The sequence below is a fragment of the Hippopotamus amphibius genome, chromosome 17 (assembly GCF_030028045.1).
Source record: "Hippopotamus amphibius kiboko isolate mHipAmp2 chromosome 17, mHipAmp2.hap2, whole genome shotgun sequence".
Lineage (NCBI taxonomy): Eukaryota > Metazoa > Chordata > Mammalia > Artiodactyla > Hippopotamidae > Hippopotamus > Hippopotamus amphibius.
Genome location: NC_080202.1, coordinates 39,335,871 through 39,403,787, shown reverse-complemented (window position 1 = coordinate 39,403,787; position 67,917 = coordinate 39,335,871). Strand labels below are relative to the sequence as shown.

General features: G+C 54.4%; 5 protein-coding genes and 1 non-coding gene across 7 annotated transcripts in view; 3 read left to right on the top strand and 3 right to left on the bottom strand.

Moving 5' to 3' along the window:
• NR1D1 (nuclear receptor subfamily 1 group D member 1) overlaps positions 1-2,281 on the top strand; it is a 7,586-nt gene extending 5,305 nt beyond the window's left edge. The window contains exons 6-8 of the mRNA XM_057716059.1: positions 278-463; positions 951-1,161; positions 1,796-2,281. Coding sequence (XP_057572042.1) covers positions 278-463; positions 951-1,161; positions 1,796-1,995 — 597 coding nt within the window. The 3' untranslated portion in view covers positions 1,996-2,281. The remainder of the gene's footprint in view (positions 1-277; positions 464-950; positions 1,162-1,795) is intronic.
• A 94-nt stretch (positions 2,282-2,375) lies between these two features.
• On the bottom strand, positions 2,376-25,758 carry THRA (thyroid hormone receptor alpha). The gene is made up of 9 exons (XM_057716060.1): positions 25,545-25,758; positions 14,862-15,213; positions 12,388-12,455; positions 11,737-11,837; positions 9,712-9,859; positions 8,889-9,094; positions 7,733-7,879; positions 6,596-6,854; positions 2,376-5,917 (listed from the first exon to the last, which is right to left on the bottom strand). The coding sequence occupies exons 2-9, from the start codon at positions 14,912-14,914 to the stop codon at positions 5,667-5,669; spliced, it is 1,233 nt and encodes a 410-aa protein (XP_057572043.1). The 5' UTR covers positions 14,915-15,213; positions 25,545-25,758; the 3' UTR covers positions 2,376-5,666.
• A 6,197-nt stretch (positions 25,759-31,955) lies between these two features.
• On the top strand, positions 31,956-57,232 carry MED24 (mediator complex subunit 24). 2 transcript variants are annotated; one of them, XM_057716057.1, is made up of 28 exons: positions 31,956-32,137; positions 32,647-33,371; positions 33,799-33,987; positions 34,074-34,156; positions 42,818-42,856; positions 43,205-43,278; positions 43,641-43,873; positions 44,017-44,073; positions 45,519-45,630; positions 45,774-45,924; positions 46,231-46,344; positions 46,853-46,900; positions 47,341-47,423; positions 47,708-47,794; positions 48,233-48,344; positions 49,193-49,335; positions 49,870-49,907; positions 50,346-50,428; positions 50,907-51,085; positions 51,203-51,302; positions 51,619-51,794; positions 53,680-53,944; positions 54,241-54,422; positions 54,602-54,692; positions 54,990-55,089; positions 55,991-56,071; positions 56,350-56,498; positions 56,669-57,232. In XM_057716057.1, the coding sequence occupies exons 3-28, from the start codon at positions 33,858-33,860 to the stop codon at positions 56,783-56,785; spliced, it is 3,027 nt and encodes a 1,008-aa protein (XP_057572040.1). In that variant the 5' UTR covers positions 31,956-32,137; positions 32,647-33,371; positions 33,799-33,857; the 3' UTR covers positions 56,786-57,232. The 2 variants fall into 2 exon arrangements, with proteins under 2 accessions (XP_057572040.1, XP_057572041.1); XM_057716058.1 differs by lacking the exon at positions 44,017-44,073.
• Positions 50,164-50,267, top strand: LOC130841126 (small nucleolar RNA SNORD124). The gene has a single exon (XR_009050164.1). It is a non-coding gene; the product is annotated as a small nucleolar RNA SNORD124 (small nucleolar RNA).
• Positions 57,233-58,611: 1,379 nt separating the features above from the next.
• On the bottom strand, positions 58,612-64,780 carry CSF3 (colony stimulating factor 3). The gene is made up of 6 exons (XM_057715723.1): positions 63,434-64,780; positions 60,957-61,073; positions 60,687-60,841; positions 60,170-60,277; positions 59,877-60,023; positions 58,612-59,537 (listed from the first exon to the last, which is right to left on the bottom strand). Exons 2-6 carry the CDS (start codon positions 60,967-60,969, stop codon positions 59,373-59,375), a joined length of 588 nt encoding a protein of 195 aa, XP_057571706.1. The 5' UTR covers positions 60,970-61,073; positions 63,434-64,780; the 3' UTR covers positions 58,612-59,372.
• Positions 64,781-67,220: 2,440 nt separating this feature from the next.
• PSMD3 (proteasome 26S subunit, non-ATPase 3) overlaps positions 67,221-67,917 on the bottom strand; it is a 12,193-nt gene continuing 11,496 nt past the window's right edge. The window contains exons 11-12 of the mRNA XM_057714539.1: positions 67,869-67,917; positions 67,221-67,687 (exon numbers count right to left, since the gene is read on the bottom strand). The exon at positions 67,869-67,917 is cut by the window's right edge and continues 2 nt beyond it. Of these exons, the coding sequence (XP_057570522.1) occupies positions 67,610-67,687; positions 67,869-67,917 (127 nt within the window). The 3' untranslated portion in view covers positions 67,221-67,609. The remainder of the gene's footprint in view (positions 67,688-67,868) is intronic.

Sequence of the window (67,917 nt, the reverse complement as noted above, 5' to 3'; positions counted from 1 at the left end):
GGTGAGGTGGGCAGGGGACCAGGGAGACTGGATTTAGCACAGGGCCACTGGGTGTGCCTGGAGGCTGAGTGCAGGGAGGATGCTCAGCCCTGCAGGAAGGGCTCTGCCTGGGAATCCCTGATCTCCACCTGGCACCTGATTGCTGCTTTACCTGAAAGACCCATCCTCCAAGCCCACAACTCTAACCCAGGCAGAATCTGGGGCCCAGCCCTGCTGGGGAAGACCATCTGAGCCAGCCTGACTGATACTCCCCTCCCCAAATTCTTTCCTCTTCCAGGCATGTCCCATGAACATGTACCCGCACGGACGCAGTGGGCGAACCGTGCAGGAGATCTGGGAGGATTTCTCCATGAGCTTCACACCTGCTGTGCGGGAGGTGGTAGAGTTTGCCAAGCACATCCCCGGCTTCCGTGATCTTTCTCAGCACGACCAGGTCACCCTGCTTAAGGCTGGCACCTTTGAGGTGAGTGACCCTTTGTGCTCCCTGCTCTTGACCTTGGGAAGGATCCAGCAGAGAGGGTGTCTGCAGTGGGCAGGAGCTCTGAAACCTTACTCGTGACTGAGGAAGGAAGGGGCAGAATCCCTCCAGTCCTGCCTGTGGGTGGCTGGGACTTCTGTCACCTCAACTGGGTCTAATTACATCCTTTTACTTTAGGGTACAGCAGTATGCCCGTTCTAGGCATGAGCAGATTAACTTTGGTGAAGTGCCTTGCCCAAGGTCACAGGGAGTGACAGCGTTGAGACTCAGATTCAGGCTGGAGTCTGAAGCCATTTGGGATGTTCCCCATCCTTCCATCTGGTGCCGCCCTCACTGCTCACTCAGAAACGGGCCCCGGTCTTGACTGAGAACTCTTAAGGCAGCACCAGTAGCCCCTTCACAAAACTTCAGGGGCACTTTGGCAAGTGCTCCTCCCACCCCGCCCCACTCAGGGTGACTGTCCCCGCCTCAGGTGCTGATGGTGCGCTTTGCATCACTGTTCAACGTGAAGGACCAGACAGTGATGTTCCTGAGCCGCACCACCTACAGCCTGCAGGAGCTCGGCGCCATGGGCATGGGAGACCTGCTCAATGCCATGTTCGATTTCAGCGAGAAGCTCAACTCCCTGGCGCTTACCGAGGAGGAGCTGGGCCTCTTCACCGCGGTGGTGCTTGTCTCTGCAGGTAGGTCAGGCTCTCGCCTGAGCCTGACCCCGGGAGGAGGCGGACGCAGTTCGATTCAACACACCTTTTATGGAGTACCTACTCTAGGCCAGGCCCTGCACCAGGCACTGGGGATACAGACATGATTCAGACACAGTCTAGCCTGGGAGACAGACTCATGCCCGACTAATTATAAAACAGTGAGATAAGTGTCACAGTAGAAGCATGAACCAAGGGCTTTGGAAGCACACACAACTATTTCTGCCTGGGGAGCTGGGGAAGGAGGTGACACTTGAGTGGGGCCTCAAAGGACAAGTGAATATACTGCCAGGCAGAGAGAGGGGGAAGGGCATCCCAGGCAGAGGGAACTACAGAGCGCAAAGTGAGGGAGCCTGGGCGTGTTTGGCCTGGTGGGGTGGGAGGGGGCCAGCCCTGCTGAGCCTGGGCTCCCAGCTCAGCGCGCAGGCACCTCCTGCTCTCGGGTCAGAGGCCTGGGAGCGGGAGTCACGTTCCCCCTCCTCCTTCTTCCCCATGGGCCCTCTGAGGGGCTTCAGGGAGAGGCTGCGTGGCCGCCGCCGCATCCTCGCAGGCCTCCGGGTCCTCCTCGTCAGAGGAGCTCGGGGAGCCTGCCTCATGGCCGTCGTCCTCCCCACAGACCGCTCGGGCACGGAGAATTCCGCTTCGGTGGAGCAGCTCCAGGAGACGCTGCTGCGGGCTCTTCGGGCTCTGGTGCTGAAGAACCGGCCCTCGGAGACTTCCCGCTTCACCAAGCTGCTGCTCAAGCTGCCGGACCTGCGGACCCTGAACAACATGCATTCCGAGAAGCTGCTGTCCTTCCGGGTGGACGCCCAGTGACCCGCCCGGCCGGCCTTCTGCCGCTGCCCCCTTGTACAGAATCGAACTCTGCACTTCTCTCTCCTTTACGAGACGAAAAGGAAAAGCAAACCAGAATCTTATTTATATTGTTATAAAATATTCCAAGATGAGCCTCTGGCTCCCCGAGCCTTCTTGTAAATACCTGCCTCCACCCCCATCACTGAACCTCCCCGGCCTCCCCTATTTAAACCACTCTCTCCCCCTCTTACCCTCTAGCCCCCCGATTTGTTCTATTCCTGTCTCAAATCCAATAGTTCACAGCTGAGCTGGCTTCTGTGGTGTGTGCTCGTTTTGGGGGGGGGAATATGACCCAGGCTGGGGGCACACCTCTCCATCTGGTCAGTCTGTGGGGTGGGTACTCTGCCAGCAGATGGGAGGGTACAGGGAAACAGCACACACGTCTAAGGGGGGGGGTGCCCAAGGGGATTATTTTCATCATATATTTATTACATAAATATATAGTAAAATAGACGAGCAACAATTACCATAAAAATATCTTTCTTTAAAATCCTGACCCAAAACACAACGGGGTGAAAAATCGCACATAACAGACATACTGATTGTCAATGTGGGGCAGGAGCAGGAGCCCCCCACGTCACCCCTACTGGCCCCACCCCTCCCTGGCGAAGGGACCTACCTCCTTCCCTGTTCCTGGCCGCAACCCCCCTCCCCCCACCCCAGCACCAGCGTCTCATACATTCAGTAGCGCCTGCAGGGACGTGTCCCCCTCCTCCCACCCAGGAGTTCCCAGGGCAGGAATTGCTGTCCCCCTTATGGACGGTGTCTGTGTCACACGCCCTGCCCTCTCCCAGCCCTGCAGACCCGCCACCAGGGGAAGGGGTAGGGGCTCCTCCACCCCCGCCCTCCCCAAGTCTGAGCAGGGAGGAGGCTGGATGAGGTATGTGTGTTATGAGTGATGGGAGGGGGAATACTGAGATGGAGAGGCGGGTGGTGGGGGCGGGGTAGTGGTCATGGCTCTGGCACCCCCTTGTCCTGGCCTGGCCCCCTCCTCCTAGTCCCAGCAGCCCCTCCTCCCACCAATCCTGCCCCTGCTGCCCCACTCTGCCCGCCCTAGTGCCCCGGGCCAATACCGGGGGAGGCATGCGGAGCACCCACGTCAAGGCCATCCCCCTCATTAGCACCAATGGCCCCCAGGAGAGGGCCCTGTCCCCCACTTCCAAAGCAGGGACTGGGACAGCTGCCTCTCTAGAGCAGGTGCGCGGTGCTCCTGAGTCCCCCCGGCTCCTCCCCCACCACGTGTACTTGCTCACACATTCACGCAGAGAAATGCACACATATACCCCACATCACTGAGAGTGGGGGGGAGGGGTCAGGGGTTCCGGGGAGGAGTGGGGGATCGCAGCGTATACGATTGGGGAGGGGGAGGGGGGATTCCCGAGTGCCTGTAAGAGGCCAAGCCTCCTGGAGGCCTTTTCTCCACCATGTGCATGGCTGAGAATGGGAATGGCGGGGTGGAGGTGGGGATGGAGGGATGGGGAGACAGCAGACAGGTCAGGAATTCCACTGGGCCCCCAGGGGGTGGGAGGAGGGTACAAGAGGGCTTATCCATGGGACTGGAGTAATACAGGAATCAGTACCCCAGGAGAGAGAGGGGACAGAGACAGACAAGAACAGCACGGGCAGCCCACGAGCCCAAGGGGGGCGGGGCAGGCACATGCACATGTGATAGCGGATGCTCTTCCAGGCCCCCCACCCCTGTTGGAACACCTGAACAGTGGGGGAAGGACGTGCCCTGATGGGCGGCATAGCATTGCCTTCCCGTGTGTGTGTGTGTGTGTGTGTGTGTGTGTGTGTGTGTGTGTGTGTACGCGCATGCGTGGGTCCACGTGTGCGCGTGTGTGTGCATGTGTGTAGGGGGCTGTGGCAGGCTGAGGGTCAGGGTGGGGTGGCAGGTTCCCCACTGCTTAAGACATTTTTGCCCCAATAGTGCAAAGCGCAGGAAGCCCTGGCACCCCTCCCCCCGCCCCCTGCCCCATTCCCCATGGCTTCCGGGGGCATCTGTGTCCACCCATCCATCCCTGCCGACATGCAGCCCTGAGCCCAGGGCCCTCTGGTCTGCTCTGTCCCTCCCCCACCCTCCCCTCCCCCCACCCTCAGAGGGCTACCTCCTCCCTCCCTCTCTCCCTCGCAGAGTGGGCGATAGCCAAAGGGAGGAGGAGGAGGGCAGCTCACCCAAGTGCAGACCAACAGAGCACTCCTCACCAGGAGGGTGGGAGGTGGCTCAAGCCAAAGTCCCTGAATTAGAGAAAAGAAGAGGGGGAAGGGGTCCCAGGGGCACAGGGGCGGCTGGCCTGAAGAGCTTCAAAGAAAACAGGAGGAGCACCAACCGACCCCTCCCCCGGGGCTTCCACTAAGTGCCGTTTATCTAAGCACCCCCGTTCCGGTGCCTGCCTGCCCAGAGTCTGGGATAGTGCATCGAGTGGGAGTGGGCAGGGAGGGGGGCAGGGGTGAGAGAGAGCCCAGCAGACAGATGGAAACAGGGGCCTAAGGGGGTGGAGGCTCTGGGAGACGCTCACGCACACCCCTCCTCGCCCCCCAGGGCAGCAGCATCTGGATCGGAGCTAATACTGCAGGATGTGAGGAGGGCGGGAGCTTGAGCCACAGTTTTTCCTGTGTGGGTGCCAAGGTGGGGAAGGAGTGGGGGGGACAGGGAGAGGCCCCTGGGGCTGGGCACTTGAGAGGGGAGCTGTGCGGGCAGCAGGGCAGGCTGGTGAGGGGCCAGCTGGCATCCAGCGTGAGAGGTAGATGGAACTCAGCGGGCACGAGTGGCAGAGAGCAGAGGGCGTACTGGGGCGGGGGTGCCAAAGGGGCACAGAGGGAGGGGCAAGGCAAGGGGGTGGGCCAGGACCCTGTTGTAGTAACTCACAGCTCTGATCGGCAGCCCTGCCCTTGGGGATCTGGTGTGGCGGGCAGGTCTCTCTGACTTGGGGGGAGGAGGGGCAGCTCTCAAAGTGCTTGGGGGTGGGAAGGGGTTCTCCCCTCTGGCCAGCCTCAGTTAATAACTTAATATCATCTATCGATTGCTTGCTCTCTCTTTTTTCTCTTTTTCCCTCTGTCTAGTATTTCTTCATTTATCTTCTTCCCTTGCCTGGTTTCCAAAGTGCAGTTAGAATGACTGTAATTTTTAACCTCCAGGGGAGGAGCCAAGCCAAGCCTTTCTTTGCACCCAGGCATCTGGGGAAGCAGAGAGGCCCTTAGCCCGGAGGGGGAACCTAGGCCAAGAGACTGGGCAGGGGGCTCTCTCGTGTGTGTGTGCAGGGGGTGAGTTGAGGGCATCTCCCCCCACCCCACATTCCTCCATCCCCTACGGTCAAGATGGCTTGTCCCCTCTTGGTTCTCCCTCCCTTCTCCTACCTTCTCGGAGGACGGGGTCCCGGAACCTGCAGGACACGGTCCCCCCGCCTCCCACACTGTCCTTGTCATGGCAAGTTCATCTGTGTGCCCTGTCCCAGGGCTGGAGGTTCTGAGGAGGGACGGGGCAGTGCGGGGGTGTGTGTGGGGAGCTGAAGCTATCCGAGGACGAGAGGGAGGAGAGAAGAGGTGTGGGGGTCTCCCTCAGCCCCCAGCTCCGCCCCTTCTCTCCAGGCTCCTCCCCACCAGCTCCGCACACCCTCTGGCCGCCTGAGGCTTTAGACTTCCTGATCCTCAAAGACCTCGAGGAAGAGTGGGGGGAAGAGTTCGGTGGGGCACTCGACTTTCATGTGGAGGAAGCGGCTGGCGTGGCAGGCCCCGATCATGCGGAGGTCAGTCACCTTCATCAGCAGCTTGGGCCAGAAGTGCGGAATGTTGTGTTTGCGGTGGTTGACGTAGTGCTCGAACGCCAGCAGGTACGCCTCCTGACTCTTCTCGATCTTGTCCACACACAGCAGGCCCGAGCGGTCTGCGGGCAAGGAGGGGCAGGCGGGTGAGCGGGTGGAGGGGAGCGGAGGTGGCAGAGAGGCTGGCGGAGAGGGGAGAAAGATACGCTCTGGGCAGGTGTAGGGGCCGCCGCAGGGCAGAGGGAGGGGGCTGGGCGCTGGAGGGGCAGGTAAAGAAGACAGAGGGGCAAGAGGCCGGCCTGGAAAGAGAGGAGACTTGGAGACAGGGCAGGACTAGTGGGCGGAGAGCCGGGGCGGGAAGAGTAATACAGAGGGGCTTGGAGGCAGGGAGGCGGGGACTGAGAGCAGAGGGGGGACTGAGAACAGAGGCGGGACTGGGGAGAGAAGGTGCATGGGAACAGAGTGGGGGACGGGGAGCAAAGGGGTCTGTGGGAGACAAAGAGCAGATGGGGGCAGAGAGAAGAAATGAAGCCAGGATACGGGTAGAGGGATCAGGAGGTACGTGATAGGCCTGGACATCGGAACAGAGGAGGGATGGGTGACAGAGCAGAGGACCGGGAACAGAGGATGGGCTTGGGGACAGAGATGGCCTGGATGACAGAGGTAAGCTGGGGGGACAGAGAGGTGGGCTCGGGGAGCAGAGAGACTGTGGGGTTGAAGAAAGAGTGCGACAGGCCCGGTGCCCAGCCAAGCTCTGGGCCCCCGGAAGCCCCTGAGCCCTCCCGGCCAGGCCGCGGTACCTGTGGACATGAGCAGCACAGCCTGCAGCAGAGCCACTTCCGTGTCGTCCAGGTTAAAGGCAGAGAGTGACTTGCCCAGTTCAAAGATGGCGTCGGAGACGACGCCCAGGCCGCCGTTCTTGAGCTGCTCCCGCTTCACGGCCATCTCCCCACTCAGCGTCAGGGTGTCACTCTCGGGGTCGTAGCGGACCGCCGCCCGCAGGGACATGATCTCCATGCAGCACCCCTTCAGGAGGATGATCTGGTCTTCGCAAGGCAGCTGCAGGACCACAGGGACACTCGGCATGCATCCTCACGAGCATCCCCTGCGGGTACCCCCTGGGAGCCGCGAGGCCACCCCCAGCCAGGAACATGTGCTCTGAACAGCTACGCTCGTGCTGGGCGGTGGAGCTGCCCTGTTTCATTAAGCCTCACAACCGTGCCTCTGAGTTAGGTCCCATCATTACCTCCATGCCCACTGCAGGTGAGCAAAGGGAGGTGCAGGGAGGGAGGCCACATGGCCAAGGTCACAAGCCAGTATGGCAGCCTGTCTCCAGAGTGAGCGCTTTTTAAAATAAGGAGAACTTCCAGAGTCGGGATGGCTGCTTAGACTCGGGGGGAGACAGACAGTGAGGGGCCTGGGCTGGGCCCATGGAGCCTGTTGGTTTTTTAGGGAATCAGCTCACTCTGTGTGTTTGTGTGTGTGTGTGGGGGGGGGGGGTGTTGGGGGTGTGTGTTGGGGGTGTGGGTGTGTTGGGGGTGTGTGGGTGTGTTGGGGGTGTGTTGGGTATGTGTGTTGGGGGGTGTGTGTGTGGGTGTTGGGTGTGGGGGGGTGTTGGGGGTGTGTGTGTTGGGTGTGTTGGAGGTGTGTTGGGTGTGTGTGTAGGGTGTGTGTGTGGGTGTTGGGCGTGTGTGGGTGTGTGTTGGGTGTGTGTATGTGTTGGGTGTGTGGGTGTGTGTTGGATGTGTGTGTGTGTTGGGTGTGGGGGGGGTGTGGGTGTGTCGGGGGTGTGTGTGTGTCGGGGGTGTTGACCTACAGGAATTGCTCCCCATCGAGAGAGCTTCACGTAAGCATGAGCTGGGACCGGGTGACCTAGGGAGCAGCCCGAGGTTTCCCTCCAACGTGGCACCACGTCTCTCCTCCCATCTGCCACTCACCTCGGAGAACATGGGCAGTTTTTTGGCAAAGTCCACCACGCGGGTGATGGCCGGGGTGATGATCTTGGTAAACTCGCTGAAGGCCTCAAGGTCCACCTTGTCTCCGTCTGGCATGGAGACGATGGGTGACTGGCCAATGTCATCCGGCTGGAGGGAGAGATGGGGGTCAGCTGGGGCTGCAGACCCCTGTCGACCTCTCACTGAGGCTCCCTGCCCACCAGGGGGAGCTCCAAGGCAGCTTGGGGAAGCGGGGGCCACCAGCACCCGGGGACAACTGTGTCCCAGGCCTACGGCTTCTCTCACCTCGGGGCAGAGAATAGACTAGTGCCAGGGCTCCAAGTCGGCTAATAACCACAAGGATCATGACAGCAGTAGAGGTAATGTCGTAACAATAGAAACTACATTCACTGAATATTGAATATGTAGCTAGGCATCAGGCCATAGCTTTTTTTAACACATATTATCTCATTTAATCCTCACCACGACTTATCACCATTAGCTGATGTTATACTTAGCATCATAAGTACAGCTAAGTAATAAGCCCAAGGTCACGTGGCTAGTAAGTGGTAGAACCAGGATTTGAACCCGGAAAGTCTGATCCTCGACAGTTACACACACACACACACACACACACACACACACACACACGCTTGGTATCAGAGCCTGTGCTCCTAACAGCGTACTGTTCCACCTGCTGACACGCTCCACCAGGAGTTTTTTGCCTTCCCCATTGTACACAACCAATTATCCATCTCCTCCCAAGCTGACCATTTACTTGGCACTCAGTTTTTCCAGGGCCTAAAACAATGCCTGGCACCCAAGAGGTGCCCCAAATATGGTTACATGACTGTGTCCTCACCCTTCCTCCCAGTCACTGTGGGCAAGAAAAAGAGGAGAGGTCACCCCTGTTCACTGGCAATTCGATGAGCAGCACAAGGCCTTGACCTCATGGAGCTCCCAGTCAGATGGAAAAGGCAGGACCCTGATAGCAGTGACACGTACACAGGTGTACGAATCAGAATGGCCAAGTTGTGGAGACCATCTGCTTTGGACCAGGCTAAACTAAGAAGGCTTCCTGGAGGAGGCGACACTCTGAGTTCACTCCCCTCTCCTGGCCACCTGGCTGCCAGTCTCCCCATGGCCCCTCTCTCCTTACCAGGAATTTCCGCCTCTGCTTCCAATGGCTGCCCTGGGCGTTTGTGCTGCGATGGGCCTCCGTGGCAACGTGGATCAGGTCCCACTCTTCGGGAGTGGGCTCTGGTCGCTGCTGCAGTGATCGGATCATCTCCTCCTTCCTTCGCCGCTCCCGGTTCTGCTCAATCAGCTTGCGTTTGGCCACCCGCTTCGAATCATCTAGAACCACTGTCAACAACAGACAGACACGATGCCCTTCTGCATGGCACACTCCATAACCCGCTCAGAAACTACTCTTCTCAGTGTACAGGCTGGAGAAACTGAGGGGCCAAGGGAAGCTAAGTGACTTCCCAAATCACCTAGCCATCGGGCGGCACAACCTGGACCATGATCGCTGGGACCACATCAACTCCCATCTGGGCTGACCCAGAGGAATGCCATGTTCTGGTCTAAAGGGTTATGGTGACAGTAGTTACTAGAAGACCGTGCCATTCAAGCCCCAGCTAATGAAAAATGCCATCTCTCACCCACACGTGGGGTGCCTTCACTAGTAGTCAGAGACACTGTGCTATGGTGAGACTTATTTCTACCCAACAACTCTGAGGCCCTGGAATGGTGAAAGGCAGGTAGGCACCAGGGTCCATGCCCAGAGCCCACAGCAGGATCCTGTTTCCTTTTCTTCAGGGATGAGGGCAGCAGGGACTAAGATTTGGAACATTTATTCCACCATCAGCCTGACCCAGATTGTCACTCTGCCCTGTGGGTACCCTGGAAGGGAGCTGCCATGTCTGAACGCACCCCCGCCCACAGCCACCTGGCCTGGTTCCCCCCACCCATCCCCTTACAGTCCATGGCCATGCCCACAGCGATGCACTTCTTGAAGCGACACAGCTGGCACTGATTGCGGGTGATCTTGTCAATGACACAGCAGCTGTCATATTTGCACGAGTAGGTGGGATGGAGGTTCTTCTGGATTGTGCGGCGAAAGAAGCCCTGGAGGGGGGGGCGGGGAGGCGGGGAGACGGAGCATGTTGTGATCACAATCCTCTCTTCCTGAACCAACCATGCAGTTCTCTGGGGGGGAGGGGGGTGCGGGTTGGGGAATTAGTGAGGAAACCTGGCATCTTCTCGATGCAGCAAGCCCAGCAGCCCTGGGCTCTGCCAGGACTTAGAAATACATATCCTCAGCCTCCCAGCTGCCTAGGGGTCGCGGTACATGGGTAGCGGTGGCGGCGGAGGTAAGGATGGTGATCGCAGTGAGGTGATTGGAGCCTGGGATGGGGTGAGGTGCTACAAGGCCTGAAGGAATAGCCGCGTTGGACATCCAATTAATACCTGATTTTCCATCTTGCGAAAAGACTCTAAAAACAACACTGGCCCCAAAACCATTCTCACACATGCTGCCTGTTACCCATGCAGGTGGAATTCATGAAATGGGGGGCGGGGTTCAAAAAGCCAAGAAAGGGCATTGGGTATGAACTCTACCAGCACGAAAAGAATATTTTCAATTTTACACATAGGGTTTAGTCTTTGCTTTGAAGGAAAAACCTCAAGACTCAAGACGGTAGCAAGAACATGAAGCGCTAATGTCTGCTGCAAACTTACTATGGGTCAGGCACTTAAAAGTCTTTTCTTTCATGTATTGTCACATTTAACATTCATGTCAACCCCACGAGGTAGGAAGTGTCATTATCTCCATTTTGCCGATTAAGCACTTGGCTCAAAGTCATATGGCTAAGTGGGTAGCAGAGCCTCAGAACTGGACCTGAGGTATAAGACACAAGGTCTGAGCTCTCAGATTTTGGGGTGCAATTAAAATCACCTTGGGTAGCCATCAAAAAACACAAACTCTTGGGCCTCACTCTAGACCTACAACATCAGACTCTCTAGGAGTGGGAAGGCATCTCTGTCCTTTCAGTATGCCCCGCTGGGACTCAGATGTCCTTGAGGGGGAGACTCCTTATTCTATGTTACACTGCTGGCATTGCTTCTAGGAACACTGCTAAGGGACTCTACATCCCTGGTGGTCTTGGTTTGATTGACATCAGGAAAGAGAAGGACTTGCAGCCTTGACATATTCTTACATCCTTCTGTTTCTTGAAAGATCTTACAGTTTCAGAAGGTGATGATCCTGGAAAGACCATGTAGGTTGAAATGTCCAATGTGAGATCTAATTCAGCTTCCCCAAGTCTATGACCTTGTCCCCTCTGCCCAGGGAGACTTTGCCATACTCTTCTCTAGGCTCCACCGTGCCCCTTAGCACTGGTTCTCACCCTTTCAGGTGCAGTGGAAGCAATCCTACACCTGGGAGCCACCTACTCTGACTGAGTAGGGTTGGGATGAGGCCTTGGGATTTGCACTTAACAAGTACTGCAGGTGGTCCAGGAACTACATTTTGAGAAACACTGATGTTGCTTTCAACTGATGTTAGTCTTTCCCTGGCAGCCTGTGAGCAGCTTGAGGGCAGGGCATATACTAGACCTCTCACACTTAATACACTGAATGGATGGATGAAAGCAGACGTTTGTTGAGTGCTTCTTTTGTACTTGGCACTGTTTTAACTACCTTATGTGCATTATCTCATTTAATTCTTCTAACAACTCTATGAGGTAGGTAGTATGATTATCCCCACTTTATGACGAAGAAACTGAGGCTCAGGGAGATTTGGCATCTTACCTATGAGTGTCAGAGCAGGGATTATGAATGAACAAATGAATGAATGAATAAGAGAAGAGAAATGATGATATAACAGATGGGCTTCAGGTTACATGTTTATAGAGCTGTCTCTTATGCCAGGTGCTGAGGGACTTAAAGGGAATGAGATGGGCGCTCAGGTGGCGGGGGAGGGGCAGGAGCTGGCCGGTCCATACCTTGCAGCCCTCACAAGTGATGCAGCGGTAGTGATAACCGGTTGCCTTGTCCCCACACACGACACACTGCTCGTCTTTGTCCAGGTAACTAGGGATATACCCTGGGAGGGAGGAAGGGAGGCAGGCAGGCAGGCATGGCTTGGGCCCCCAGCAGAGAGGCTCCTACACTCTCTCCATCCCCCAGCTTTTCCTTCCTGGCCCATCCCCTAGCCCAGCCTCCCTGAAGGGTTCTATGTCTCCAGGTAAAATCCTGCAGACACATCAGAGGTCACCTTGTCCATCCCTTTCCCTAAGGATATGGAGAATCCAGTTCTTCTGACTGCCCATTCAGGGCTTTTCCTTTGCTGCATCCCAGGGGCAGGGGATACGGCACAAGGAGAAGCCAATGTCAGCAGCAGCTCATCTCAGGGACCTCAGGCAAGGGGGTTATGGGAGAAGGGGAGAGGCCTTCCTGACCTCATCCATCCTCAAAGGCTGGGGCATACCCCATCACCCCTCTCAGCCCAGACAAATCCATCCCAAGCTCTCCAGGAGGCTTTCCCTGTGGGACATGCACAGGAACTGCTGATACATGCCCAGGCCCCAGAAGAGCCCTGGCCTGGTTCGGTGGGGTTGAGGGTGGGGAGCAAGGGCACACGCAGCCAGGCTCACCTGACATGCTGGTTTTCAGGGAACATTGGCCGTTCTTTCTTTTTCGCTTTCCATCTGGTGACCTGGCACTGGATGGGGGCAAAGTGGGCAGAATCAGAGAGCAGTCCTTGGGCAGCCCCCCTTCTCATCCAATAGGCTGAGGTCATCCCCCAGGTCTGACGCCCTCCATCTTGTGTCCTCATCCTACCTCCCACCCCCAGGTCAGCTGATAAAACTGAGAAGGGTCCAGCTATCTGGAAGCTTTGGGGTGAGAGATAAGGGGCTTGGCTGGGGCACAAGCATGTTCTAGGGCCCCAACATACACAGACACACACACATGACCATGCATTATAGAACCTTAAATACCCATAATCTATAAGATAACCACATATTTAAGCTTCCTGTACGTGGCCCATATGCAGAAAGAATCTTCAGGACATGCTTAAAGCTATATAACCTTTAGAATACACACAAATAAACGCAGCAGTAGACCAGCACATATGAACAACTAAAGCTGCCTTCAGTATAAACCCAAGCACGGTGAGTAAGCAGCAGGCTCTACTATCTATATCTATGAGACTTTCAGAGCTTTCTCAAATGTGTTATATGACCTCTAGGATATGCCCACGTGTTACACAACCCTCTAGAAGGGCACCTAATAATACCATGTCCCTCCCCGCAATGAACATGTCACTTGATTTCCAGGTCGTGCACACACGCTAAGTAACCACAGTGGACCACTAGAACCTAGCCCCAAGAATGTGTGAAAAGGATGGGACTCCCAGAGCCACTCTGTCCACGGCCTCCATTTAACAGAGCAACAAACCGAGGCCCCACTTGTGCCTGGTGACACTGTGCGCTGAGGTCAGAGCCAGGACAAGGACCCTGGGCCCCTCCAAGTAAGGTATTAACAACCCTCAGCCACTGCACACACATGTTGCCAGCCTCTCCACATACGTGTTACATAACCTCGGTACACACAGGTTACATAAGCCTTCTACATGCATGCACGGATTGTATAACCTCCCACACCCACCCTGTGTGGCATGTCGCAGGGCCCTCCCCCCCCGGAGCCTGATGCAGCTCCGAACACACTGACACAGTGACCTTGGCCAGGGTCACAGTCACAGACAGCTCTGTGTTCCACACGCCCTGGGGATTACCCCTGATTTCTACAATGGTTCCGCGGTCAGATCTCCCTCCTGCCTCGGGAGGGGTGGGAGTGGGAGAACTCCCCGCCACCTAGGCCCCAGTGAAGCTGGCATCTTCAGCAATTAACTAGACTTACAGCCTCTGGGTGCAGTTCCAGGGACAGCCACAAGGTGGCACAGTGACATGGGGGAGGGGAGGCAGACAAGGGAGGGGCTGCAGTCCTGAGGGACCAGGAACTGGCATTCCCGCCTTTCTCTGAGTTAGGAGCGGACTCTCCCAGGCCCACAGCAGTCTGGGCAGGGAGGTGCAGAGGCTGTAAGTGAGAGCTACGACATTTAGCTATGACAGGCTAAATCTTTTTCAGAGGCCCCTGGGGTGGAGATTGGGTGGGGGGATACCCCCATTGCCCTACCCAACTGTCAGCCCCATCCACTTCCTCCACCCCTTCAGGGACCCAGTCTTGGGCCCCAGGGCTTTGCTGGGCCAGGCCTCTGGCCTCCTGGCTCTGAATCTGGTCTCCTAGGCAACAGCCACACCGCTCCCCAGAGCACCCCCCTCCCCCACCCTCTCCCTGGCCATAAGCACAGGCTGTACCCAGCTCCCAGGGCACCACGCCAACTGAGACTGAGCTCTGTGCCACTTGGAGCCGATGGGAGAGGCAGAGACCCTCTGAGCTCCTGAAGCGCCATGCAGATCATAGGCAACCCATGCCTAGTTGTGTGTGCAGGGCTGATGCCTCCTCCACATGGGAGCAAAACCTTCATAGCTGGCATTCACTTCCACTTCCTGGGAGGAGCCCCATGGCAGTGCCCGCCCTTGCCCGTGAACAAGGAAGAGCTTGTGAGGCTCCCAATAGGTTCCAAATATAAGCGTGAGCTGTGACCAACAGCTACTGGGGCATGTGCCCTGAAATGTCATGTCACATGCACCATGGCCTCTGGACCACACGCTGGTGGTCAGAAGTGAACGAGCTGGTAGGGAGAGGGGGAAAATGACAAGGCTTGGATTCCACACGCTCAGGTGAGGGTGGTGGAGGGGACCCTGAGGGGCATCTGAGACGCCCAGCGCTGTCAAGGGAGGGGCCACGCGCCTGCTGCCTGTAGTCACTCTGCTGTGCATCACCTCCCCCTTTCAAAATGGGCGTCTGTCCACTGAGGTGCCTAATTTCCTGCCACATGGGAACATGACCTCGTCTCCTGGGCAAAGGTAGGCAGCAGGCTTGCTGGCCTCATGCCCATACCCCAGAGGTGCTTAAAAGGCCCCAGCTCGGCTCTCTTGGACCCAGCCAGGTGACGCTGCCTACTGCCTAGGAGTTGGCACGACCTAGTTGCCAGACCCATTACCTGTTCTCCTCTGGGTCTGACCCACACTCCACCTTGCTTGGCTTCTGTTCCATTCACTTCAATTCCATCGAGGATGCCCTCCAGCACGCCAAGAGACTGGGGTGGGCACACTGGCCCCCCCGGCACGCCCACAGGCCACCCACCCCCCGCCACCCAGGCCCTAGGGCACAGCACCCATGGTGCCCACCTCAGCACTTGGCCTTTCACACCATGCCCTGCGCCCCAAGGGGGGCGGGCGGTGAGAGGGGCCAGGGAGTGGCAGGTGGTAGGGCTGGGGGGGCAAGCTGGGTCTGTGGGGCGGGGGTCCTGGGCTGGGGGATTAGCTTCGGAATCGTGTCCTGTCCGGAGGTCCCTGCAGAGAGAGGAGAGAGGCAGGGATAAGGCGGAGCCACGGTGGGCCAGGTGAATGGGATTCCTTTCGTGCCAACATTCTGGGGCTCATAACGAGATGTTGGTAGGCACAGGGAGAGGACTAGGACAACCTTTCAGATCAACAGACAGCAGGCAAAATACAACAAAACACAGGTAGCAGGCAAGACTGGAGATCCGCATCCTGATCCCCAGACATGGAAAGGGATGGAGGGAGAGAATAAGGTCATCCATGTACCCTGCCTCAATCCTCACATTCGATCAAGTGCCTGGCCCTGAATACGTTATCTATCAAACAGCAGCTATCGTTACCACCTTCCTAGGCAAGTTTTCCTGAAACTCCTCAGTATTATAGGGCAAGAGGCGACCAGAGATGAGCAGCTTTCAGCCCAGGCATGGGGGGTACTGGCGGCATGCAGGGATCCTGAATGCCCACACCAGTGCCTTACTGGCGAGGGACACTGAGAACAGCAGGGAGCCGAGCTCCCCGGCTGCCGGCCCGGCTGTGACTCCCCAACCCCAACCCCGCAAGGAGCTTCCCATACAAGGTCCCAAATCACACTTCCCAGTCAGAGGACCAGACTTCCCAGCTGGCTTACCACAGCTGCCACCCACCGGGATGGCAAAGGGAGGGGGAAAGGAAACTGACTCGAGTTCATGGAATAGAGAACATGCGCCTCTGGTATCAGAACTTCACAGGTGAGGAAACCAAGCCTCACAAGGCCTGACCATTCACTTGAGCTGGCACAGCTAGCAAGCTGCCTGCCTCCAGTGCTAGCCTTGTCTCGCCACCTGGGGTCTGGGGCAGTGCCGACCTGGGCCAGCCCTTCCCTCCAGGCTGCACCGCTGACCCCTGAGGCTCTGTGTCTGCACACACAGGCAGGTGTGGGCACACAAAAGGTGCAGCTCCCTGCACAGGATCTCCATCGTGTGGCTGCAGCACCTCCTGGGCCCCCTGGCCCCACCCCCAGGAACTGATAAGGAGCCAGGGTGGGAGGGGAAGGGAGAGATAGGAGAGTCAGGCCAGTAGGCAGGGCAGGGCCATGGGACAGGGCCTCTGCACTCAGGCGAGTCCCCATCCTGGGGAGCAGGGCAGGAGTGCAGAAGGGTAGCCCATTCTGCCTTTGATACCCCCACAGACCAGAACTGGGCACTGGGGGCTGGACAGCAGACATGGGGTGGGGGTGGGGGTGGGGGTGCAAGCAGGGAGCCTTAGCCCAGGGAGCCGTCAAGAAAGTAGGTCAAGTTTTTCTTGGCTTGCAGAGAAATTCCTGTTATAAATTTATAATGGCGTAGCCAGCCCTAAGGGGTGGAGGTGGGGGGAGAAGGAGTGGGTGGGGATGCCCAGGGCCTGGGCACAGGGGCCTGCTGCTCTCAGCCAGAGTGCGAGGGGTAGGGGGCCAAGGCAGTCGTGGGGGTTGGGCTGGACAATAGAGGGCTATTTTCTGTCGCCTCTGTTTCCACTTCTATCTGTGCCCAGTGAAGCTTCCTTTGGCCTGTCTGTCTGCATGTGAATGTCTCTCTCTCTTTCTCCGGGTCTGGGTGTCTCCCTGTCTCCCCCTCCCCCCAAGACGGTGCCTCGGTGCTTGGTGCACCCTGGCTGCGGTGCTGCCCCCGCCCGTCTCCTGCCCACCTGGCACGCTGCCACCACTTGTTTACAGAAGCTGGAAAAATCCACTCGCCAGCCTGAGGCCCGAGCGCCCCCGGGGAGGGGAGGAAGCAGGCACAGGAGTGGGCATGCTGAGAGAGGGGCAGCCCTGGGGCGTGGGCCCTGGGGGCAGGTGAAGGGAGCCAGGCTGTGCGGGAGTGGGTACCAGCGGCTGTGGGCCGGGCCAGGCAGGGAACACCGGTGGCAGCGCACGGCCTGGGCAGCGCCCACCGCAGGCCATAGCCCTGGAGGACCCCCTCCCCCCCCCACCACTGCCAGTTGCTCCAGGGCACGCCTGGGGCAGTGCCAACCTAAGCCACCATGTTTATCTTCCCTCCCCCCTCCCCAGCCCGGCCTGAACTCCAAATGTGTCTGGGCACTGCCAAGGGCTTGCACGTGCCTGCTGTGGTGGCGGGGCAGGCTCCCACGCTGCCCCACCTCTGTGCTGGGCCAAACGGTACCCGATGCCCGCCGGTGCCACCCAGGCTCCGCAGAGCCCCCGGCAGTGGGCAGAGGAGCAAGGTCCTGCCCTCGCTGCTTAGGGCACCCTCACCTGGCACCTAGCAAGAGGCGGGAACCCCTGGGGAGACCTTGTCACTCTCCGGGGACATACTTGGGCCTCTGAGGCGACAGAGCAGGCAGAGGGCCCTGCATGTGGGGAGGCACAGAGCGCATGAGCCTGTGTTAGCTGTGGGCAGAAAAAAGTCAGCAGGGCAGGGGGGCGGGGCAGGGATACCCACCCTGAAGGGCAGCCTCCCTCCCCTCCTCCTGGAGTCCTGCTCAACTGCCCCAGCTCCCGCCTGGCACATCCCCTGCAGAGGAAGGTACTCGGCACCCCACCCCCAGGAGGCAGAGGGCTGGAGCTGCGGGACTCTGACTTGAGGCTGGACAGCCGGCAGGCAAGGCCCACCTGTCGGCTGGCCTGGCCACCCACTCCCTCTTTGTCAGATAAGAGCTGCCTGGTGGCAGTGTGGGCAAGGTGCCCGCTGAGGGGGAAGCATTTCATTAAGCTTAAGTGCTTCTGCAATGGGGGGACAGAGACAAGAGGCCAGCGCGGCGTCCACAGGCACTACGCCAGCTTCCCGCTGCCGGACTGGCCCACTCTGCAGCCCTGGGGACCCGAGGGACTCCCTGGAAGGACTCCTGGGGCTGCCAGAGGGGACTCTCCGCCCCAGAATCTAGCCCCCAAGTCTACACCCACCACCCTCCTGAGTGTCTGCTCTTGGCTTTGGCCCCACCTGTTGGGGCCCCTGAACTTTGCCCTTAATGCTCTAAGGAAAGCCCAGCCCTCCTGCGAGCCAATCACAGAGGGAAAGACAGACACAGAGAGAGGGGGGCTGAGAAAAGGGGAGAAAGAGGAGAAGGAGAGGGGTGAAAGGGAGGATGGGGGAAGAGGGGAAGAAAGATGAGGAGGGAGAAGAACAAAGAGATGGGCGGGGTGGGGGTAGAGGCAGCGAGGACAGTGAAGTAAAGGGACAGGAAGAAAAGCAGCAAGTAGATGCGGGTGGGGAGAGAGGGTGAGGGAGAGAGGAGGACAGAGAAGGGGAGGAGAGACAAAGAGAGAAAGGTAACAAAGAGAGAAAGATGGGTGGGGGGTGCTTCATGCCCCGCCTAAGTCCCACCTCATGGAGTCTGGGGGGAGGGGAGAGCAGAAATGGTTTCCACGGTGACAGCTGGTTCTTGGTGGCCTGGCATGTGGGCTATTAATAGTGCTGTGGGGAGGTTCACACCTCCCTCTCCCCTTCCCCTTTGCCTGCTGCTAGGGTGGGGGGAGATACTTCTCCCCTAATTCCAATTATCTGGCACTGATGCCCTGACTCCACACTACCGGGGCCAAGAAGGGTGATGCTAAGAGGCCCAGGTGGCCACTGTAGCCCAAACACACACACACACACACACACACACACACACGGGCATGCACAGGCAAACACAGGCATCTGTGTGCAGACACTGTCGCCTGTGCCAACGTGGGCTCCCATGGGCAGCCACAAACACCAACAGCCCCCGGGGAGCCTGTAAATGGTGGAGGCTGCGGCAGCAACACAGGCCCCCAGGTTGAGGGGTATGTCTCTTAGCGCTGGGACCTCTTCCTCCTCTCCCAGATCCCCCCTCTTCTATTCTCAGGTACAGACTGAAGGGGACTGCCCCACCCGACGCCCTGTTATCCTAGAGCCAGGAGAGAGAGGAGGAGTGAAGGCGAGCAGGGAGGCACTATTTGGCAGGTGTGAGATGGCAGAGGAGTACACAGACGCAGGCACCAGCTTGGCAAGCAGGAGGAGGGGAGAGGAGGCAGCACTCTTCGGTGGGCTCTTGCTGGGCCCCCGTGAGATGGGATTCTGGAACTTGAGGGCAGTGACCCTTAAGCCTGATCTTCTAGCCACTGTGGGGACTTGGAGGCTAGAGAATGGGAGATGGGGTGGGGGATATGAGATAAGGGGGAGATTGGTTACTTAAACAAAAGGATCCTCTCCCCCAAAAGAATATAACAGGAAAATCCCCCCTGCAGGTCAGAGGCAGAAAGACATAAACAGTAGCCTTGACTTGGGCCAGATGCACAGTATTAACATCAAAGACTCTGTTTCCCGCCCACCCCCACCAGAACCTCACCCACCTGCTGCTCTCCTGTCCCTCCTCCCGCCCCAGGCCAGCTCCAGTTCGCCAGGCATCACGGTGGGTGCCCAGGTCCAGGGCTCACCTGCATCCCCCCATGCCTACTGACGATGGTTGTGCCCACGTCTATGCTCAAGAGCTCAGCCCCTTCCCTGCCAGCTCACAGAACTTCATGTCCCCTGCCCCAATTCCCCCCCAGGAATGGAGGGGGAGATCCAAATTACCAAGAAGGCAGTTAGGAGCACCCCCACGCTGGGCATACTCTCCCTGCCCTCCCCCCAGCAGCCAGCGGGTAATCGGAGCTGGGAGCTGGGGCAGCTGAAGGCTGGAGGCATGAATGTCACGGGGCCAAGGCGCTCACTGCAGATGGCATCAGGGGCACAGGGCTTGGGGTCCTCCCTTCCCCACTCCTCTCTTCCAAGGAGGAGGCTGCAGAGAGGAGTCTGCAAGCCCTGGGGAGCACCGCCCAGGAAGGATGGGAATGGTGGAAGGGAAAAGAAATGCAGGGACGTTCTCCCAGGCACCCCAGAGAGGCGGGAGATAGCCCCCACCCAGGCATAACTGGCAGAGGCGGGGAGGGGGCAAGAGGGACGGAGAGAGAAGGAGGGAGAGAGAAGCCGAGGGAGGGAATGGGGAGAGGGAGGGGGAATAGAGAGGCTGAAAAGTGTGTGTGTGTGTGTGTGTGTGTGTGTGAGAGAGAGAGAGAGAGCGAGAGAGAGAGCGAGCGAGCGAGAGAGCGCGCGCGAGCAAGTAAATGCAGCTGAGTCTCCCGCACACACACGGACACGTGCAGGCACACACACTCACCCCGCATGCGCAGAGCCGCCGGCTCGGAGCACCCCATTCCCGCAGATATTCAGAGCCCTCCCCAGCCCACACATGCACAAAACACGCACACATGGATGCGCGCACAACCCACCCACTCACTGATGTGTACAAAGACGCCGATAGCCACCAAAGCCTCAGGTCCAGTTCCCCTTCCCTCGCCCACGCCCCACGCGCCTGGGTAAAAGAGAAAATGAAACAGGCAGCTAAGGCTCTGGGAGCCAAGAGCTCATCTCTTCCTTGCGAAAGGAAGAAAGGAGGAAGAAGGCTGGGGGCTGGGTCCAATCACGCTGCTCTTTGCCACTGCTGGGGATGTGGCTGTGCCTTTGGACCTAACCTTTAACCCCAGTCCCCGGTGCCCAGACTGGGTGCCCACCTCCAAAGCAAGGGACCAAGGATAGCATTTTCTAGGCACCAATAAGTTCCATCGTGCTCCCCTTGTCTACCCAGAGAACTTCTGACCCCTCCCTAAGGACCACCTCACACAATGGCATGCAAGAGGGAGGTCTCCTTTGGTGCCCCAGCCTTGGCCTGCCAGGGAGGAGGGCAGGCCACACCACATGCCTGAAAACCACATGCTCCCCTCCCTCCACCAGCCCCAGACGCCTCCGTGAGAGACCGAGAACTGTCTCTGGTTCCAGGCAGCGTGTGTATCCCCACCCTGGAGAGTTCCAGCCTTGGGAAGAGAGGAGACTCCACAGGTGTTTGCCATTCCAGGATGCAACAGAGACTGACCACAGGTGTCATCCCACGTTATGTCATTTACCCTTACTCTGCGTGAGGTGGACATCATTGTCTCCAGATTATGAAAACCCAGGCCCAAAGTTAGCAACTGGCAAATGGCAAAAACCCAGCCGCCAACTCCCAGCCAGTGCCCTTCCCACCATGGTCATGCTTGCCACCCTCCCCAAGAGGCACAGAAGTCCCCCAAGCACCTCTGCAGCCATGAGAACTAGGGTTGAGATTAGCCTCCTACTCCAGGGGTTCCCCAGTGGCCCACCACAGGGCATATGCCACCCCACTGTCCTGGGGGAGCTGCATAAAAGGAATTTGGGGGAGAGAGGAGTCTTATCACCAGACTCACAGAGGAAAAGTGGCAACCCAGGAAAGACCCTGGACCTCCAGGTGCCACGCCTAACACCCTCCTTATTCACTGCCACCATCCTCCACACTGATGCTCCCTCCATACAGCGGTGGGGAATCTGTCAGCCAGGGCTGGGTCCTGGTTCATTGATGGATGGTAGGTAGCTGAGATGCTGGGTCCCCAGGAGAGGGGGAGGGTGCCGTATGCCACACATAAGAAGGGAGAGGGGTTGTGGAGAGGAGTCTGCTTTCCTTGTTTTACCTCTCCCCCATTTCCAGTGCTCAGACGTGTCTCAACAGTGATGCCCAAACATTCATGCATTTGCCTCTAATTGGGGAGGTGTGTCCCAGGCTGAGGTGCCAAGGGCTCCTTTTAAGAAGCAGCTAAAAGGTGAGGATCAGAGGAGGGCAAGGCAGAGGGGCTCCAGGCTGCACAAACTCGTTGGGGAAAGAGAGGAGACATGGAGGGTGAGGAGGCTAGAGATTAGGGACCCACTATCTCTACCACCCCCCCACCCCAATCCGTTCCTGTGATGTCTAGGAGATCTAATTCTCTACCAAGCTTCTCCAAGAAACCCAGGGGACTCCAGACCCACAGACTTTCTCACTGTAACAGCTAACACACAGTGCTTGTTATGCACCAGGCACTTTTTAAAACATTTTATATATTCTGACTCCTCTAATCCTCAAAAAGGTGAATGAGATAGGTATTATCCTCAATTCACAGACAAGGCAAGGGAGAGGTTAAATCACTTGCCCAGAATTATACAACCCACAAGTGGCAGAGCTGGGATTCAAACCCAGGCAATGTAGCTCTCTCTCTCTCTCTCTCTCTCTATATATATATATATATATCCCTGCTTTTAACCATTACAGCATATCACCTGCTAGAGGAACAATACCTTGTTTTTTCATCCAGCTATGTGTTCCCTGTGACCCAGCCTCAGTTTCCCCTTCTGTAGCAGCCATGGATTCTCTACGGTAGACTCCCTACCAGGGCCTCCTCATCCATGGTCTAGGCCACAGCTAGGGGGGAGCATGCCCAGAAATGGTAGATGCCCCCTGCTCCAATGCCCTCTCTGGAAGAGTTGGCCGTTCTGCCACTCTGGGCTGCAGGGCCAGCCCATGGGAAAGGGCCTCACACACAGTCTGGGCAGCTGTACCCTCAGAACCAGGCTCCGAGGCTGGGCAAGGCAGACACAGCTGTTGGGCATCTCTGAGGTGGGTCTCAGCTGCCAGGGGTGTGGAGAAAGGCCATTGTGAGTCCTGCCACGGACCCGGCTCAGCCGGGTCCTGCCAATTCCCGCCACTGCCCCTGGGGGGCGATTATTTTCCAGCGGGTCAGTGTGAAGGGAGCCTCCTCACCAGCCTGCTTGGGAGCTAGCTAGCCATGGCCTGCACCCACAGGCCTTCCAGCAAGCTGGTGTCCCCTGGCTGAGCCTGCCAGCCTGAGAGATCGGCACGGGCAGTGGCTGACCCCCTTCCCTTCTCCCCTCCATTCCCAGCCCCCCAAACTTGCCAGCTGCAGCTGCAGCACTGAAGGAAGCGCAGGATGTCCTGAGCAGCCAGCTGAGCCCCCCACCCCCCACCCCAACCTCTCGCTGACCCCAGAGGCAGGGCAGGCGGGCCGAGGGGCGGGGTTTGAGTATTAACAACTGGAGAAGAATGAAGATCACCGCCCGTTCCCAGCGCTGAGAAAGGAGGCTGTGGCAGAAACAGAGACCAGAACAGGGGAGACCAGAACGGGGGTCGACGGGGGTAGGGACAGGGTGAGAGACAGTTACAGCCTGGCAGAGAAACAAGGCGAGGGAAAAGAGACACAGCGACACAGAGCAACAGAGAGACCGTGTTGGAGCGAAATTCCAAGTCAAAAATACACATCACTCACCCAGACACTCACCAGCATTCGGCCTCCTGAGGGAGGCTTCCAAGTTTAGGCCGGAGGGCAGAGGTGGAGAAAGGGGCCACACTCATGGTGGGAGGCAGGAACTCAGCTTGGGGCCAGTGAACATCCCCGGGAATGGCTTAGACAAACGACCCCAGCAGGGGCAGCTAGGTTCCTTATTTGCTTTTGGGGTGGGGATAAAGGCTAGGAGTCGGCTCTCCCCATGACTCCCCTCCCCCCAGCAGCCAGGATCATCCCAGCTCCTCAAGTCACTGAACACTGCTCTTCAGGTCCATGACTCTGCCTTCTAGAACTCCCCTACCCACTACTCTCTTTGCTCTGATTTCTCGTTCCGTCAAAAAAAAAAAAAGAACCTCAAAAAAGAAGACAGCAGGAAGCTTGAGGGGAAAAGTCTATGACTAAATGTGCATCTAGGGGTGTGCCTGACTGCACAGCTACGCTGTGTGCATCCAGGGTTGTAGACCTGTGACTGTGTGGTCCTGAGCCTTGTGAACGCCTTCTGCACCTGAGACCCTGGGACTGTGTGCAAATAAGTGCACCTGTGTCCAGGGTTTACCACAGTCAATCAATTAACAAGTATTCAGAGCACTTCCTATGCTAGGCTCTGGGTGGAATCCAGAGCAACTCCAGAGATTCTCCCAGGTCTCAAGGAGCTTACCATCTGGGGGGGTGGGATGACAAGCAAAAGAGATGGAGAACGTTATTGTGAATGCATGCCTTACGCCATTATGGGAGCAGGGGTTTTGTAGTATACAGAACCTCAGAGAGCCACAGTTAGAGTCCAGGAAAATACTTGTTGCTAAGTTGCGTGTCCATGTGTTGATGTGTAACTGCATTTGCGTTTGACTGAGTGACAGCGACTGTTACGGCAAGGCGATGATGCCCGTGTGACTGGGCTCACTCGAGCACGTGTGTGCCTGTGAGTGACAGGGTCTTTTGTAATGTGCTGCTGTGTGCAACTGCTCTGTGTTCACGCATGCATGCGATAGTGACTTTTTCTGTGTGGGTGACAGCGACTCCCCCTTGTTTGTGTGTGACAGCAGCTCTGTGTGACCCTGTACGTGGGTATGTGCATGGGTCTGCTCTTGGTCTCCCGTGGGTGTGTCCCGCCCCTCTGAGCTCCCCTGTGCAGCCGCAGACTGCCTCTTCCCTTGTCCCCATGTGGGTGTGTCCAGCAGCTCCTGTCCTTGAGTCTGCCTGGGTGTCCCCGGGTGTGCATGTGGCTGTGTGTGTGGGCATATCTCTGTGTCTGCATGTCACATTGGCTTCCCCCCTCATCTTGGACAACAGCCCCCTTCATCCCTTCCCCCTCCTGGGGCCAGAGCCAGCACTGAGGGGTGGGCTCCCATCCCACTCGCTTTCCTTCTGCGACCTCCACCCCTGGACACCACCCCTGGAAACGCGTGGCTCTCTCCATTGCCCCTAAGATCCTCCACCCCGCAGGCTTTTCCTTCACACCGGACTAGGGAGGGCCCCAGGCAGAGAAGGGGCACCAGAGACACGTTGCAAGGGGAGGGAAGCGGGTGGCACACACAACACGGGTCCATTCCTCCCTCTCGTCCCCAACCACCCTAGCCTGCAACTCCCTTAATCATCTAGGGACCCTCAGATACACTCCCCCCACCATCACACACACACCCACCCCCAGCCGCGTTTTTGCAATTAGGAGTGTTGCAACCAGAGAGCCATGTTCAATTGGGGGAGGCGGGTGAAAGGGGGGGACTTCCTTCTCCCGGGGTCCGTGCAAGCCCACCCCCCACCCCACTCCTACCGCCCTCCGCAGCTGGAGGCAGCTTTGCAAAAGGCCACTCGGCCTCGGCCTGGGAGGCTAGGGGTGGGAGCTGGGGGGGGCAGGCCTCCGGCGCACCGTAAACAAACCGCGGCGCGGCGCGGCGGGCGGGGGAGCTCCGGCGGCCGGCAGCGGGGCCGGGCCCGGGAATGCGCAGCGGACGGGCCGGACAGAGGCCGGGCGGGCCCTCGAGGGGGAGGCCCGGACGCCATCTCCGCCGGCGAACCCCGGGGCCCACCGACCTCCCAGCAACGCCTCCCTTCCCCTGGGCGTAAGTTGCAAGCTCCCGGCCAGTGACAGGGTCACCGGGGCGCCCGGGAAAGCTGAGGCTGGCAGCGGGTACCCCCCGGGCGCCCCCAGCCCGCCTGGGAGCTGGCCAGCGAGCCCCGCGGCTTTGCATAATCAATCACGAGGTATTTGCATATTAATGCCCCCTCGCTCCCTCCCCCTTACCTCGGCGTGGCGCGCTGGACCGGGCTGGGCAGCGACGCTGGGGTCTCAGCGCCCCGTGCCGGGGGCGTCCATGGGGGGCCGGTGGGGCCCGGGCCGCCCGCCTCCTGCGCCCGGGTGTGAGTGCGAGTGAGCGCGGGGGGGCGGGGGGCGAGTGTGGCGGCCCCGCGGCTCCTCCGGCAGAGGCGGCGGCCGCTCTTGGCTCCTCCCTCCCCCGCCCCGCTCTGGCTGGGGCTCGGGCTCGGCGCGCCCGGCCGGCTCGCGGCTGCTCCCTGCAGGCCGCCTCGCCGCCGCCGGCCCCCGCCCCCCGCCCCCCGCCCCCCGCCGCGCCCCGGGACCCCGGCCAGCCCCCAGCCGCCCCTCGGCCGCCTCTGCCCCCGCCCCGCCCGCACTCGCCCGCCCCACTCCAGACGTCTCCGGCAGGAGTGGTACTTGGTGACATATTTTGGAAGAGATGTCATTTAAAAAATAGCCTTCCCTCGCTGGAAGTATCGGAGGGGTGGGGGCGGGGGTGGGGGGGGTGCACCACGGGGATGGAGAAGGGCGTATCGGCGAGCCGCCTGCACCTTAGAAGTCGGGGAGAAAGTCTAAATACCAAGCCCCAGGAGGTTTAGAGTTTGTTTTGAGGTCGGGTCCCTTCTCTGCCAGTAACTCACTGTGTGACCTTGAACAAATCAGCACGGCTCTATGTGGCAGAGCTTCCTCAACCTTAAAATGCGAGGATTGTGCACGTGACCCCTGAGGTCCTTTTAATTTCAGTCATCCTATGTTTTTAATCCTTTTGGAGGTATGCTTCCCCATTACCTCCCTTGCAGTCTCATTTCTGACATCATTACCTGATCCACTGCCTCCTCTTTCAAATGTCACCCTCCTCCAGCATAGGTTTTTTCTATTCACTGTCATCAGGCATTTCCTCAACAATCTGGTCCTCTTGCTAAGCTGGGGAGGGGGTAAAGCTTGCCATACCCCCTCAACTCTCAGTTTCACAGAGGTGGTTTTCCCTCCCATGTTTGCCCGCCATCCCCCCCCCCCGCCCTCCCCGTTCCAAATGTACAGGACCAATCTAAGGAGGAGGGTGGGCTGTGTAAAAATGGATCCCCTTCCCCAAAGGAGAGAGAGATCTCCATCATGCCAGCCCCACCTCTCATGCACACACACACACCTGCATTCACGGACATAAAACCAACCCAGTGACGCCAGAGCCCCTTTCATCTCGGGATCTCCCAGTGCCAGGCAGAGCTCTAATTACCCCAACACCCCCCCTGGCCTCGCCGGTTCACCCGCTGTCATTAGCCCAGTTTTACCAGTGGAGGCCATAGCCTTCCCACGGCTCCCAGGGTGGGGCCCTGTCTCTACAGTCTGCTCTTGGAGAGGTGTGCGTGCGTGTGTGTGTGTGTGTGTGTGTGTGTGTGTGTGTGTGTGTGTGTTAAGGGGAGCTACTCTATCCATGGCCCACTTTGTACTGGGCAGAATCACTTGCTAAATGTGGGGTTCTGATTGACAGCCTATCCAAACTGGGCTGCCCTTGCTCTTCTTCGTCTCAGCCACCTGCATCCTCAGCTGTGTTGGAGCCACTGCTTTTACAGGGGGTATTGGGGTTTGCAATGCGTGCGGGAGGGGAGGGAGACTCTCTTGGGAACCCCTGGAATCACTGGGATGAGAAGGGCAGTTGGGATGAAACCCATGGGATGCAGAGTAGAGTGGTGATGATGAGGGGTTTGCAGTGGGGGAAGGGAGCCTGCAGTGGGGAATTGGGGCTGCAGTGTGCAGAGTCAGCATGCAGCAAGTGAACCTGTGGGTTCAGCCTGGGTTCACGGTGGACATGCAACAGCTGCAGTGTGGGGCAGGAAGCTGATCACGCAGGGTCAGGGCAGCGTGCAGGGGGAGGTGCACTGAGGGTGTCTGTCTGCCAATCGATGCCACCTCCTCAGTGATAGGGTTTGGCTGATACCCTGGGGTGGGGGCAGGGCTGAGGTGTGCAGTGCTTAGGGTGCAGGCTGTACCATGTATGGAAACAGTCCCTGGGGATTGGGCTGCCCGAGGAGCCCGAATATCAGTGCATATGACACATTTATGAAATAAGCTACATGGATCCTCTGCAACCATCAGCCAGAACCAGGAGGCAATGGAGAGCTCTAGCCGCACTCTGAATTAGGGCAGGGTGATGGAGTCCAGAGCGGGAAGGTGAAAGTGCTATGGTTTTTGTCTCCCTCTGTTCTGGCTTCCCCACCACATCTCTTTGAGGAAAGGTCCTCAAGTTATTGGAGGAGGGAGACTTTTTGAAATCCTAGACCCAGAGCCATAGAAAATGAAGTGCCTCCTGATCCATCGTTTCTCCCCAGGGTCAGAGTGAGCACTTTGAACTCAAAGACGAAAGTTCCCCATTCCTATCTTCTCCTTACGTCTCTCCCTTTTCTTAGCTCCCGATATGGTCTGGTAACAGACCTGGGGAAGGGCAAAGTGAAGGGCACACTGCCTCCAAATCAGGGATCTTGCCAGATGCCAGGATCCAGCCCAAATCTGGGCTTATAACCCCCGGCCCTGTGTTGCATCACTCCCCTTCCCACCCCACTCACCCTGCCTACTCCTGTTTCTTGACGCTTAGAGCTCGCCTCAGAGTCATTTCGTCCCCAGTTCTTGTTCCCTCCTTGCCATGACACCTCTCCCTGGCTGCTCGTCCCATCCCCACCACCTCTGCTTCAGTGCGAAGTCCAAGGGGAGAGTAGAATGGTGGGGCATGAGTGAGGATGGAGAGGGACCCCACAAGGGGATATATCTGACGGCCCCCTCCCTCTTAGATCTTGGTTGCCAAGGAAGCAGCAAGAACAGCCTGTTCTCTGGGCTCCCATCGGAACAGCTATGCCCAGGCCCCTCCCTCTCTTCCTTCCTTTTTCTTCTTTCCCTCCCAGACTGTTGCTAGGAAGCACCCCAAGATTTCTCAAGGGTCCCACCGCTAGAAACCAGGGGATCCAGATAGCTTTCTGAAGAGCTTCCCCCAAAACCTGGAAGCCAAGACCCCACACAGCATTCTCCACCCCTGCCAAGAAGCCCCAAACAGTTTGGGGGAACAGGGGACAAGCCCTCTGCCAGCTGCCCTGGAACTAGCTCAGTGGCCTGGGCCTTAGTAATTCCCCTCCCCATCTTGTTTTGACCTCCTGGCCTCTGGGTGATGTCAGCAAGTGATGAGGTGTCCAGCAGACACCCCTTGACTGCAGACACAACCTGACTTATTGGGGATTTCTGGAAAGACTCTGGAAAGCAGAGGAAACTCAGGTATCACCAACTAAGAGAACTTAAAACCCAGGTATTTCTCCCTCTTACCAAGTTTTTAGTCAAGAAAAGATGGTGGAAATGGAGGAAAGAAAGAGGGGTCAGTTTGTGGGAATTGGGGTTCACGTGGCTGGCAAAGATGAGAGACTGGGAAATTAGCAAGCAATTGCCCTGCTAAGAGTAAAGTGGCCACTTAATGCCCCCCTATCAATCACCTTTGTTCCATCAGGTGCCCTAATTATGGATCACAAAAAAGAGAATCAGGGAAGGCACTTGGGCCTGGCTGAGCCTTGCTTTTGGTATCTGAAGCTAGAAGTGGGAAAAGAAACTGACTCTTCTCCAGGTTGTCTTTCAGAGTTCCTGCTACTTTTATTCATTCATTTGACAGGTTTTTGTTTTTTGTTTTTTAACATTTAATACATGCCAGGTATTGGATCCCCTAAACTTGCCCAGCTTCTGGTTTCACCATCCCATGGAACCCCTTCATCCTGCTTGGCCAGCAGGAGAGAGGAGGGGAGGGGTAGGGGGGCAGTCTCCTTTACCTACCACACTGCAGCCCTCCCCCCTTCAGCTGAGAGATGGGACAGGGTGAAGTGGAGGCCAGGAGTACAGAGTGGCTCTGAGGGCCTGGAAAGAGGAGCAGCCAGCCTGTCCAGGATTCAGGATCACAGCACTCTCTTCTCCACGCTGGAGGGTGTGGAGAGGGAAGGCATCCTTCAGGGTGTTAGAGAGGAAACCACTCCAAGGATTGGTTCAAATTCTTTCACTGTCCTGGCTGGTCTCTTTCTGGACCTTTCCTGTGGGCAGTGGGAAGACAGAGATGGAACTGTGGGGATCCAGGAGCTGTCCCTGAGGAGGGACCTCCTTGTAGCCTTCTCCCCCATCCTACTCTTTCCCGGATGGACAGAGAGCAGGGATTTTGATGTGGGGACTGGTTGGGGGAGGGAACTGGTTTGAAGCCAGCTGTGTATGAGTGTGTGGGAATGACTCTCTTTCTTTTCCATCCACCTGCTGCCAATTAACTCCCCATAGTGGGGGGGTGGGGAACCCAGGCAAGATTCCAAAGGAAAATGTTCCAGTTAGAGGAGGGAAACGACTCAGTTTCCCTATAGAGAGAAGGGAGGATGAAACCCTTTGTGTGTTGTATGCTTACCAAGTATTTCAGTGTTTCTGGGTCTAGACTTGTCACTTTCCCTTATTCTTCTTTCCAGCCTAGATAAGGAATGTTTCCATCTCCTTGGGTACCAAAACCCCACTCCTCACAGCCTCTTAACCCACCCCAAGTCCCCACTCTGACCTAGTTCCTTTTCTGCTACTGCTCCAGTGTCACCATGTCACTCTGCCTGGCTGGCTGCTTCTTTTTTATTTTTTTAATTAATTAATTAATTTACTTTATTAATTTATTTTATTGGCTACATTGGGTCTTTGTTGCTGCACACAGGCTTCCTCTAGTTGTGGTGAGCGGGGGCTACTCTTCATTGTGGTGTGCGGGCTTCTCATTGCAGGGGCCTCTCGTCGCAGAGCACGGGCTCTAGGCGCATGAGCTTCAGTGGTTGCGGCACGTGGGCTCAATCGTTGCTCTGCGGCATGTGGAATCTTCCTGGGGCAGGGATTGAACCGTGTCCCCTGCATTGGCAGGCGGATTCTTCACCCCTGCGCCACCTAGGAAGTCCTGGCTGGCTTCTATATGCCCCTCTTCTCCAGCCAGACCCCTTTCCCAGCCAGACCAGCCAAGATGAAGAGCTTGGGGCTCAGGGCTAAGAGAACAGAAGTGGGAGCTCAGCCTGTATCATCGCTGAGGGAGAAGACACAGACAACCAAGGAAAGTGGAGTAAGTAAGAAGGATATTTGAGAGGGGCTTGTGTGGGGAGGGTTTCCTTCTACACCCAAAGGGGATGTTGGCATCTCTTCTCTCACCCACTGGTGGATTATCATTGAGGCCCGTCCTTGTGGAGGGCAAACCAAGAGCTTGTGAGTCCTAAGAAGCTGTTCTGGTGTGGAGGGAAGAGGTGGTGTACAGAAAGGCTGTCTCTGAAACTGACAGACTAGACAGTTAGGACAAAGTAGAGAAACTGGAAATAGCCCTTGCCCAGAACTAAGGGAGTCCTTTTAGGGAATTCCCTGGTGGTCCAGGGTTAGGACACTGCACTTTCACTGCCGAGGGCCCAGGTTCAGCCCCTGGTCAGAGAACTAAGATCCCACAAGCAGTGCAGCATGGAAGAAGAAGGAGAAGGAGAAGGAGGGGGAGGAGGAGAAGAAGGACGGGGAGGGGGAGGGGCGCGGGGGGAGGAGGAGGAGGAGGGAGTCCTCTTACACCCTTAGGAGTCCAGTCCTTGGGGAAACCCTGCCAAGCCTAGAGAAAGGGCTGCCGGTGACAGATGGGGGACAGGGAAGGCAGCCGGTCTCACTGCAAAAGCCACTTCCCTGCCAGTGTAAAGTGGGGAAGAGCCCCCCCCCACCCCGCCCCGGGGAGATTTGCCAGCTTCCTGCCAGAAGGGGATGATTTGAGTTCAGAATATCATTATCTTTAGGGCCCAAACATTCTCCACTCCCATGTGGACTGGACCAAATACCCACTAAGTCAGGAGTAGTCACAAAGTTGACAGTTTTTCTCCAAGGGGGCAGTTTGGGCTCTGAGGGATGGGAAAGGAGCTGCAGCATCCAGGGGTGGGTCAAGGTGGGGAGCCCGAACCTGCAGTAACAGCAAAGGGGTGAGAGGAGGGAAGGAGACAAAGGTAGAGTGAGGGGCCTGGGAGAAGAAGGGAAGCCAGATATGCGAGGGACTGCTGAGAAACAGGGTCTGTGTCTGTCTCCAGTGTGTGTGTGTGTGTGTGTGTGTGTGTGTGTGTGTGTGTGTGTGTGTGTGTGTGTGTGTGTGTGTGTGTGTGTGTGTGTGTGGCTAGGGGGAGTTTGTAGGTTAAGCGTGAGGAGTCTGGGTTCTCCCTCCTTGCTTTGGAAGCTTTGGCTACATATATTTGGCAGCTGTTTGGGCAGGCACTAAAAAGAGCAGAATGGAGGGGGTTGTGGGTGGGTTATGGGGATGGAGGAAGGCCATGGGCAGTCATGACCTTAGAGGGATGTGATCTGGCTCTCCTCCAGCTGCACTCTCCTCTTCATAACAGGAGTTCTTGTCTCCCTGTTTAGACTATACTCCAGATACCCAGGATCCTGTTATGCTCTGCCCTGAGGGCCTCAGGTTTGCTTCCAGAGCCTGAGTGGACTGCTCTTCCAGATTCCTCCCTCTGAGAACTGATTTTGCCACCGAAAGGGTGACCAAAGAATGGTTATTGGAAAATATGGATGGAGCATGGATCATGGACGGGGATGTGAGACTCCTCAGGGGATGGGATGGGGGGCTAAAAATAGGGGTGGCAGGACACTGGCTGGAGGCCATGATGTTCTGGTTATAAATGTTAGGGACGACCTGCCCACAGGACAGGAAAGGGATGAGGGCTGTGTATAGGGAGGCTCAGATGTTGGAGTCAGAGGTGGGTAGCATTGCTTTTGGCTTCTCACTGCGGGGAAGTGGGGAAGAAGGGCTTCCTCAAACGCTGGACATAATTACCTACAATATGGTTCCATAGGATAAAGTGAGACATCATATTGTTTTTAATAAACACTTCTTTAAAGAATAGTTTTAGATTTATGCGAAAATAATTGAAGATAGTAGAGGATCCTTATGTAACCCACACCCGATTACCCCGCCCCCTTGTAACCTCTTACATTAGTATGGTACATGTTACAACTAATGAACCAATATTGATACATTACTATTAACTAAAGTCCATGCTTTATTCAGATTGCTTAGTTTTCTCTTAACGTTCTTCTGTTTCAGGATCACATCCAGGATACCAAGTTACAATTAGTCATCATGTCTCCTTAGGCCCTCTTAACTATGACGGTTTCTCAAACTTTCCTTATTTTCGATAACCAAAACCTCAGTTTCCTCGTTATGTAGTCAAGCAGTATGCTGGGCCAGGAGATTCCAAGAGGACTGCCAGATTTGGGGGTGAAGTAGTGGGTGAGGTGTGTACAACTGACAGAGACTTAATGTCGCTTCTGGAATACAGGCGTGGAAATCAGAAGAACTCTAGTAGATCCAGAGATTTAGGAAAACAAACAAACAAAAAGGCCAGGAAAGAGAAAACTTATTGCTGAACGTATGTATGCCACACCTTTGGTGTGCCTAATGACTAGCGGGTGATGAAAGGGTTTCGGAACGAGATTTAAATACTTGCTCTAGAGTGACGTCACTGGACCATGCCAGATAGCCGGAGGCCTTTCGAGAGCCTTTCCCCCAAGGCCCCTGAGTCTTTGCGATGCCTCAGCTACTACTAGTCTTTCCCTGAAGGAGAGAAACAACGTCGGCTGACTAGCTTCGTCTCGTAGCTTCCTCGCTAGCAGAGTCCAAGGAACTACAATTCCCAGAAGACATCTTGGCGTGACCCGTCTCTTGCTGCATTCCTATTGGTTCATGTTTGTTACCCCCAACCAATAGAAAATTGACTCTTTTATAAGTGCCAAAATGGCGATACCTAGGATCTAGAACTAGATTGTCCGGTAGGCTTAAGTTTGGGGAGGTGGTGGATGAAAAGGAAATAGGCAATTATAGTTTCAGGGCTGGGGAAAGTGGAGGAAATGGGGAGGGGGAGGAATCTGGATTTAGGGTGGTAGTGGCTGAGGGACGTAGCCAGAGTTAAGGGCGTATTTAGTAAGCAACCGGAACTGGCTTAACCCCTTGCTACCCATTTATTCTTTGTATTAAGCGCCTTTGACACCCTCTTCTTAGTGCTCTAGTTTAAAGAAGGATGGTTCAGGAGGGAAGAACCAGACAGGATCCCTACTTTGCCCCTTTCCCTTTTTCCGTTTTCTAGTTCTGCCTCCTTAAATATTCCTGTATCTTCTCCATTCCATTTAACTCTGCACTGCCTCCCCCCCCCCCCCCCGCGCCGTTCTTTTTCTCAGAATCCCCTCTTCCCTTCTCTAGCTCGATTTCTCCCACCTCAAAGCTGACTGCCACCAGCCCCGCCTCCTCAGAGTGAAATCATGAAGGTGGTAAACCTGAAGCAAGCCATTTTGCAAGCTTGGAAGGAGCGATGGAGTGACTACCAGTGGGCAATCAACATGAAGAAATTCTTTCCCAAAGGAGCCACCTGGGACATTCTCAACCTAGCAGGTCTCAAGTGAAGTAGGAAGGAAGGATGGGAGGGCTAAACCCAGAAATGTTAACCACACAGTCTTCCTTTGTTATTCCCCTTGCAGACGCACTACTGGAGCAGGCCATGATTGGACCTTCCCCCAATCCTCTCATCCTGTCCTACCTGAAGTATGCCATTAGTTCCCAGGTAAACTCTTCCACCTATTCCAGAGAGTGAGGGTTTGAAGGTGAAAGATTTGGAATACAGTTGTCAGCTCACACTTTCTAGGTGAATTTGTTTGACCACATCATTTCTCTGAGCCTCAGTTTTCTTGTGAAAATAATACTTCATTGGTTATGATGGATATTACGATCACTTATTCCATCAATAAATACTCACAGATGCTTGTATGTGCCAGATGGTGCCATAGGCTCTGAGGATTTAGCTGTGAACAAGGTCTAATCCAAGCACACAAGGAATTTAGTGGGTAATACAGGCATGTAAATAAGCAGTCAGTCACAGGATGGGATTATGATATAGGCTAGCACAGAGTACTATGGGAGTACATAGGAGGGATACCGTATCCAGTCTGAGCAACCGGGGAGGAAGTGATGTTTAAACCAAGACGTGAGTGTTGAGTGGGAGGTAGCCAGGTGTGTTGATGAGCGTGTACAAAGCAGAGAGAAAAGCATATGCAATGGCTGGGAGACAAACATCACATGATGTTTAGAAACTGAAAATAATGTTGTATGGCCAGAGTAGCAGTTTTGGTCTCAGGACCTTTTACACTCTTAAAAATTGAGACTCTTTTAGAGCTTTTGTTTATATGTATTATATCTATTCATATTTACCTCTTTAGAAATGAAAACTGAGAAATTTAAAATAATTTATATACTTAAAAGTTATAAAAAGTAAACCCCTTATGTGTTAATATAAATAACATTTTAATGAAAAATAATTATATTTTCCAAAACAAAAAAAAAATAGGAATGTGGCATTGTTTTACATTTTTTGCAAATCTCTTTAATTTTGGCTTAATAGAATATAGCTGAATTCTCATAGCTGCTTCTGCATTCAGTTGTTGCAGTAGGCTGTTTCAGCTGAAGTATATGAAGGAAATCTGGCCTCGCACATCAGGTATTTAGTTTGAAAAAGAGAAGAACATTTTAATAAGCCTTTCAGATAAATGTGGATATTCTTTGACATTACGCTAAAGTTCAATAGATGATGTGAAATCACATCAGTGAACTTTTTATACTCTGTTACATTAAAATCCATTGGTCTCTCTCTTGCATTTTGAATAGATCTTTTACCCACGTACGTTTTTATAATATCATGAATTGGTCATTTGGTAAATATCCATTACTAAGTTATATAGATATTCTAATTGTTGACACGTTTAATTACATAATGTCATCATATGGCATGGAGCCTCTGGGATATTCCACTATACAGTTGTAACAGAACAAGAGTGAAAAAGGCAAATAACATCTTAGTAGTATTTTAAAAATAGTTTTGACCTCGCAGATTCCCAGGGGCTTCTGGACCATATTTTGATAACTGCTGGGCTGGTGCTTCAAGGAGGAGAATGGTTTAGAGAGAAAGACAGAGGTTAGGTCATAAATGACCTATGGGTGACGCTAAGTAGTTTGGACTTTATCCTAGGGTGACAAGTAATCATTTAAAGGATTTTAAGTGGAGAAATAGTGTGATAGGATTTGTGTGTGTGTGTGTGTGTGTGTGTATATATATATATATACACTATTTAACATGCAATAAAATGTACAGTTCTTAAGATTAATTCACTGAGTTTTAGAAATTGTGTATACCCATGTCACTAACTTACAAAATAAGATACAGAACGTTTCCATTCTCCCAGATAATTTCCTTGTGCCCTTTTCCTATAACCATTAAATGTTTTCTATGACCATAGATTAATATTGTCTACATTTGGATTGCATAGAAATGGACTCATATAGTATAAACTCTGAATGCTCTTTTATGTAACATAAGTGTTGTTGAGCTTTATGTTGTTGTGTATGTCAGTAGTTCGTCCTTTTTTTAAATTGTTAAATAGTATTCCTCAGCTGGCACATAGTTGTTTTTTCTTTTTAAGATTTATTTTATTATGTATTTATTTGTTTGTTTGTTTTTTTATTTATGTCTGTGTTGGGTCTTTTTTGCTGCACACAGGCTTTATCTAGTTGTGGCGAGTGGGGGCTGCTCTTTGTTGTGATACATGGACTTCTCATTGCAGGGGCTTCTCTTTGTTGTGGAGCATGGGCTCTAGGTCCACAAACTTCAGTAGCTGTGGGGCATGGGCTCAGTAGTTGTGGCTCGCAGGCTCTAGAGTGCAGTCTCAGTAGTTGCGGCACATAGGCTTAGTTGCGGCGAGCCATGTGGGATCTTCCTGGCCCAGGGATCGAACCCATGTCTCCTGCATTGGCAGATGGATTCTTAACCACTGCACCACCAGGGAGGTCCCTGGCACATAGTTCTTATGCTTCCTTTTTCTCTTGGCATCAAGTCTGCTTTCTGTGTTAGCACGTATTCATCTACCTTGTTCTTTTTAACTGCTGCCTAATGTTCCACATGTACTGTAATTTAGGTAGTTTTAAATTTTTTACCTGTATAATCAGTGTTTCACTGAACATTCTTTTTTTAAAAAATATTTATTTATTTATTTTGCTGTGCGGGCCTTAGTTGTGGCATGCGTGATCTTTAATCGCAGCCTGGGAACTCTTAGTTGCAGCATGTTGTGGGGATTTAGCTCCCTGACCAGTGATCGACCCTGGACCCCCTGCTCTGGGAGCGGGGAGTCTTAGCCACTGGACCACCAGGGAAGTCCCCTCACTGAGCATTCTTATACTTACCTGCCTGCATATCTGGGATTATTTCCCTAGGATAGATACGTGGAAATGGAATTGCTGATTTGAAGAGTGCACACGTATTAAATTATAGTAGATCCTGCAAATTGCCCTCAAAAAAGGATTGTATCGGGTTATACACGCTCCATTAGTGCTTGATAGTAATTGCCCCATACCTATGCCAAGGTCGAATCATATAAGATTATTTTCTAGAGAGACAAAAAATTACAACATGTTATAAGATGTATTTCCATGATTATGATGTTGAGCATATTTTTTCATGTTTATTGGCTCTCTGTATATATTCCGTGAATTACTTATGAATATTATTTGCCCATTTTTGTATCATTAGTTTATTTTTTTAGTAATAGCTTTATTGAGATATAAATTACATATCATACAGTTTACCCACTTAAAGTGTACAGTTCACTGGTTTTTAGTATATTTAGAATTCTGCAACCATCATCACAATCAATTTAGAACATTTTCATCATCCCAAAAAGAATTCTTACTGATTTTTAAGCTTCTTTTAATATATTCTATCTTGTAATCGTTGTGTTATTTATGTTTTAAATTTTCTTTCTATCACTTTTTTAACTTTATCATTTTATTTTCTCAGCACCCAGAATTTTATTTATTTATTTATTTATTTGGGCCATGCTACGCGGCTTGCGGGATCTTAGTTACCCAATCAGGCATTGAACCCGGCCCTCGGCAGTGAAAGTGTGGGGTCCTAACCACTGGACTGCCAGGGAATTCCCCAGAATTTTAAATATGTATTTGTTGTCAGATTTAACCATTTTTTCCCTATATAGGTTTTGTCTTGCATAAGGGCTTCCCTGATCCAAGGATCAAAATATAGTCTTTAATTTCTGCCAACACTTCACATTGTGTAATCCATTTAGAATTTATTCTGGTGTGAGAAAGAGATCCAAATTAATTTATTTTTCCAAATAGGTGGACGGTTGGCTCAACAGCCTTTATTGAATAGATCATTCTTTGTCATATCTTAAATTCTCTCATAAGCAAGGGTCTATTTCTTGACATTCTAGTATATTTCATTGACAGATTTGTCTTTTCTTGTACCAGTACTTTACTGGTTTAATTACTATACCTTTATAGTATGTTTGATATCTTGTTAAGCAAGTGTTCCCTTAGTTTTATTTTTCAAAAGTTTCTTGGCTGTTTCCAGACATTTTCTTTTCCAGACAGGTTTTAGAATCAAATTCCTTAAAAAGCCTATTGCATTTTGATTGGGGTTTCCTTGACTTTGTGGATTTGGGGGATTTGTAGATCAGTTTTAGAAAGATCACTCTGGTTGTAGTTTGAAGAATGAGTTGGAGGGAAGTAAGACAGACGGCAGGGAGACAATTTTTCTGTAAGGGACCAGATAATAAATACTTCCCAAAAAAAAAAAATACTTTCAGCTTAGCAGGCCATATAGTCTGTGCCACTACTATCCTGTCATTATTGCTCAAAAGCACGTATAGGCAATATATAAATAAATGGACATGGCTGTGTCCTGATACAACTTTATTTAGAAAAAAGGTGATGAGCCAGACTTAGCTTGCGAGCTGTTGTTTTCCAGCCCCTGATTTTGGCTGTCGCAGTGATTCAGGTAAGAGATGATACTAGCATAAACTTGAGAAGTGGCAGCAGGAAAAAAAAAAGATGAGTTCAAGAACAATTTAGGAAGTGGCATCCAGTGATTAACTGGATAAAGGGTGTGAGGGAGAGGAAGAAGTCAAGGCCAGTGTCTCGGTTTCTGGTTTGGACATCTAGATGGCTGATGGGATCGTAAGGAGACAGTGGGAGAAGAACAGGACTGTTGTTAGGGTTGGGATGCAAATGAGTGGTGGAGACGTCTTGTTTGATTCTGGCCTTGTTTCATGGAAGGAGCCTGTGTGGGCTGTCAAAGAGAAGACACTCAGTAGGCAATTGAACATCGATGTCTGGGACTCAGAAGGAGAGGTCGAGGCTGGAGCTACAATTTAGGAGTCCTCAGCCGCTGGTGGTAATTCAAGTTATGGGCATGGATGAGGTTTACCCAGGGAGAGTGTGCAGAGGGAGCAAAGAAGTGACCCAGGCCATATTTCTAAGGAACCAGTCGTGTTTAAGGAACACACATAGGAAAAGAATTCCTCATAGGATTCTGAAAAGAAGGGGCCAATGAGGAGAGAAGGAAAACAAGATAGTGTGGTATCAAGAAAAGCCCGGGGGGTACTTCCCTGATGATCCAGTGGTTAAGACTCTGAGCTTTCAATGCAGGGGATACAGGTTCGATCCCTGGTTGGGGAACTAAGATCCTGCATGCTGCAGGGTGTGGCCGAAAGAAAGAAAGAAAGGAAGGAAGGAAGGATGGAAGGAAGGAAGGAAGGAAGGAAGAAAGAAAGAAAAGCCCAGGGAGGAGAGGACCGAAGGGGGAGGTATTTCCTGGTGTGAGATACTGCTGAGAGGTCAGTGAGATCAGAACTGGGAAGTATCCTTGGGGTTTAACAACAAGTTTGTTGATGAGCTCGCTGAGCGATTCATGCTGTGGGAAGGACAGAAGTGATTGGAGTGGGTCGCATTGCGAATAGAAGGTGGGGAAGTAGAGTGTGGAGAGACCTCTTATGACTGTGAAGAGAGCATGGTGGTTAATTGGAAATATAGAGTCTGCGGGAGGTCCTTTTAAAAATAGAAGATTCTTGAGATGAGTAAACTGATGGGAAAGGCGAGAGAGAGGAAGAGGCTGAAGTACCAGGGAGCGAGAAATAAATATATATGAAAGACCTCCATGACTTATAAAGTGCTATGCAAAATTAGTCATTTATTCTTCCCTCAGAGTCAAGAGGCTCTTTGGTCCAGTGCTGTGCACGTAGAGGGCACTTAGCAGTAGCTGAAGGGGTCGAATATGAAGAAGAGGGGATTAGAGAGCAGCTGCAGAGTCCCTCCGGGCTGGCCAGATGTGCACTGGGCCACGAAGACGGGCTTCAGCCTCAGGGGCTGGTGGTAATTTAGAGCTTCTACGTTGGTAGATATATTAGGACTGGGATAGGTTGTAAGTCCTGCTGTGAAAAACGGTTCACCGTGTGGAAAGTATTTTTAGGTCTCTAGAGTAGCAGGGCTTTATTGATACTGTTAGCAGAAATTTACTGAACAGAATTCTGAATTTGAAGACCATAAATTCATAGTAACTAATGACATCCCTTAGAACAGACAGAATTGGGGGTTTCTCTTGTGGAAGTTTGGGGTCAGTTTTGAGTGGGAACATCCAGCTCCCCCTTCAGGTCGGTCTCCAGCAAGGTTCAGTTCACTGCCAAGCTCTTGCTATGGGGACGTCAGTTATAAATAAACAAACACTCGCCTGGAACGTTATGGTCATCCTGCCTAGGCAGGCTCCCAACTTTCTGGTCCCTGTCAGACACCAGCTATGGCTTCACAGCATGACCCGCTGAGAGTGGCACTAAACACTAATTGTGTATTTAAGTCCTCTGTGTGTGTTGTTCCTCTTTATCCAAGAATACTAGTTAAAAAATATCTGAACAGGGAGCAGCCTGTTCACGTGATGGAGAAATTACACGTGGAAGGCATTGCCAAGCATGTAAAATTCACCATACTGAGTCACTGAGGGTGACTCAGCTTTCTTCTTCTTTTTTTTCCCCTAATTTATTTATTTATTGGCTGCGTTGGGTCTTCATTGCTGCACGCAGGCTTTCTCTAGTTGCGGTGAGTGGGAGCTACTCTTCATTGCGGTGCGCCGGCTTCTCATTGCGGTGGCTTCTCTTGTTGTGGCGCACGGGCTCTAGGTGCACGGGCTTCAGGAGTTGTGGTGCACGGGCTTAATTGCTCACGGCATGTGGAATTTTCAGACCAGGGCCCGAACCTGTGTCCCCAGCATTGGCAGGTGGATTCTTAACCACGGCGCCACCGGGGAAGTCCAGCTTCTTAAATCTTTGGGAATTTCTCTTCCTCTGGTGAAGACAACCTATGAGGCAGGTGTTTATCCTGATGGTTTCTAGCATTGTATTCTGCTTTTTATTTTGGTATATTTTGCCACTGATTTTAAGTATAGAGTTGTAACTATTTTCTAGAGTATTATTCATATTTGATCAGCACGCTATAATTATTTTTTAAAAATATGACAACTTACAAGCTCTCTATAAGGTTTGATTTCATTCAGGATAGATTATTTCCTTTGAACTACATCTCCAATCTTACAATGGTGATGAATAGGTTTTACTAATAGAAATTTCTGTTAAGGTAAAATTTTTTCGGAATGCTAGTTACTAGAACTTATCAATCCAAAGCATTCATCAATCCTACTATGTGGTAGGCCCTGGGCTAGATCCTAGGGAAACATATAAATTTAACACTATTTCTGTTCTCAGGGATCTCACTGTTCAGATGGCATTTCGCAAAATGTGTTTTGCAGATACTAGTTAAATGAGATTCCTTGGCCGAATAAGTTGGAAAAGTACTGCTTGCTTCATCTCGAGTGATCTTAGAGATTCTCATTGTATACAAGTATATTATTATGGGTAAAAGCTGTCCTATAGTAAAGAAAGCTCTTTACTGAAAGAACCCTTTACTTTAAAGAAAGCTCTTTGTACATGTTTATTTCAGGGTTTCTCAAATTCATATCACACAGAAGCTCTGTGTATGCGTGTGCTTGTGTAAAACTTTCTTTTTTTGTATACATTTATTTTTATTTATTTATTTATTGTCTGTGTTTGATCTTTGTTGCTGGGCACGGGCTTTCTCTAGTTGCAAAGAGCGGGGGCTACTCTTTGTTGCAGTGCGCGGGCTTCGCATTGAGGTGGCTTCTCCTGTTGTGGAGCACGGGCTCTAGGCACATGGGCTTCAGGCGTTGTGGCACTCAGGCTCTAGAGCGCAGGCTCAGTAGTTGTGGTGCACGGGCTTAGTTGCTCCACGGCATGTGGGATCTTCCCGGCCGAGGGATGAACCCATGTCCCCTGCATGGGCAGGTGGATTCTTAACCACTGCGCCACCAGGGAAATCCCTGCGCGTGTGTAAAATTTTTTGACATCTTGAAGACCCTTTGGAACAGCATCGCCCAAAAGAACTTTCTACAGTGATAGAAATGTTCTGTATCTGCGCTGTCTAGTACAGCAGCCACTAGCCCCAGGTGGCTGTTGAGCATCTGAAATGTGGCTAGTATGATTAAGGAACTGAATTTTTAATGTTATTTGACTTTACTTTTGTTGTAACGTTAACTTTGATTTTATTTAACATTAATTTTAATGTTATTTAACTTCAATTTAAACTTAAACAGCCATATGTGGCTAGTGTCTTCCCTATTAGTGCAGCTTTGGAAGCTACTTTGGGAAATATTGATAATAAGGGTATGTTTTTACTTATTCATTCTACAAACATAATTAACCAGTTGATGGTGGTCCCTGAATAAAAGCGTCCTTGTCTTCAAGGAACTCCTGGTTTGATGGGGGTAGCAGGTACCTACTATGTAATGATGGGTGTAAAAGGGTTACTTGGAGCACCGAGAAAGGATTTCAGTTTTGGGTGGTGTCCTGGAGGCCTCCTAGGAGAGTATGTGTGATGAAATTCACTACCTATTTCAAAGTGCAGTTACTACCTATTCACTGCAGGAACAGTCTGTATGTCTCCAGGTCTTGTCCAAATAAAATCACCCTTAGTAGGAGCTGTAGGAGTAGAGTAACCTGAGCTCACTCGTGCCCATTCTTCTGCCCACCAGCAGTCAAACCTAGTGCTGTATGGTGGACGGTGAGTGGCAGGTGAACATGAGACAAGGCCCCTTTGAATCCCCCAAATCATCTTCTCCGTGGGTTTATGCTGGTGCTGTCAGTCATAGTGAGGTTGATAGAAGCAGAGATGGGCACAGTGCCTGGCGTTACTGGCTCTCTTTGGGGCTTGTGGAAGGCCTCTTGAAGGGGTTGAGATTTTAGGAGCAACTGTAAGTGTTTGTTCCTCTCGACTGTGGGACACCAGTTGCCTGAACTTTATCTTTCTTCTTTCCTTCCAGATGGTGTCCTACTCCTCCATCCTCACGGCTATCAGTAAGGTATGACCATAGCCACTCACAAGCGAGGCGGGGGGCGGGGGGACAGAGATACGGTAGTGACAGATGGGGCCCCACCTCCTTGACTGCTCTGGTTGTGTGACCTCTGGGGCTGGGCAGGCAGCACAGCGTGCCTCTGGCTGGCACGGCTGCCTTCTGTTAGAGGGAGGGGCATCCAGTGAAGTGGGGGCTGGCAATTAGGAGCCAATTTCCAACGTTGAAAGGCTGCAGAGCTTGAAACCTGGGGTTGGAGGAAAGATGTGCAGGGCTCCCGAATGTGCCAGCTGCCTCATGTGTGAGACCGTGGCGTGACTGGGACATTCTGTCGCATTGCCACTGTTCTCTCCACAGTTTGATGACTTTTCCCGGGACCTGTGTGTCCAGGCTTTGCTGGATATTATGGACATGTTTTGTGACCGACTGAGGTAATGGCACGGATGAGGGGTTACAACCTTCCAGCATCATCTTAGCGTAAAGGAGAAGCTCCCGGCACATAGGCTTAGGCACCTCTGTGGGTTCCCACACTTCTTCCCACCTGCTCATCTGCACCCACCCATCCCCATCTTTTTCTACTTACTCCCTTAGAACTAAAGTGCCTCTTCTCTATTTGGAGTAGCTCATTTGAAATCTTATCCAGTGGAAGCCAACAGGGCAGTCTTCCCCAGGACTTTGCTAGCTTCCCAGCTCTCTTCCCTAGTAAGGGAGTGCCAGGCACTCTGGGGAACATGGGTGTGGGTCGGATTTCAGCCTTTGGAGCAGAGACAGATTTTGCATCCTTTCCCGGTAGCTGTCACGGCAAAGCCGAGGAGTGCATCGGGCTGTGCCGGGCCCTTCTCAGCGCCCTCCACTGGCTGCTGCGCTGCACCGCAGCCTCTGCAGAGCGTCTCCGGGAGGGGCTGGAGGCCGGCACCCCAGCCGCCGGTGAGAAGCAGCTTGCCATGTGCCTGCAGCGCCTGGAGAAGACCCTCAGCAGCACCAAGAACCGGGCCTTGCTGCACATCGCCAAACTAGAGGAGGCCTGTATGTCCCCTGGTTCCCTGAGTCCCACCCGCCACTGCTCCCATAGCCGGTTCTTTAATTGAGAGGGGAGAGGCAGGATGCCATCCCACTTTTTTCCAGGAGGATCTGAAATCATCCCACTTCCTTTTTTTTCTCCCCATAAGCATTGCATACATCCCAGGGACTTGGGCAGGGTGGCACCCGAGCCAATCAACCAACAGGTATTTACTGAGCATTATTGTGTGCCCAGCACTGTGCCAGGTGCTGGGGGGGGTGGGGCGGGGGGCTGCCGAAGGAGCATGTGGCAGGGTCTCTGCCCTCAACAAGCGTACATGCTAGTGGGGAGCAAGGCTAATACCTAACATACATGGAAAAAATGAGGGGACAAGACAAGCACACCATCCATCCTTGTGTTTGTCTCCATGTTACTCATCACCTGAAAGCAAATGACTTTTGTGTTTGCGTGTTGCCTACAACATCCCTTTAAACACGGTACCCGTCTGCTCTCAGGCCTGTTGGGCCATACACCTCTTGATTCAGTGCAGATATTAAATATTGGAACCCTCCAGAGCCCGGGATCAGACAGATCAGCTGGTGGGAGGGAAGACAGGTGTTTCTGGAGATGGGGCCTGAAGGCCACAGTCTTGCTGATTGAGGCTTGGGACCACCTAAGGATCTCCTGTTGTCCAGTGACGAGAATACTGGCATGGCTTACACCCAGGTCTTTAGGACCTGGTTGAAGAACTTGTCATAGGATTGGTATATTTATTACTTCTGAAAATATGGCTTATTTCCTGTGAAAAGTCCAGAAAGATGATCACTATGTAAAAATGGGCTATGTTGACAGTTTCTTACCTATCTTGAGCACTTGACAAATGTTTATTGGCTGATAAGTGAATGAATACTTAATTTTACTGGATCTCAGGTGTTATCTTTTTGTTTTTTCCCCCTTTGCTACATGGAGGTTAATGGGTTAGTTGGTGTCATTATTCATCATTTGACCCTCTGGAAGTGTAACTAGGATAAGTGACTTATAAGTGGCAGACTATGCGGTGTAGACTGTGAGTTCAGACATTTAGGAGTAACATCACTGGGTTGGATCAGCTGGGTACGTCGTCAGAGGAGCTGGGGCTTGAACAGAGACCCAAAGGATAGTGACAGTGTGAGGGGCGAAGGTGAGTAGGAGGGGCTTTTCAGAGGGAAGAACAGTGAGGGCAAAGGCCCAGACAGGGTGCAGTTGAACACAGAAGGCTGTTGAGGAATCCAGCTTGACTTGGGTGGAGAGCAGTGGCCGCTTGCAACGATAATCTACTCTTGCAATGATTTGTGGCCACCTGCCTGTTCCGGCCACTGGACCGCAAGCCCCCTGGGCCTCTCTCTGTCACTGCCCATGTTCTGCTGTACCTAGTCTCTAAAGTCAGCTGCAGGTGACCCCTGGAAGTCGGGCCTCTGGGAGTGGTTTCTAGCGGCTTCCTCATTGGTGCTCACCCCCCTTCTGGAAACAGTGCATGCTGCCCTCAGGCCCCCAGCCTCCATGCCATCCTCAGGGGAAGCCTCCCTACGTGGTTTTGTGGCCCCAGGGGGGTACCAAAGTCAAAGAGTTTGGGGCCAGTCCCTCCCTCCCCTCTGTTCCCCATCATTCTCTGCATGTCCTTTTCTCTGCCAGCCTCCTGGACTGCCATTGAGCATTGTCTCTTGAAGCTTGGGGAGATCCTGGCCAATCTCAGCAATCCCCAGCTCCGGAGCCAGGCTGAGCAGTGTGGCACGCTCATTAGGAGGTACCTGCTCCCATGGGGATCCTGGTGAAGGGAGCGAGGAAGGGCCATGGGTGTGGGGGGGAAGATGTGGCCCCTGGCCCCACCCTTCTGCTCTCACCTCCTTTCCGACTCTTCCTCGCTCCCCTGTGTGTCTGTCCCCTCAGCATCCCCACCATGCTGTCCGTGCACTCCGAGCAGCTGCACAAGACTGGCTTCCCCACAGTCCACGCGGTGGTCCTGCTCGAGGGCACCATGAACCTGACCGGCGAGACACAGCCGCTGGTGGAACAGCTGATGATGGTGAAACGCATGCAGGTGGGAGGCCAGGGCTGTGTCTCTGTCCCCAAGGCGGGCTGGCTGTGCAGGGGCAGGAGGGAGGATTCTTCTGGTCTTTTGATCGAGAAAGAGGGTTTCTTTTGCTTCGTGGTGGAACGTGAATCCCAGTCCTGGTGGTTCTGTCAGGTGGAATGGTTTTGCCGTGTCACCTGCCATCCCTGGTTCTCATACAAGAGTCGGGGAGGTACCTGTGCTGCCCGTCTCTGACCTGCCTGATCCCCAGGGGCCAGGAGATGGGAGGGGGATGGGTACCCTCTTATGCCTCACCCTTGGGTCTTCCCACAGCACATCCCCACCCCACTCTTTGTCCTGGAGATCTGGAAAGCCTGCTTCGTGGGGCTCATCGAGTCTCCTGAGGGCACAGGGGAGCTCAAGTGGACAGCTTTCACCTTCCTCAAGGTACCTGGGACGTGGGGGCCACAGAGAGCCAGTCTCGGGATGGTTCTCAGAAAGAGCGGCAACACCCTGGACCTTTGCCCCACGTTTCTCCCCTCTGGCCTTGTGCCCAGCTTGCCAGGTCCTGCAGCACAACTTGCCCTCGGTGATTTTCTCCATAAGTCCCAGGGCTGTTCAGCCCGCTTGGCAGGCCTCTGTCGTGTCTTGGCACACAGGTGCTGTGAGCTCAGTCATCAGCCAGGTTGGCGCAGGGAAGCTCTGGGAGCCCACGTTCATTTAGGGCATATCCTTGTTGAGCCACAGAAGTCAGGGGTTCCTGGGCCCTGAGGCTGAGGGCAGTGGGCGCTTGGCTAGCCGTCAGCTTTCTGATTTGGCCCTTAGAGTGCTTTCACTTCCAGGGCAGGTGTGTTCCTGTCTCTGCCCAGAGCAGGGGGTGGAGGGGATGCCTTTCATTCTGGGTGAAAGGGAGAAGAAATTGAGCTTCCTTTTTTCCTCCTGCCTCACCCTCTAGATTCCACAGGTTTTGGTGAAGTTGAAGAAATACTCCCATGGGGACAAGGTGAGTTAAAAAAATAAGATGGGGAGTGGGCAGGGGAACAGGTGAATCCTTGTTTCTGCTTTGAAGAAACAAGGGCAAGGGAAGGGTCACTTGGGCCTAGCTGGGCAGCAGTGCGTTCTTGTGCCAGGGAGGGCTGGAAGCGGGGGCATCCCTGAGCACCTGCGGGCATCCACGCACAGAAGGCAGCCAGGCTGCTCTGGGGGCGAGGGTGCCCGGGATGACCAGGGGCGAGGGTGCCCGGGATGACCAGGGGCAAGGGTGCCTGGGATGACCAGGATCAGGGTGGCAGGGAGCAGTGTTGCCCCATGCTCTCCCCATCCAATCACTGGAAGCAATTGTAGGCTGTTGTACCCAGCAGAGTATCCTTGTGAGCCTGCATCACAGGCCGTGGGTAGAGCCCAGGACCTTGAAGCCAGATGGCGGTTTCTGGCTCTTTGCAGGACTTTACCGAGGATGTCAATTCTGCTTTTGAGTTCCTGCTGAAGCTTACACCCTTGCTGGACAAAGCTGACCAGCGTTGCAAGTACGAGTTCCCTTGCTCACCTCGCTCTGCTGGAGGAGTTCGGGCTCTTCCCCTGCTCTTTGTGCCAGGTCACCACCAGGGGACTGTCTCCTTGTCCGCTCCTCTCGGCAGGGCAGGAGGCAGCAGCCCCGGGGTTGCCGAGCACCGGGCCCCTCTGCCTTTCCTCAGGCACTCAGCATTGTCTTCATCCTAAATGAGGGAGGATGTCGGGCAGGGCCTCATTGCTCCCCCTTCAGTAATCCGTGCAGTATGGCCAGGCCCCCCATTATCTTTTTCCCTCACAGCTGTGACTGTACAAATTTCCTGCTCCAAGAATGCAGCAAGCAGGGGCTTCTGTCTGAAGCCAGTATGAACAGCCTCATGGCCAAGCGGTGAGTGTGAGCTCCTGGGCTGGCCCAAGGGCTCCTTGACCACCCGCCTCATGTCCAGACTGGGCTGCTGGGTGCCTTTTCCCTCCCACCTAGGGTTTGAATGGGGTGACGGGAACCACAAGGGACAGGAGACACTGATTTTTGCAGACCAGGGTTTTGCGCTGTTAAGGCTTTAACTCTCGCCCTCCTTTGTAGTCGAAGTAGAAATCGTCCAGCTCCCTTCAGTCTTAAATGAACTTTCAAAATAGATGTAACGAGTGGTGACAGTTAGAAGCAGTTACAATACTGGTTACGCTTTCATAAGCATCACCCGAGCCCAGCGGTGCTTATGTGCTTGCCACCTTCTCTGTGCGTCTGCTTCTGGGACTGGACTAGGAGTGAGTCAGGAATTCATCTCTATTCCCTTTCCTTCTGTTGACCGACTGGTTGTGGCCACAGCAAAGCAGACCGGGAGCACGCACCCCAGCTGAAATCAGATGAAAATGCCAACATCCAGCCCAACCCCGGACTGATCCTCCGCGCAGAGCCCACCGTCACCAACATCCTCAAGGTGAGTGGGGTGCCCTTCCCTCTTCCAGTTTCCCTCTACTTCCAGATAAGGGAACAGGCCACAGACCCCTCTCTCTCCTGATAACTTTGGAAGTAAAGAAAGGGGGAAGGTGAGGGAAGCGCCCCTGGAAACCAGTGCTCGTTGAGCATCACCGGTCAGCCAGGCGCCATGGGGGGTGCTTCGCTTGCTCGTGCGGAAACAACACCAAATCTCACAGCGGAGACCTCGCCCATCCCGACCCCACCACCATCCTCCCAGTTCAGCTGAGAGGGATGGATCAGAGAGCAAAGAATTTAAGGAATGGATTGCTAGATTGGAGTCAGATGCAGATTAAATCGCAGGTCGTGGTATCGCATTTAGTGGAGACGTATGTGCAGACAGAGAAACTGCGACTAGTCTGTATTTGGGGGTTCTTTTTTTTTTTAATGGATGACATCCTTTATTTATTTATTTATTTATTTATTTATTTATTTAGCTGCTCCAGGTGTTCGTTGCTGTGTGCAGGCTTTCTCTAGTTGTAGCAAGTGGGGGCTACTCTTTGTTGCAGTGTGCAGGCTTCTTATTGCGATGGCTTCTCCTGTTGCGGAGCACAGGCTCTAGGCCCTCGGGCTTCAGTAGTTGCAGCACAAGGGCTCAGTAGTTGTGGCTCACGGGCTCTGGAGCACAGGCTCAGTAGTTGCGGTGCACAGGCTTAGTTGCTCTATGGCATGTGGAATCTTCCTGGACCAGGAATCGAACCTGTGTCCCCTGCATTGGTAGGCAGGTTCTTAACCACTGCATCACCAGGGAAGTCCCCTGGAGGGGGTCTTCAGTGTTCTTCAGGACTTGATTTCCTGTCTTGTCCCCAGACGATGGATGCAGACCACTCCAAGTCCCCAGAGGGACTTCTGGGGGTCTTGGGCCACATGCTGTCCGGGAAGAGCCTGGACTTGCTGCTGGCTGCCGCCGCGGCCACTGGGAAGCTTAAGTCCTTCGCCCGGAAATTCATCAAGTAAGGAAAGCTGAGCCCCTAACTAGGGTCTGGGAGGCATGTCTGAAGGAGGAGGTGGCAGAGTAGGGCGAGGCACCGGGGTCTGGGTCTCCCCAGAGATGGCAAGGTGGAGCATCCCATCTGGAGACCTGGGGGAGGGCCCCGTTCCCTGGACGTGATGTGCTCTTTTCTCTTTAGCTGAGGATGGAGTAGGGGTGTTGGGCGAGGTGACGAGGTGTTGAACAACAGATGTGGAGGGCTTGTGTTCATACCCACTTATTAGTAAGGGGCTCTCAGATTCTGCTGACTTCTTGGATTGACCTGGAATTTGACGAATAGAACGTTGTTCCATTTAGCGAGCTATTCTCTGGGCCTTGGAAATCTTTTAAAGATAGAAAGAGTTCTTGTTTCTGTAGCCGTGGTGTTCCTTTTAAGTCGAAGCCATAATTCAGACGCTAGTGACCGCCCCTCTGAGAGGGTGGAGCCCCCAACCCCCGCAGCTCACTGCTCTGCCCTTGCCCTGGTTGCCGCGACCTGTCTCCATTCCTCCCGTAGTTTGAATGAATTCACGACACACCGCAGTGAAGAAAGCAGTAAGTCAGCTCCACACACCGCAGACCCAGTGGCACTGAAGGAGGGGTGCGGAGGAAGGAAGCAGGGCGGGAGATGACACTTTTGCTCGTCCTGGGGAGGCTGTGTTCTCCCCTGGGGATGACGGACCCAGGCTTTCGGGGAGCCTTGAAAGAGCGTCATGCTGGGAAAAGCGTTCTTCCCAAACCACCCTTTATCTGTCTCCATCCCCCGTGAAGATTTGGTCAGGTGTTGGGGGGAAGGAGGGTACCTGGAGTCTGGTTCCAAGGAAGGGATGATGTTCCAATTGAGACTCAAGAAAAGGATTCTGAGCCTTAGAGCTTTGAAGGAGCCGCTCGGTCCCTGACCTTCCTTGAGGCAGATGCTGAGCCCCTCCCCCCCAGACAAGGCCTTTGGGCCCCTGCCCTAGGCTGCGGGGTCAGCCCTCTCATCCTTCACAGCCAAGGCGGCCTCAGTTCGCGCCTTGCTCTTTGACATCTCCTTCCTCATGCTGTGCCACGTGGCCCAGACGTATGGCTCAGAGGTGAGTGAAGGGGAGCAGCCAGGATTGGGGCACCAAGTGGGGAGGGCCGAGGGGAAGGAGACGACCAGTAACTTTCCTCACACCCTAAACCCCCCTCCCCTCCACATCAGTCTCCTAAGCCAGTTAATTCTGGCTGCAGAAATCAAGTGCCCCGGGGACTTCCTGGCTGTCCCGTGGTTAAGACTCTGTGCTCCCAGTTCAGGGGGCGCAGGTTGGATCAGGGAAGGGAGATCCTATATGCCTCCCGGAGCAGCCAAAAAAGAAAAAAGAAATCAAGTGCCCCCACCTCAAGTCAATAGATGCCCCCTTGTTTCGTCCTGAGTCCTTCAGCACCACGCCCACCGCTAGGTGGCAGCACAGCCCCTGTCGTTCTCCCTCAGACCCACGTGTCCGCAGTTCTTCAGGCTGGGAGCGGGGAAGCCACTGGGCAGGAAGCGAAGTGCAGGGCGCTGCACCCCCCCGACCCCTCCTTTCTCAGGTGATCCTGTCCGAGTCAAACACAGGAGGAGACGTGTTCTTCTTTGAGACCTGGATGCAGACGTGCATGCCCGAGGAGGGCAAAATTTTGAACCCTGACCACCCCTGCTTCCGGCCCGACTCCACCAAAGTAGAGTCCCTGGTGGCTCTGCTCAACAACTCCTCGGAGATAAAGCTGGTGTCAGTGGCTTGGAGGCCCGCTCTAAGGGTGGCGGTGGGGGCAGGGCCCAGACCCTCTCCCTCAGCGCATCTCACGCCCCCCGTGGTGACCCTTCTCCCACCCCTGCCCCCTTGCAGGCAGATGAAGTGGCACGAAGCCTGTCTCAACATCTCAGCGGCCATCTTGGAAATCCTCAACGCCTGGGAGAACGGGGTGCTGGCCTTCGAGTCCATCCAGGTAGCCCCACCTTTCCGGCAGCCCTCTCTTTTCCCTGGGACGCAGAGGCCGTCTTTGATAGCTTGTTAGAGTTCGTAAGAACAGAAGGACCCTTAATCCAGGAGCCCGTGTGTGGATATTGATCTCCCCTGTAGTCATAGTCTTAGTGACTCCCTCCCACCCAGGTAACTTTGGGAAAATCAACCTTGTGGTGAAAAGAGGTGTGGAACGTGGCCCTGGACCCCACTGCTGCGCTGAGTTGCCCGTGGAGGCCGGGGCAGGTGATGGGCAAGGAATGGGAGAGAGTGGCCGCAGTCCCCCTTTGCCCCTCCCGCAGAAAATCACAGATAATATCAAGGGGAAGGTGTGCAGTCTGGCAGTGTGTGCTGTGGCCTGGCTTGTGGCCCACGTGCGGATGCTGGGGCTGGACGAACGTGAGAAGTCACTGCAGATGATCCGCCAGCTGGCAGGGCCTCTGTACAGCGAGAACACCCTGCAGTTCTACAACGAGAGGTCAGTGACCTGCCCCCTCCCTCTGGAGCTCCGCAGGTCTGTCATGAGAAACCAGCCCCTCCAAAAACCACTCCTCTCCCTCTTCTCTTACCTGACCGAACACGTCACTCTCTTCCTCGCTCACTCACATCCTCAGTCACATCTGCACTCATGGACTCCGCAGCACTTTGTGCGTGTCTCTGTGCCGGGAGTAGCTGTAACCCAACCCGTGCTGTGTGCGCGCCAGAACTGCAGACCCCAAATGGCTGCGATTCCTGCGCTCAGAGAGCTCGAGGCCTGGGATCTAGCTTGCCAGAACACAGTGCTTATCTTAGCTCCGTCACTCTCTGGGAACTGTGAGCCCATCTGTAGACTTTACAGGCCTTGGGCCTGTCCGCCCCCTCCCTACCCTGCTCCTCCAGGCGCAGCCATCTCCTGTGACATTTTCCTGCCTGGGCTTTTCAGGGACTTTGAGGACCTCCCTAGCGACTTCAGCTATGCTGAGTTCAGTGGTGTTGGTTCATTTACCCATCCAATAAGCTTTTTTAGAAAATGATGGTAAGAAATACAGAACGCGAGGTTTACCACATTAACCATTTTTAAGGGTACAGTTCAGTAGGTGTGTTAAGTATATTCATACTGCTGTGAAACAGATCTCCAGAACTTTTTCATCTTGTAAGTCTGAACCTGGACCCATTAAACAACGCTCCTTCCTGTCCTTCCCCCTGCCCTTGGCAGCCACCATCCTACTTTGTGTTCCTGTGAATTTGGCGACTTTAGATACCCCATGTAGGTGGAATCATACAGTGTTTGTCTTTTTGTGGTGGGTGTATCTCACTTTGTGTAATGTCCCCAGGGTTCAACCATGTCATCGCGTGTGTCAGAATTTCCTTCCTTTTTAAGGCTGGATGATACTACGTTCTGCTTATCCATCCCTTGGTTGGTGGACACGTGGGTTTCTGCCACCGCTTGGCGGTTGTGAATAGCGCTGCTGTGAACGTGGGCATGCACCAAGCCATGGGTTACGAGTGGTGACCCACAGGGTAGCCACCAGGATGTCTTTGAAAGGAGTGAAAACACTGAGCTGAAGGGAGGTGGGGAGGGCCTGTGAAATCACATCTCCTCTGTTTCCCTCGCCTCCTTCTTCACTCCTTCTCTCCTTCACCATCCTCCCCCCCACAACTAATGGAGTGTTTTCTCTGACGTAATCCGCTCTAAGCACCCGGACTCCTATCTGGGAAACCCTTGGCCCCATCGCGCAGGTGGAAGGAGTGGCCGTGAAAGTCACAGCGACTTTCCTAGAGCCACCCAGTGCTCCCCGGATGGTTAGTGCTCAGGCCCAGGCCTGCATTCACCGTCGAAGACTCTTCATGAGAAAATTCCTTACATTTGCCCAGCTGCTAAGGGCCGGGAAGAGTCCTGTGGGGCAGCCCTTGCGCCCCTGTCCTGGAAGTAACCGTTTACTTTGGGTGGAGGCCAAGGCTGGGTGGGGAACCCCCCAAGCACAGCCTAGAGGGAAGTGATTGTATTTATTTACGCCAGAGGATTGGCAGGGCCCAGGCCTGGGGGATGGGGGAAGTTGGAGAGAGAGAGAAAGTATGACTATATTGCTGGAATGACCTGGGGGAAGCAAGTGTCCCTGCCATCTCTCTCCCCCTCCCCTGCCAGTAGGCTCGGTGCTGGGAGCAGGACTGATGGGGTCAGGTCTCCTAGGGGTTTGCAACTTCCCCTTGTCTCCTCCCTCGGCATAGAATGGGGTTATGTCCCCCCTTTCCGTAACCCAAGTCCTGGAAAGAGTCAGGCCTGGATGTTCTCCCCGCCGCCCCTCCCGTCCCCGCTCCCTGCCTCCCCCAGGTACTGAACCTGGTGCTGCCTGGACTGCAGGTCCTCCCCTGCCTCCTCTCAGGGTGGTGATCATGAGCTCCATCCTGGAGCACATGTGTGCGGACGTGCTGCAGCAGACGGCCACGCAGATCAAGTTCCCGTCCACGGGCATGGACACCATGCCCTACTGGAACCTGCTGCCCCCCAAGCGGCCCATCAAGGAGGTGCTGACGGACGTATTTGCTAAGGTGCTGGAGAAGGGATGGGTGGACAGTCGCTCCATCCACATCTTTGACACCCTGCTGCACATGGGCGGCGTCTACTGGTTCTGCAACAACCTGATCAAGGTACGCGGGGGGTGGGGGGGGTGGGGGTAGGCTCGGCGAGCAGGCGTCCTCAGGCTGCGGGAGACGGCTGAGAAAATGCCTGACGGGACCAAGCGTGTCCGCTCCTCGGGCTTCCTGACCCCCAGTCTGGTCAGCCAGGCTTCTCTGCAAGGCCCGCTGAACATGCAGAAGATTCCTTGGACTCCAGAGGCCGGTCCTTGCCTCAAGAGCTCCCGGGCACTGAGGGGAGCTGCAGGATGTCGTTGCCCTTGTCGAGGGCCCTCAGCTCCTTGGTCCCCTCTGCCCCGTCCATCCAGGAGCTGCTGAAGGAGACACGGAAGGAGCACACGCTGCGGGCGGTGGAGCTGCTCTACTCCATTTTCTGTCTGGACATGCAGCAAGTGACCCTGGTCCTGCTGGGCCACATCCTGCCTGGCCTGCTCACTGACTCCTCCAAGTGGCACAGCCTCATGGATCCCCCTGGCACCGCTCTCGCCAAGTAGGATTCTGTGGAGACCCTTAAGTCCCCCCAGCCCGGAGTCCGGCACCCCACCTGGGCCACCCAGCAAGCTGGGCTGTGGGGAAGCCCTGTCCAGTGGGGCCTGATCAGCGTGGGCACAGAAACCCCCTTCGGGGTCCCTTTGATTTATACCCCCTTTTCCTGGACCCCTTTACCAGGCTGGCCGTCTGGTGTGCCCTGAGTTCCTACTCCTCCCATAAGGGGCAGGCGTCCTCCCGCCAAAAGAAGAGACACCGTGAAGACATCGAGGTAGGATAGGGGCCCGCCCCCGTTCACTTGCCCATGTGCTTGTTCAGCAGACGTTCACTGAGCTTTTCTGGTAAGAGGCGCCTTCCTGGGCACAGGCAGCCAGGCACGGTCCCTGCCTCTGGGCCGCTGTGTTGGGGTGACTGTGTGGGAGGGTCTCTCCCTAGGGTAGTGGGAGGGGCGAGGAGATGCTGCCTGCGGCTGTGGGGACTTGACTCCGAGCTAAGCTCCAGCCCTCTTCCTGGTCCTGGGAGGTTTGGGGCTGCAGGGGTGGGTAACGGTGACTCTTCTGCCCCCCAGGACTACATCAGCCTCTTCCCCTTGGATGACATGCAGCCCTCAAAGCTGATGCGACTGCTGAGCTCCAATGAGGAGGATGCAAATATCCTTTCGAGTCCCAGTGAGTGTGTGGATAGGGGCCAGGCGGGCTGTCTCCTTTCCTGGGAACTCACTCACTCCTACCTGAGAGCTACTCTGCTCTAGACCCCAGGTATCTCCCTGGCTGGTCAGAGAGGGTATGGTAGGAGTTTGCCCCATTTCATCCCCTGTGGCTGGAGAGGCCTGTTTCCTACCCAGGAGAGACCAAAGGCTGCTGTAGATCTCTTCCTAAGGGTTGAAGCTCTCCTCCCCAGATCCCATCCCAGCGCGGAGCACATGCTTGACCCTTCCCCCGCCCTCACCGCAGTGAGTTCACTGCCTTGGGCACAGCCTGTGCCATTGACTCATAGCTCTGACCTTCCTTCCCCTGAAACAGACCCTGAGGCCGCAGCAGGCCTGGGCTGGGACTTGGGGCTGCTCCCTACTCTTCCTGCCTGGAGAGCACCCCTCCCCCACCTACTTCCCTAGATGTCATCACCTCTCCCTGCCAAGGGCTCTTCCGTGGCATTTAATTTTTCCTGTTTCCGGAGATTTCTCCTGAGCCTAGAAGTTTCTCTGATGGCTTTTAGGGACTAGGGAACCAATTGTGCACTTGAGCAGAGGAAAGATGCCACCAACAGACCCTATGACCTTTGGCTACTTAGCACATCTTAGTCTCAGCTTCTTCGTCTGTGAAACGGAGATGTGAGGATTAGCGGTTTAACCCATGTGCAGCCCACAGATTGGCAGCTGGCGGTGCTGACCAAATGTTAGTCCTTCTCTCTTATCCGCTGTGGGGGTGTCGGTATTCGGGGGCCCGTGTGACTGGATCCAAGGACCTCCTCCAGGGGGGCCCTCCACCCGCAACCGGTGACGCTTCCCCTGGGACGGGGGTTGAAACGCAGGAGGCCATCACCTCAGCGCTCCCTCTCTCGGTCCCACAGCTGACCGGTCCATGAGCAGCTCCCTGTCGGCCTCCCAGCTGCACACGGTTAACATGAGAGACCCGCTGAACCGAGTGCTGGGTGAGTCCTCCCACGTGCGCCCCCGCCCCGCACCCCCTCTGCCACGTGCCGCACTCTGTCCTCCGTCTCCCCGGATGGCCCCAGGCCCCCGGGCTGCCCTGTCTCCCCCGGGCCCCCATCGTGTCTCTCTCTGGCTCGCCCCCAGCTTTCCTCTGTGCTTTCTTTTTTTGACATCCCCATTTTGGGGGGCAGCCTTAGCACATCTTTCTTCTCCCAGAATCTGACCTCTTCCCAAACCTTTCTCATGGAATTCTTCTCCTCCCCCCGTTTCCGTGCAGCCAACCTGTTCCTGCTCATTTCCTCCATCCTGGGCTCGCGGACGGCCGGCCCCCACACGCAGTTCGTGCAGTGGTTCCTGGAGGAGTGCGTGGACTGCCTGGAGCAGGGCAGTCGCGGCAGCGTGCTGCAGTTCATGCCCTTCACCACCGTGAGTGCCTCGCCCTGCGCCCGGCCGCCCACCCGCAAGCTCAGAGCCGGTCGGCGAGTGTCGGGAGGGCTCAGGGTCCGGCAGCCAGTAGGGAGGGGCTCCTTCCTTCTGGACATCGCGCCCACCGTCCCCCTGCTGAGCAGCTGTCTGTCTGTCTGTCTGTCTGGCAGGTATCGGAACTGGTGAAGGTGTCAGCCATGTCCAGCCCCAAGGTGGTTCTGGCCATCACGGACCTCAGCCTGCCCCTGGGCCGCCAGGTGGCTGCCAAAGCCATTGCTGCCCTCTGAGGGGCTTGGAGTGGCCGCAGGGGCTGGTGGGGAGGGTCCCAGCGCCCGGCGCTCAGAAGGGGATGTGTAGGAAGATGAGCCATCATGGCTCATATCCACGTGATGCAACCAGCCTCGGTCGGTTTCCAGATCTTTCCCCTGCTCCTGACTTCTGACCTCTAAGACGGCTCCCAGTTTCTTTCATAATTTCCTCTCCGCACTGCCAGTACCTGATGCGCGTGAGCAGCGTGGTTCCTTAGCTCAGGGCAGTCTCACTACACCGCCACCCCCGCAACTGCCATGCGCCCCTCCCCCTTCCAAGAGTGGGTGTACCTCTGAGGAGCTTCATAGGTGTAGGGTATGTGTGTATATGTACATATATATTTTTTTTGTACCTTTTTTTTTTTTTTAACATGAGGTGTGTTCACCTTGGCTCACTTGTAAATAAAGACCCTCGTGGATCCCTTTGTGACTGTCAGTGCTGTTGGTGCCTGTGTTCGATGGGGGTGGGGAACGTGTCTTCCCCTTAGCGCCCGTGCAATCCTGTGGTGGAGGAGGCAGCAGGAGGGTGCAGAGGAGGGCTGGGCTTAGGTTCCCGTGTTTGTCCACACAGTGGGGACAGGGTAGAGCTGCGGGAGCAGCTTCCCTTCCTCATACCTGCCCGCCGCCTGCCCCCAGCTCGCAAAGTCAGACTTACTCTGCAAAGGGAGAGGTTCTGGCTAAAGGCCCCGCTGGTGCCAGGGTCGGGTGTCCTGTTCCGATGTTCCCCCGCCCGGCCAAGCCCCACCCAGAGTCTGACTGGCCCGGAGTTTGATCTTTCCTCTCCAGAAGAGGACTGGGGATGAGGGGTGAGGTGCTGAGAAGCAAGGGGGGCTGAGGGCAGGAACTCTGTTTAACCCTTACTTGCCTGCTCCACACGTCTCCAAACCCCATTTCTTCAGGACCAACCAGCGAGGGGGGACCCTGAGCCACGCAGCTGGGGATTCTAGCCTCACTCAGCGCAACCCTGCTTCTAGGGAGCCAGATGGGGAAGGGAAGTGGGAGGTGACGCAGGAGCTGAGGATGGGGAAGTCTTGGGAGGGGACCTGGGGACTGGTTGGCGGTCTGGACATCCCGGGTCTGGTGGAGGCAGCCCAGAAGCACGCGTGCATCTTCAGCTGAGGGCACAGAGGTTTACCTACAACGTGTGCTGTGAAGCAGCCCCTCCAGTCTCCCCAGGTGTGAGCTCAGGCCTCTTGAGCCCATGAGGCCCGAGACAGGCAGGAGGGCGGTGGGCTCCCTGCCAGATTGCAGGCAGAGCTTGACGAGGGAGGGAAGTGCCGAGCCTGGAATTTGCGGTCTGACCCAAGCTGTCACCTCGATCCCAGCTTCCTGATCTGTAAAAGGCCCTTCATAATTCTGTCTTCCTGGGCAGCTGTGGGTGAAGGTGTATGGAAGATGGTAAACTGAAGCTCTGTGTAAATAGTGAATCCTCCCTATAGCTTCAGGCCCCGGTCCATCTGCGTCTGGACTGTTGAGCCCCCACCCCTACTCTCTCCTCTCCCGGTCTTGTGACCCCTCTGCCTGCTAGGCTGCAGCTCCACCAGGGCAGGGACCACGCCTGCCTTGTTCACTGCCTTGTCCTAGCACCCGGCCCAGTGTCTGTACCGAGTGGGTGCAGAGGAATGACCGCACCTCCTCTTCCCCTCCTTTGGGCCTCGCCCGCCATTCAACTCCCCTCCCACAACCCCTGGCCAGGCACCAGCTGGACTCAAGAAGGAGGAAGGACATTTACTGGAGACAAACACTTTATTGTCATGAAGTTTGGCTACAATGAGAAAGTGGGGGCCAAGGTGGAAGGTGCACAGTCACATAAGCCCCCTCATCTTTTTCCCTCCCACATTCCCAGTCCCACCCACCCAGGCCGAGACAGGACCGTCTGCCCAGCCTGAAAGGGAGTCAGAATCCCGACCCCAAGCCCGGTGGGGTGGCGCAGGCGCCACAAGCCTGATGGTGTCTACAGTGCATCCGCACAACAAGAGGGGTCGCTGGTGCCTGGGCTCCCCACATGAGGAGTCAAAACATGCCCGAGAAAAGAAATCCTAAAAAGAGAAAGATTCCCCAGCAAATTCGCGGGACCCCAGGGTCAAACACCCCGGCTCCAGCTGCCTCTGCTGGGCTTCGTGCCCGAGGTGAAGGGGACTTGAGGGAAGCAGCATGTCAGGCCAGAGCTGGGGGTGCAAGGACCCGGTTGGGGAACACTGCTGTTTAAATATTAAACAGGGCTGGCTCGTCTCCCACGTGGGAGACTTCCCGATGCTTCCAAGGGCCCCGAGGTGGGACCCTCAGGGTAGGGGTTCGTTGCGGCTCTCCCCAGAGCCCACCGCAGAGCCAGGCAGGGAGCAGTCACAGGAAGTAATACTTGGTATTTACCAACTCCCTCCCAGTCCAGGGGACGGGAAGACAGGAGTTTATCTCCCTGCTACAGGGGGGAGAATGAAACTTGGAGGTGGAGGGAAGGACCCAGGAGTCTGGGGCTCCTTTCTGTTCTTCCCTGTCTTTAAATAGTAGGTTTAAATAGGCATAAATATTAAATAGAGATAAATACACTGGAGGGGGAGGGCTTTGCTCAGGGCTCGGCAAGGTAGCGCAGGACACGGTAAGCCAGCTCCAGGAAGCTCTGCAGCTTGGAGGCAACCAGGACCCCTCCTGCCCGGCGCTGGAAGGCCGAGGTGAAGGTCGGCATGGTGCCCTGGGTGGGCTGCACGGCAGGGGCCATCCCCAGGTCTTCCATCTGTGGGGGAAGATGAGGTCAGCAATTAGGCCCTGCTGAGTGGGTGTCGGCACAGGGAGGAAAGGCAAAAGGCTGATGGGCTGCAGATGATCCAGTGTTCATGGTGGAGCCAGGGACCAGAACCCAGATCTGCTTAAGGTCCAGTGACCCAGCTCATGCCCTCAGCTGGGGGGACGGGGAAGCGTTCTGGGATGGGGTGGTCGCTCCCTCCATCCAGCCGTCTGAGGATGCTCCTGCCCCAACCCTAGAGAACTCCAGGGTCCCCAGGCTTGCAGCACCACTTTCGGGGACCAGCTCGGTCCAGGCCCCCTATCGCTTGCTGCTCCCAAAGAGACTCACCTGCAGCCAGATGTTGGTGGCAAAGTCGGTGACGTCCAGCTGCAGTATGTCCAAGGTGGGGGCCAACTCTGGGGAGACCCCCGCCAGGGCCTGCAGGAGGCCCTGGTAGAGGAAGAGGCCGCTGTGCAGTTGACTCAGGCAGCCTGTCTGGGGGATGGGGTAGGAGAGTCAGGGGACACTGCCCGGGGCGCTCCCCTCAGGGCCTCAGCGTGGAGCCTGGAGACCTGGGGTGCCTTCCAGATCATCCTTCGCACCCGTCCCCTCCTCTCCCTGCTCCCCCTCCGGACACTCACCAGATGCAGGGCCTGGCTGGAGCAGCTGCTCAGGGAAGCCTGGGGGATGCCCAGAGTGTGCCCGAGCAGCACCAGCTCCTCGGGGTGGCACAGCTTGTGGGTGGTGCACTGGGGATGGGAAGGATGCTGAGTGAGAAGGACCCGCAGGGCCTGGCGGCCCCTCCTTCCCGAGTGCCCCCACCTCTCCGCATCCACACCTTCTCCTCCCTCTATGGCCTGCCAGGTTTCTCAGCCCCCTTCCTCCATCCAAGCCCCCAGCCAGCCCATCGCAGCACTGTCCCCTAGAGGTTCTTTGCCCAGTTCCTCGCCAGCCGCCCAGGGCTCTGCCTCTCCTAATTTTCTCCCATTTCCCGAGTCTCTCCTCTCCCATCCCGTGTCCCTTCCTGATGCTGTCTTTCCCACAGTTCCCTTCACCTCCCTCTCTCCTCTCAGCTCTCCCCTGGCACCTTCTCTCTTCCCTGCCTCGCTGCAGCATCTCTGTCCCCTCCCTGTCCCTCCGTAGGCCTCCTTCACTCACCAGCCTCTCCTGCAGCTCGGCGCCATCAGCCTGGATTTTCCTCACTTGCTCTAAGCACTTGAGCAGGAAGCTCTGGGGCAGGGAGCTGGCAGGGCTGACCGGGGTGGCTTCTTGCACTGTCCAGAGCGCACTGTGCCAGAGCAGCAGCTGCAGGGCTGGGAGCAGACGGCGGTGGGTCAAGGGGCGTGCAGACCTTTCTGGGAGCCCGGGGACGCCCGCCCTCTGCCACGCTTGCCTGCAGCTCTCCCCTCCCGGGGCCCGGACACTCACCCGTCAGCTTCATGGGGCTCAGGGCAGCAGGCTCAGCCAAGGGTCCGGTCGGTCTGTAGATTCTGGGTTCTGTCAGGCACCAGCTTCAGGGGCCTTTATACACAAACCCATGGAGGCCTGGGAGGAAATTACCTGGTGCTGAGACTAAGGCTTAGTAATAACTTCCCAAGATTTATGCAAATTTGGTGTCCAGGACAATGCAGGGGGGTTGGGACAAAAAAAAAGTGTTTGCGAAAGTTTTATGAAATTGTGGAATCTCTGATTCTTCTTTGACGTCTTGTCCCCCTCAAACTCCCTTCCTCCCCTCAGCCCCACCCAGGTCTGAATTGCCCCAGGGTGTTTGAACTGAACCGCTGAACAATAGCTGAGCCAGTGATAAAAGCCGAGGAGGGAGGCTGGAGTCTGGTCCGACCTCAGGGAAGACGCAGGCCTGGAGCCCTTCCCCCCTCCCTCCCCTGGCACATCTCCTGGGTCAGCCCCATGTGCCACTCTCCCTTGGGATCCTCAAACCACCTGCTCCCTAGGCCCCCGATTCTGAGAAGGAAGAAGAGCTAGTTGCCCCCTTTCAATCCCCCCGATTTCTGGAGACTTGCTTCCCTGCGCGCTCTCTTGAGGGGCCAGGGGCCTGAGATAGGGACGCTGGGGTCTCGCCTCCTGTCCCCACCCCACGCGCTGATAGGCATCATCCCAGTTCCTGTCCCGAACTGATTATCTGGGAACTCCCCAATCCCCCCCATGACTCATTCCTTTAAGCCCCCGGAATCCTGGCAGAGACCAGAGGAAACCGGATGTCTGTCCCGAATGAAGCAAGACCCTTCGAGGCTCTTGGTTCACCTGACCTTGCCCTTCCTCCGTCTCCCGCACTACCCCTCCCCCCCCCCCCCCACCCCGAGTGCCCAGTGCTTTGGAGTTGAGGGTCTGGGACAGGTGGCTTCCCTGGCCAGGTTCACTGCCAGAGGGCGTGTGTGTGCTTCCCTGAGTGGAGAAGGGCTGGGGTGAGAAAGAAGAAACCACCCGTCTTCAAACCCGAGAACCACGCACGGTTAGCGCTGGAAGGGACTTTGGAGTCTGTTCCAACCCTGTGACCTGGGCCAGTGAGGGAAGAGGCTTGCCCAAGGTCATAGGTAGCAGGGTCAGAGCTATAACCCAGACCTCCGCCTCTGGCCTGAGAGTTTTCTCCAGGCCATTGGGCCTGCCTGGGGAAGTCTGACCAACCGCACCCAAGACTGTCACTTTCTGTCCCAATTTACCCCACTATGCGCCAGAACAGTCTTCGGATGAAGAGCGGATGTGTCTGACTGGGCCAGGCCATCTCTGGGGCCGGGGTGCCCTCTGGTGGCCACAGCTGGCAGGGCCTTCACCCACGAATCAATTCACATCCTGCCTCTGGCCCCCAGCCCTTGCCCCCGCTCTACCTTAGGCCAGGCAACTGGCCACCATGCCCCAGTTAAGCCCAGTTCTGTGCCCACCTCCACGGGAAGAGAGGGGTGGGTTTAACAGAACTGTTGGGGGGCAGAGGGTCTCACAAACATGCCTCGTCTCCCTAAGAACCTCCAGAGGGCTCAGCCCACTCCAGATATTGCACAGTGCATTTCCTGTACATTGGGAAGTACACTCCTTTCCATAAGCCTATGAGGAAGGTACCAGAACCATTTCCCTTTTTTCAGAAGACGAATGTGGCCTGGGAGAGGTTAAGTGATTTGCCCCAAAAGAGGAGAGCCACGGTCCGCCCTGTGCCAGCATCTAAAGCTCTTAACCACTGAATCTCTTAACCAATGTTCGGCCTTCCTTGCCCATAACCAGGCCAGCTCTAGACCCAAGCTTTTTCACCTACAGTCCAAGTGTGTCAGATATTTGGCTCAGAAAATGCTGATTCTAACAAGGGTGGCCAGAATGGTGAAAGGACTTGAGATCATGCTTTGAAGAAAACAGGCTGTTTTATCTGGCCCATGGTCTCAAGGGCCAGAAGTGGGACAGGGAGTGGAAGCCAAGGCCAGCCAGCTTTCAGCTCAAGGAAAGCGCTTTCTAACCGCCAGAGGTGTTGGAGGATGGGGTGGGCTGCTTCCAGGGGAAGAGAACTGCCCAACCAGGGAGGTGTTCTGGCCTCCATCCCATAGGGAGAAAGTCTGAATGCTGGCTGGCAATCACAGGGCACCTCTTCTATGCCAGGCACATTCCATTACACTTTTATCTTTCATCCTATCAACCAAGCGTGGGTTGTTCCCGTTATAGACAAGGGATGGCCTCAGAGAAGCGAAAGGCCCAAGATCACAGAACAAGTCGGGGGCAGAGCAAGACAGGATTTGTGATCGGCCTTCCCAAACCCCCGTCCTTCCTATTACACTATCTCCCTGTGCAGAGAGCTGTACGTACTTCTTGGATGATGGTTCAACCCAGACTTCTGCCCCACCCTTGGGAGAATAAAGACCAGGCAGAGAGAAAGCCCGGGTTACCGGTCCTGACGCATGCGGGCTGACCTGACACAAGATATGACCTGGCAAAGGGCGTGGCTCCGGAGACCCCTAGCTGTTATTCCTCCTTCCAGCTTCCTGAAGGCTTTTCCAGGTATTTCTCAATGGCCTGAGTGAGTGGGCAGCTTCCACTCACACTTCCTGTTTTCATCTGGAACTGGGCTTGGAGCATCTTTACAAAGGCTCTGGAGTAATGTCTTTGCAGCAGACTTGGCCTGTGGGCCAAGATATGTACACCTTGAGTTAAGAATGGGTTTTACGTGTTTTAAATGGTTGGGGAAAAATTAAAAAAAAAAATTTTTTTTGGTGGCGCCCCACAGCATGTGGGATCTTAGTTCCCTGACCAGAGATCGAACCAGTGCCCCCTGCAGTGGACGTGTGGAGTCTTAACCACTGGACCACCAGGGAAGTCCCAAAAAGAATATTTTATCACACATAAAAATCATGAAAAACCAGTGTTCATAAATGATTTGTTTACACATTGTTTAGGTAAGGCCCCTTTCAAGAAGGGTGGAAGTGAGTAGTTGTGACAGAGCACATGGCTCACAAGTCTAAAAAAAGGTACTATCTGGCTCTATAAGAAAAGTTTGCGAATTATGTACACAGGACATAGGACAAGGGAACACATAGACATGTCCCCTGCAATGTTGTTTGTAATAGGAAACAAATGGCCACGAATAAATTAATAAACAGTCACCCATTCATACCATGTGTGCCTCCCCACCCTTCCACAATAAAAAATCCACAAGGAAAGGAATTTGTTTCATTTAGTTGTATTCTTAGTCCCTAGAGCAGTGCTGGGCACTGGTTTAAACATGATTAGATCTCAAAACCCATACTGAGAGAAAGGAACTTACTTTCATGTGATACATCGTTTACAAAGATTTAAAAACTCAAGACAATACTATATTTTGTAGTAAAAGTATAAAAACATAAACTGGAAGACTACCCACTGAATTCATCAGAGTGGCTGACTTTAGGGAAGGAGGGAGAGGGCCTGGGAAAGGAAGATGGGCTTTTAACTTATCTGTCATGTTTTTTCTTGGATGAAAAAACTTGACATGATAACGAAAGGTTGATGTTTACTAAACCTAGGTGGAAAGTACATGGGTATTTGTTATGTTATTCTTTGTACTTCTCTGTAGTTTTCTAATTAAACAACAAAACTGGAAGGTAGAGAACACAGTGAACTCTCCAAGCACAAAAATAACACTGAGCTTCTCCAGGGAAAGAAAGCCAAGCCAGTGGGGATGAATTACAAGAAACTTCCAGACAGTGAGCAGACAGAAAAATGGTCCATAGACTTAAGGTGGGTGAGAAACAGGAAATCCTGACAAATGACCCCAACGCTGTGTAACAGGATGATAATACTCTCTCCAGTCCATTACCAGCAAGGAAAGGGTCTGTGGCACTTTGGGCTGGGTGCTGACTTCAAGATTTGTCATTGGGAATAATATTAATTACAACTAATTACCACACACTCAAAAAGAAAGTCACTTTAGAGGTCAGGTAAAGTGGTCAAGGGCCAGAAAGACCAAGTGACCGGCAAACCGACCAGAAAACAGAGCCACAGACTGAGGCGGGGAGAAGGCCGCACAGTCTACAGAATGTGACCTGAGCTTGGTATCACATAGGCCAGGGTTCACGTCCCCACTTAAGCCTGTCCTCACACCCTGGAAGGGCACGGAGAGGGTGCTCTCCATTTGTCCCCATCCTTCCTGGAAGGGAATTAAAGATCTCCTATTTGATTTTTGAATTGACCTGTGAAATGGGGAAAAGATTGAATCCTTGAAAAAAAAAAAAAAAAAAGGCAAGTTTGGATGCTGGAATAATAACATTGTCCACAAAGATCAAAAGGGGAGTTTGGGGGAAAACGTGCCATTTCACAAAGCAAACTTAAAAGAGTTGCATTACCTGGGGAGATGACAGAAGCTTAAAGGAAGTGGGCAATACCAAATCACCGTGATGGAGGCCGGGGTGGGGTCAGAAACCAAAGCAAGGCCAGTCTAAAACATGCCTTTGGGAACTTCCCTGGTGGCGCAGTGGTTAGGAATCTGCCTGCCAATGCAGAGGACATGTGTTCGATCCCTGATCCGGGAAGATCCCACATGCCAGGGAGCAACTAAGCCCGTGCGCCACAACTACTTAGCCCACACGCCGCAACTATCGAAGCCTGTGCCTAGAGCCCGTGCTCCGCATTGAGAGAGGCCACCGCACTGAGAGGCCTGTGCACCACAATGAAGAGTAGCCCCCGCCTGCCACAACTACAGAAAGCCCACATGCAGCAACGAAGACCCAATGCAGCCAAAAATAAATTAAAAAATAAAATAAAACCATATGGTTATTTAAAAAAAAATAGGGCTTCCTAGGTGGCGCAGTGGTTAAGAATCCGCCTGCCAATGCAGAGGTCACGGGTTCGATCCCAGCTCCAGGAAGATCCCACATGCCGTGGAGCAACTAAGCCCGTGTGCCAAATAAATAAATAAATAAATAAATAAAACAAGCTGATGGAAATCAGGGCCATCAGGGTATGATGGAAATCAGGGCTATCCGAGGTATGAAAACCTGCAGTTGGTGAACACATGGTGTAGCTTTCCCCATAAACAAGACTTTCTCCCACCCAGTATGCCAGGCACTGGGCAAGGCTCTGAGGTGGGCTGGGAGAAAAGCCTCATGCTCTTTAAGAAGTTACTATCTAGTTGAGAAGATAAGCCTTTCACAGCAATAAACTAAGAGAAGAATCTGATTATCAAGTGAGTGATTGAGAAGCCTGGAGTTGAATCGATGTGAGGCAGGTTGCCTGGAAGATGTGTAGAAATGAGCGACGTGGAGAGCGAGAGCCCAGCAGGAGAGGGAATGCAGTTGAGGAGAGGCAGAAACCCACCAGGCATTGTTCAGATAGCAGAGCTCGGCAGGAAGGAAGGGCAGATGCACAGCAACGTCCCGGGTGCCAGCCGGAAAACATGTATGATGCAAAGGGCCCAACGTGGGGAGCACTGCTGGCAGCAGCTGGGAGGCTTGGAGACCCCAGCTGGTGCGTTCTCTCACCTTAGGCAGCTGGAGAAGGTGGGCTGGGGGCCACAGGGAGCCCCCTCCTGCTTGACACTCCCTCCCCGCACCCCTCAGCTCTGCTCTCAGGGAGGAGCCCATCTCCCACTCCATTAGGGCCAACTGGGCAGAACTCTGCTCTCAACCCACAGCAGCCTTGTTGGAAACCCTTTTCTCCTCTGTGAACCTCACCTGAGGGTCAGACTCTCACCTTTTGTTTGATCCACTGGAAGCCCAGACTCCTAATTTTATTTTTCAATATTTTATTATTTATGTATCTGGTTGTGCCAGGTCTTAGTTGTGGCAGGTGGGCTCCTTTGTTGCGGCATGCGAACCCTCAGCTGTGGCATGCATGTAGGTTCTAGTTCCCTGACCAGGGACCGAACCCTGGCCCCCTGCACTGGGAACACAGAATCTTATTCATTGCGCCACCAGGGAGGTCCCCAGATTCCTCATTTTAGATGCCAGGAGATCACTGGGTCTAATCATTTACTTGCCAGATATGGGAAAGGAGCCTGAGAAGTTTAGAGGGTTGCCCAATTATTTGAGAGCCAGTTAGATATGAAAGAGTACACCCAGGCCTTTCTGATCCCAGCTCAGAGGCTCTCCACCCAGCCCCTGGCCTCCTCTTCATCTACAGCTGCATCGGGTCCTCAGATCATGCCCGGGGCTAGCACTCCCAGGCCAGAAAAAATTCTGGGCCTGTTAATACTGCACATGTGAGAGTAATTAACCGATACACAAAGAGCTCTGGAGAACTTTTTATTGTTTAAAAATCATAATTGAAGCTTCAAAAAACATACAACCTAACACATGTCCCAATTCCAGTGCCCTGCTCCCTGGAGGAGAGCACAGGGCTAGTCCCTCCCATCTTGCTGCCCACACCATAGCCAGGACCCTGCCCTGGGGAGGCTGCCCGCCTGTCCTCCTGCCCACGTGTGCTACGTCACCGGCTGGGGAGGGGCCCTGGGACGAGGTGGGGGTGACTGGCTCCCTGCACCCCTCACCCCCTGCACATATGCAGTCTGTGTGCCGCATGTGGGAAAAGGGGCCAGTTCCCTGGGCAGGAGACCCCCAAAGGGGAAAGATAAAGAGCCAGTCCCCACTCACCCCACCCCTCCCCAGCCCCCCAGCTCAAGGGAAGCTGTCATCATCATCTTCTGCCATCTCCTTGGCAAACTCCAAGTCCTGCTGCTCCCGCTCCCGCCGTTCCTGGGGAAAAAGTGGGGCGAGGGCCGGGCTGCTCTCACTCAGTCTACACCCAGCTGGCCCACCCAGGGCCACGGGACGCCCACGCTTCCGAGCTGCCCCAGCCCTTTCAGAAACCTCCCCTCTCCCCTTTCTGTAGGGAAGTTTAATCTTTCAGTCTTACCCAAAGCAGAAGGCAGCTTACCTCTGCAGACTCCAAGTCCTTGTTGTATGATTTGGGAGGAAACCTCATG

Coding starts and splice junctions, on each gene's coding strand:
- CSF3 (XM_057715723.1), bottom strand. Junction 60,278..60,686: donor CCGAGCTGCAGGAGAGGCTG/GTGAGTGAAGGA, acceptor TCCCATCCCCAG/TGCACCACCCACAAGCTGTG. Junction 59,538..59,876: donor CCACCAACATCTGGCTGCAG/GTGAGTCTCTTT, acceptor CTTCCCCCACAG/ATGGAAGACCTGGGGATGGC.
- THRA (XM_057716060.1), bottom strand. CDS start 14,914: ATGGAACAGAAGCCAAGCAAGGTGGAGTGTGGGTCAGACCCAGAGGAG. Junction 7,880..8,888: donor AGCAGAGGCGGAAATTCCTG/GTAAGGAGAGAG, acceptor CTCTCCCTCCAG/CCGGATGACATTGGCCAGTC. Junction 5,918..6,595: donor TGTGCTGCTCATGTCCACAG/GTACCGCGGCCT, acceptor CCTTGCCCGCAG/ACCGCTCGGGCCTGCTGTGT.
- MED24 (XM_057716057.1), top strand. CDS start 33,858: ATGAAGGTGGTAAACCTGAAGCAAGCCATTTTGCAAGCTTGGAAGGAG. Junction 55,090..55,990: donor AAATATCCTTTCGAGTCCCA/GTGAGTGTGTGG, acceptor TCGGTCCCACAG/CTGACCGGTCCATGAGCAGC. Junction 56,499..56,668: donor AGTTCATGCCCTTCACCACC/GTGAGTGCCTCG, acceptor TCTGTCTGGCAG/GTATCGGAACTGGTGAAGGT.